The sequence below is a fragment of the Adiantum capillus-veneris genome, chromosome 8 (assembly GCF_014529385.1).
Source record: "Adiantum capillus-veneris isolate H3 chromosome 8, ASM1452938v2, whole genome shotgun sequence".
Classification (NCBI taxonomy): Eukaryota; Viridiplantae; Streptophyta; class Polypodiopsida; order Polypodiales; family Pteridaceae; genus Adiantum; species Adiantum capillus-veneris.
This window is the reverse complement of record NC_140938.1, coordinates 104,576,329-104,648,417: the sequence shown is the minus strand read 5'-3', so window position 1 is coordinate 104,648,417 and position 72,089 is coordinate 104,576,329. Positions and strand designations below refer to the sequence as shown.

Genomic DNA, 72,089 nt, shown 5'->3' with positions numbered 1-72,089 from the left:
TCGCATTGTAGATAGATAATCGCTTTAAAATCTATGGTCAAGTGTAAGAACTTTTTGTTCGCACTTTACATAGATACGATAATTATCAAGTATTGTAAGTGATTATCGTTTTGACATTTAAAAATGTCACTTATAGCTCTTGTATGTATAGCAATTTATAATGATAATCATTTTAATACTTGATTTAATTGTAATTATTGATTATCGTAATGTGTTAAAGCTACAAGCTCGCACTTTAGATAAATCGATGCAATTTATATGTAATCCAATGGTATTGTTTTTTATTATTGTATTTTTGTTCAATCATTGTTTTTAATTATTTTAATTTCGTTCAATCATTGTTAGTTAAATTAGTTTAATGTTTTAATTGATTTTGATTATGAAAATGATCATTGACTTTGTTTTTACTAGAAAATTACTTTTGTGCATCATGGTGAAAGGACAAGAGTGGAGTTATGTGCATGAGTTGAAAGCTGGGAGAAATACATCTCGACTTAAATGTAAATCTTATGGCCACGAGTTCAGTGGTAATGCAACCAGAAATAAAGAGCATTTATTTAAAGTCCCTGGCAATGTTGAAAAGCGCGGGGCACCACCAAAAGATATTCATGAAAAATTTGCCATGTATTCTCGCAAAGTAAAGTTGATTCTTGCAGCTAAAAATAAAGGTGATGTTTCTAAAGATATTCATGCGAATATTGAACCATCTGTATGCAATGAGGCGGTGTGTACCACTCAAGTAAACGATCAAAATTCTCAATTAAACCCTCTTCATGGACATGCTTCTACATCAGGAGGAGTTCCTAGCACAAGCAAATCGGGCAAAGCGTCATCCAATGGACAGACAATACCTGAAGCATTAGGTAAACAATGGTTGCTTGAGTTGCATTTAAAATGGACACAAGCATTTGTTGCGTGTGGCATATCGTTCAATGCTATGCGCAATCCAATATTTCAAGATGCTTTGATGAGTACAGCCAAAAAAGGATTTGTGCTTCCTGACTATAACAAGATGCGAACTGAATATCTTGATAAAGTCAAAGACAGTATTGAAGCCATTCTCAAACGCATAGTTCTAGAGTTTGTTCCAGCATATGGATGCACCATAGCATTGGATGGATGGACTAACTATCAGAAAAAACCTTTAATCAATATAATGCTTATTAACCCTAGAGGGGCTATGTTTGTAGAAGCAATTGACAGCTCATTGAAAGAGAAGACTATCACCTACCTAGCAGGGGTGTATATTGAGCGTGCAATTGCAAAGGCAGGTGGACCAAAGAATGTGACTGCTATTGTCACAGATAATGCGGCCAACTACAAAGAAGCAGGAAGAGCTATTCAAGTCAAGTATCCGGAGATTTCTTGGGTACCATGTGCAGCTCACACTTTAAATTTTCTTTTAAAAGATATTGGTAAAATGGCATGTGTGAAGAAAACTTTATTGAATACAAATCATGTGGTGAAATTCATTAGAGAGCATCAATTTTCGTATGCTCTTTTTCGAACCAAGTCGCCAAATAAAGCTTTGCAAATATTTTGCGCGACAAGGTTTGCTACGGCATACTATGTACTTGCTGCTTTGCAAGAGTTGAAGCTTGCATTGATGGAAACCTTAGCAGACAGAAGATGGGATGGATGGCTCAGCAAGTATCCAAGTTATCAGGAAGCAGCTAGTCGATGTGCGCAAATAGTAAACTCGCCAGTCTTTTGGCGTAATGTAGAAAGAATAGTAACTGTGTCAAAGCCATTTGTAGATCTTTTCAGAGCAGCTGACAAAGATTCTTTTATTTTTGGTCGGGTCTACTGGTATATGTCAGAGGCTATACGCAAGCTAAGAGAAATGTCAGTTTTGGTGCAAAGGATAAAGCTACCATGATTACAATTGTTAACAAGCGTTGGGTGCAGTTGCATACGCCATTGCATGGTGCGGCTTTTGTATTGGATCCTAAGTTTCAAATGCATCAGCAATCTGACAACAAAGAAGTTATGTCCGACTTCAAAACAGTGTGCTCCCAACTCTTAGGGCACGAAGATGGAAAAACAGCTTTTCATCAGCGAGTAGATTATGCCAACAGAACTGGTATGTTTCAGGATCCGTGGCATATAGATGCCATTGGCAAAACAAGTGCACCTTTATGGTGGAAGGAGTATGGTGGAGAGAAAGTGGAGTTGCAACACATTGCAGTTAGAGTTTTATCAGTAGCTGCATCAAGTGGAAGTTGTGAGCGAAACTGGTCAGCATTAGACTTTGTGCACACTAAAAAGCGAAACAGACTTAAACAGACTTCATACTAAACGGGCTGCTGATTTGGTGTATGTTTTTTGCAATATGAGACTTATTTATAAGCCTCAAAACATTGCAACTAGAGCCGCTCAAAAGCAATATGGAGTCTTCCAAACGCATGAAGCTATTTCTGCAGAAGTTGATGATGATGATGATATGGAATGGGAGATAGTTTCAGAATGCTCAGATATGGACGAAGTAGATGATATGGTTGCAGTTTTTGAAGATGGAGATGATTTGTGAGAGTACCGTTGTAATACTTACTCAACAAGTTTTTGTATATGATGAAAGAAAGTGTTATCTCATTGTTGTTCACATCAAAACCTCTCTCTTTCTCTCTCTCATACGCACATATTCACTCACACTCAAATATAAACTGCCGATAATATTTTGTCGAATAACAATTACATAAAGTCGATGTAGGTTTGAAATTACAACAAGGTTCTAGGAAATTACTCAATCGAAAAGAGTTTGATATAATTTTGAGATTACAAAAAGCTTCTGAGTGACTTATGAGTTTGATAGATTTGCTATAAGTTCGTCTATGGTAAAATCTGTAATTCCTAGCTCAGGGGATGTTTAAGCAACATCTTTATGTGAAGTGGTAGTATCATCTGGCAAAGGTCCGTACAATGATTCATATCGTTGAAGCTTTGCTTGTGCATCACTTAACTCTATTTCAAGCTCAAGAATACGGCCACGAAGCATGTCCGGTGTTTCTCCTTGGCTGGCAAGGTCTTGTCCTTGGCTGGCTAATTCAGTTAGTGTTTCTGACTCTTCAAGAAGTAAAACAATAGGACACTTGCGAGGAGGCATTGGATTATTTGCATTGCGTGCTGCCACCTTTTCTGCAATGCGTCCACGTCCAACGCCAGCGGTGCCTAGACGATCTGACCAATCCACTCTCTTCAGCAAAACATATCGAACATAGCATTGTTGGATAAAGTAGATTGCTACTTGGTTGTTGTTTGGTAGGCATCTCTCTTGTCGTATAAACCTTTGCAGCAATACACGTGCCAGCCCTTTATGTTGTAAATAAGAGAGCTTTAACGGAGCTGTATCTTTTGCATTGCCACTTATTTGAAATAGTTGATGGCGTACAAAGTGATTAATTAGGGCAAAGCTTTTCGCAATCTTTAAGGGTTAATGGTTCGCCCTGCAGCTCAGATTCATCTACTTCAATGTTGGCAATAGTAGAAAGATCTGCTTGTCCACATCTAACTTGTTCTTCTTTAAAAATTGCCTGAGCTTCAGCGTGGTTGAGTTCTTCTTCCATATCTGCATATCAGGTGAACATGTCATTACTTTTAAATACCCATTCAATTAATTTGACATTGGACAGTATATCGAATGACAAACATAGATATTTTGTTCAATTAAACATACAATTAAATTTGACACCAAAAGTAAAACAATGATGAAATCATGAGACTGTGTTTTCATTAATCATCAGCTGGTCGTAAGCCAGATGTCATTACAATGTTGTAACCCACTCTATGGGCACCATTTAAACATAAGGAGAGATCAAAAGCATTAGGCCGAGTTTTGGGGTTTTGGCGCTTGCCGGTTTAAAGATGAGCAAGTACATTACTCAAAAAATGTCTCTTGCTTTGTTCTTGGGGCTCTGGTAAGCACTTCAAAATGCGTTTACATGTATGACACATGGAATAAATATCCATAGCTTTGGTCCAGGAGGGAGGATTACTAGATATACATTCGAGGGCTGCCCATGGATAATCTCTCTCATATTGTTTTCTAGTTTCTATCTGCATATCGCGTAGAGGAGGAAAACCGGTTGTCGTATTTGTTTTGGTGCATGAACCCCAATCCACAATGCCGGCGTAAACACCTTTTTCGCCAAAATGCAGCATCATATTCCGAGAGTGTAGATCATTATGGAGGTAGTTATGCGTATGTATATACTTCAGAGTTTGGAGGAGAGCATTGATGATCTGTAAAATATTTTCCTGGAATAGCTCTATTGTTCCTGCAGTGAGTACGTAATCGCGAATGACAGGCTGGCTGCCGTCTGCAGTGCATTCTTTGATCCATTGCTCCACATGGCCGCCATTCCAAAATCGTGAAATGAGTATTGGTCGCTCCACGTGGCGCACCATGGCAAGAGGGTAGATAATACCTCGATGTGAAATATCCAAAATTGTTGCTTCGTCTTTGACCTGTTGCTCCATGGTGGGCCCATGTAAGTGTACTTTGAACACTTTTGCAGCATACACTTGATCTTTGAAAGCGGGATGTGTGACACCCACACGCTTCACATGTGCCCATCTTCCCTCTCCTAGCTGTGGAGCTTGGATATTGAAGACGACTGTGTCGGGTAAAAGGTGTAAAATAGGTGGTAGCTGAGAGAGGTCTAATGTAGCAACGAATGACGTTGCAGGCTCTGTTCTAAGAATGATTTCTGGTTCAACAGCAGCTTCAGAAGAGCTGGCTTCCACTCTTGCACGCTTTGCTGCTCTTTCTAACTTTTCCTTGCTCTTGAACTCCGTGTAAGCTGTTGCACAAGATGTATGCGCTCAGCTATGTTTGGCAAGGAAGTAATTGCAAGATTTTTCAGTTCTTGAAAGGTTTTCATGATCTGTCCAATGGTTTGTTTGACCATGTTTACTAAAGCACCTGATGTCAGGAGGACTATGTCAAAAATAGCTGGTGCAAACTCTGCCTGGAGCTGCTCAAACACAGACTTGGTTAGAGTCTATGTAAGCTGATAAAAATGCTCCGGAGCGACAGGGTTTAAACAACGCCTAATCTCTGTCTCTGACGTGTAATTGAAGTGTCTCACAATCACTTCGGAGACGAACTTTCGTTGATTTTTCCCTAGCTTCGTGTCTGCCATATCTGTATGACAAAATTATAAATTAAGAATCTTACGAAAAGATTGTACACCATAGTAACATAGTTATTATATAATGAGTGTTAACCCTATATATATTAAATGATGATTCAAATTTATTAAATAATATTAAATTATTGCAAATTAAAGAGAAAATCTTATGATTACAAACTACATTGTGCGAATCGACCATGAAAATTAAATTACACACACACACACACACACATAGAAACAGGCCAGAAGTGTGAGATGCTCTCAGCACAAGAACTGGACCCTGCTATGTGCAGAAGTGTGAGATGATGAAAGAAATTACATCTAAAGGGTTTGGAAATCATACATGTGAACAGCTCAGCTAGTGTGAGATATTCTCAGCACAAGTCCTGGATGTTGTTGTAAAATAGATTGATAGTTTTTATCAATCTAATCCCTGATAAAGTGTGTGGAACTCACAACACAACTATCAACGGATAAATTAACAATTGTAGATGTAAGTTACCTATCGTATGTGTTTACGTCCAAAACAACACCAAGTCATTTAATGATGAAAAATGATGTTCTTTTGGAATATGAAACACACGAGTAACCAGTATGTCACATTAAGATGAAGAGGGCATGAAAATATGCATCTCTTCACTCTTAATATAACGAGTGTTAACGCTTGTGTTTCTATGTAACACATGACAAAAAAACTTAATCTAAAATTGTAAATTTTATAAGCTATTTCTAATGGAGTGTGTGGAACGCACAACACAACCATCAGCAAACAGCTAAACAATATCAAATGTAAATCAATTGTTGTATATATCTACGTTCAGAGTAACACCAAGTCATCTGCTGATGAACAATGATGTTACTACAGAAATAGAAGCACAAAAATAACGAAAGTCGCATTAAGATGAAGAGGGCATAAAGTATGCATCTCTACACTCTTAAAATGACGAACGTTAATCTTTGTGCTTCTATGTAGAATAATCAATAATGATTTACTTTAAGATTTTAAATTTTATAGGCCACTCTGAAGTGAGAGGTGTAGCATCATGCCTACTACACTCCACGAGTCGACCTCTAATCCTAACTCATCTCTATGGTGAGAGATATACTACTACACCATACAAGTGAGAATCTAAATTTACCATAAGCCTTCCCTGGAGTGAGTTATATAACTACACACCACGGGATAGGAAACTATATTCTACAAACCTCTGGAGTGAGCCATATGGCTACACACCACGAAGTGGCCTACGACCTACAAGCCAACTTTGTGGTGAGAGCCGAAACTACTGCACCACACAAGTCTGGCACAACACAAAAAAGAAGTTAGTATTTACTGAAAATTTAAAAAATTTACCTGAAAACCGTTGTAAACCGAAGACGCTGTCGCTATCTGTCAAACTCTCAGAAGCTCCAAGCTCTCCAAACTCCAAAAAAGTCCACAATGCTTTTCGATCGAATACGGCGACGATTGTATATATATACAGTTTTTCTATCGAAATAGTTTTCGATCGAAAAATATCTCGATTGAAAACGGTTTTATACGGCTATTCGGTAATTATTCGGAAATACGGCGTATATTGATGTTTTATACGTATAATTTTTGTTATACGGGCGTATAAATGCAACGCAGATCTCAATTATCACTCAGAGAATATTGAAATAACTACTCAATATAGTAATAGGAGGCACATGAGATTGAATGCAATGAAGAATACTTAAATATATCCAGGGTATGTATAGTAAAAGAACCAATACTCTTTGTGTTCAAGAAAGCTTAGCATATCTCTATGATCGAATTCATCTAGAGAGACCTTTCTCATAGTAGAAGAAGAACCTTTGGTGTAGCAAGAAGGAGAGGAGTTGTAGAAGGAAGGTAACACAAAGGAGGAATTTTTTCTTCTTCTCCCTCTTGTAGTAAGAGATATTTAGAAACCATGTAAGTTGTATTGAGTACTCGATTTAACATCGAAGGATACCATCCAAAAGAGCACAAAGATCTCTCTCAAATTGATGTGAGAAGAACTGACCCCAACGAAACTTTAAATCAATTAATGTGCATTCAAATTTGTAGCAATAGGGTGGAATGAAGCATTGTGATGAAGAGTAGCACCGACTGAGAAGTAAGGATGGGTGCCATATCTCGCCATGGCAAATTTGAAAGAGCTTGTGCAAAATTACTGTGAGAACTCGCTCTCTAGGACATCCATTGCCATTTTTTAGTAGTATCGTCATCTCTGGCATGACGTCATCATGTGGCTAACGAAGAAATTGGTTGGTGACCACCACTTTTTCCGCAACTTTCACAAGCACTGCACCACACACATGACATGCAACTGACTATGGACTAATCATGGTAAATGGAAACGTGCATGAGTCATGACCTACATTTTCACATGCGCAATGCATCCCACTCCCTCCTAGCATGCACCAATCTTCAACCTCTTTTTGCATGGCTTTCACAAACAATAACCGGTTACAAAAATTACCTAAAGATGAAGTACAAAATTTAGAGAATTGGATGGCTGCTATACAAGATGAATTTGACACCCTTGTAAAGAACAATACTTGGTCTTTATGTGACTTCAAAGAGAAGGACGTCGATACAAAGTGGGTCTATAAGCTGAAACATAATCCATATGACAGTATTGATTGCTACAAGGCAAGCTTATTGCAAAAGATTATGCTCAGAAAAAGGGCAATGACTATGAAGAAAAAAACTTTCCCACTTGTCATATGACTGTTGTTTATTTCAACTAGACATTGGTAGATTTTATTGAATGGGATGTTCACCACGCATTATAACCACTTTCTTGAGTGGTGCCTTGTATGAGGAAGTGTATATAATGTAGCCGCATGGTATTGCCAGGAAAGGCTATGAAAAGAAAGTGTGCAGATGCAATAAGCATTGTATGGTTTAAAGAAATCTTCTCATGTTTGGTATAAGAAAATGGATAATAATTTGGCTACAAGTGGCCTTCAAAATAGTCCAACTAAGGGCACTATGTATGTAAAATGTGTGGATGATGTCTATTATATTGTTGTTGTTGTGTGGATGATTTACTACTCACTAGTCTAAATGAGACACATATTTTGCATTTAAGGCTGATTTGAATGCCACATTTGAGGCAGTGGCTCTTGCATCATTTTTTGGGCATTCATTTTAAGAATTGTGATGAGGGTATGACATTATGTCAAACAAATTGTGTGCAAACTTTGCTAAGAAGATTTGGAGTTGATGATTGTTGCAATAGACACAAAGGCAGAGGGCTTGCAAATATACCGAATAGCATACTACCACAAACCACCAGATATCTGCATACATAAAAGATCATACACACACATAATCCAAAGCGATATTCATTTGAGGGGTATCGAGAGAGAGAGAGAGAGAGAGAGAGAGAGAGAGAGAGAGAGAGAGAGAGAGAGGCATAAGAGCCTCGTACAGATGCACCTCCTAGAGCTGAGTGCTACACATGCACGGACGTGGGAAAGATGAGAAAGGAGAATAGAGAGACACGACACTAGGTGCAATCTCCCCTCGCGCAAGAGTGAGCATTTCCCTCTTGCACATATTTACTTATATATTTCTATCGATGCTCAAAAATGATTACAATTGTCCACCTCGACATTAAAAAAATGACCATTGCTCATAAAGAGATCTCCAATAATAAAGCATTCATAAACTAGCTATCAATTGTACATCCCATATATCAATCATGCTTTGGCACCTATCAGCTACAACAAATGATTGTTAATGAATCATAATCAATTCTATTACATGCCTCTTTGTTATGGAAGCAATTTTTCTTGGTTGCTATGTTATTAATTTGCAAATCATACTTGTGAAAAATAGTGGTTAAAGTGATGCATCAAAAATATCATGTATCAAATAAAACCTCAAAAGTTTAAATAGACTAATTTACTTATGTCATTGGTCATCTACATACTACAATAAATAGGAAGGAGGAGGGCTTGCAAATATACCAAATAGCATAATATGAGCAACCAAAGCAACACATCTGCATGCTTGAAAGAATGTGCACACACAATGCAAATCAAGTTTTATCTAAGAGGGATTGAGAGAGAGAGACAAGGAGAAGCATAAGATCCTCATGTGCAGATGCACCTCCTAGATCAGAGTGCCACACATGCACAAAGATGGAAGAGATGAGAAAGGAGAATATAGATGTATGGCACTAGTTGCAATCTTCCCAATGCTCACTCTTGCACATGTTTATGTATAGATTTCTACCAATGCTCAAAAAATCATTACGATTGTCCACCTCGACATTAAAAACATGACCATTGCTCATAAAGAGCTCTCCACTAATAGAACATCCATAAACTAGCTATCAATTGAATAGCCCATAAATCAATTGTGCTTTGCCATGTGTCAGCTATAGCCAATAGCTATTAGTGAAGCACAGTCAAATCCTATTCCAATTGCAAACCAATTGCTTACCACTTCTATGGAAACAAGTTAGAAGTTGAGTCCACATGATGTTCAAGATCCTAAGATGTTACCTAAACGAGACAGCTATTGGTTGCCTCATCTATATAATTACAAGGCCAAATATTTAATTTGCAGTCTAATAAGTAAGCAAATTAATGCATAGACCACGGTCTAAGCATTGGCAAGCAATTAAGAGAATCTTTTGCTACTTGAGTGGACCTATACATCTTGGGTTATTTTATCCCAAGGGGGGATAATTGAGTCCACATGATGTTCAAGATCCTAAGATGTTACCTAAACGAGACAGCTATTGGTTGCCTCATCTATATAATTACAAGGCCAAATATTTAATTTGCAGTCTAATAAGTAAGCAGATTAATGCATAGACCACGGTCTAAGCATTGGCAAGCAATTAAGAGAATCTTTTGCTACTTGAGTGGACCTATACATCTTGGGTTATTTTATCCCAAGGGGGGATAATTGCCGCTAGATTTACATGCCTTTTCTAACTCGAATTGGGGCGTTTTCTCGATAGTTCATGCATATCATGGTTGAGCAAGAAGCAACCTCTAGTTGTGAGGCTAAGTACAAGGTAGCTTTCATAGCTACAATTGAGTGTGTGTAGCTTAGACGCATCATGGTTGGCTGATTTGGGAGTTGGCTAGCATTCTCATCTACATTAACAGTCAAATTGCAGTGGCACTTGTGAGGAACCCAGTCTTTCATGCTCGCATAGAGCATATTGAGGTGCATTATAACTATGTCAAGGAGAGACTCTCAACTAGACAGATCAACTTGGCTTATGTACCGGCACCAGACAACCCCGCGATAGATGTGTTCCCAAATGCATTCCCTTGTGAGAAGTTCAACGGATTTTCCAAAGCATTGGGCTTGCTTCCCTTTGTGGACTGATCATGTCCATAGGGCATGGCACTTCCATATACTCTGTGTGCCAACTCTCATACACCACATGACTCCCAGGGGGGATTTTTTACTATGTATATGATAGTGATGTGTGTGAACACGCTTAGGAATATTGAGGCACTTTGTTCCCTCACTAGGAGGTTTATTCCCTTGTACTTTGTATATACATCTATCACTCTAGGGATATTTTATCTTGTATTCTTACACCAAGGCCTCTTTAATAGCATATGCTATATTTAAAAGGATTCAAAAAGAACATGAACAAGCTCACATCCAATGGGCATTTCCATTGCCCCAAAAACACAAACGCTACGCAGATAAGAGAAAGTGTACCTTTTTTACAAAGAGGGAGGAGTACATAGGATTTATCATCACAAAGGATGAAGTTTCCCCCAACATTGCTAAAATCAAAGCTATTGTTTCTTGGACTTAACAAAAATCTTTTCATGAAAGTAATTGGTTCTCCTAAACTCAACTTGATGGTGCCAGAACTTCATCAAAATATATGTTTTTAAAGCCTCCCTAACACCAACAACAGACTTAACACTTTATTTGTAGCCTCATAGGACATAAAAAGTCCTTTGATGGTTCTCAAAAAATTGATACGCCCAATATATGTGTCACTTTGGCCATGATAGGCTTCCAAATTTAACGTAGAGCTGCATTTTACCAAAAATAGTAACGTCTCTGGTACATTCCCTTTGTACAAAGCATAGGGAATCTTCTACACTACAAATATATTCTTCCCATAAATGTCAATGGGTTCATGGTTGTTCACGCCCCATTATTTTTTCTAGACATAGAATTAGGTTTTAAAAAACCGCATTTTCCTTATCCTACTTACCTGTATTGATATTTCTATGATTATGGCCATGCTTGCCACTAACTACCTGTCTTCTTGAGACACTTTGTCCCTTTACACTCACATAAACACACAAAAAATCCTTTAAATCATCAAAAGGCACCTCCAATTTTAGGCACAATTACGAAGCACCAAAAATACAAAAAATAAAATAATTGGCTTCCACAATGTGGCCTTTGCAATCCCTTTGCAAACTATCAACATGTAGCCAAACTGAGAGTTAATAATCATATTTAGACCTAAACAAATTTATCATGATGTGTTGAGCAAAATAGCAATATTAAAGAGACATATACTTTTAACTAAAAGTATGCCTAATTAATCATAAAAGCCTAAAGTGGATTGTTGCTTGACTCAATTAAAACTACACTTGAATCTTTGCATCAACCAAGAAAAGGAATCCTAGTAGCAAACGCCTTGAGTAGAGAAAACATCGTCACCATTGCCACAATCACTTCCACCCTTTTATTCAGAGAAGTACTTCGATTTATGCAATTAGACAAGTATTTCCCTAACATTCAATGTCTCTTTCTTTTTTAAAATCTTAGAAGAGAAACAAAAAATAGAAAAGAATCAAGGCTAGGACTTGTATTATTAATTTATTTTGTAAGGAAGGCTGGGACTTATACTATTAATTCGTTTTTATGAAATTAAGACAACAAGGCACATGATATACCTATTGTGAGACACTCAACGTACAACAAAACTTATGCCATAATCCGCTAGAGGTCCATTTGTCTAGCACGCGTAAAGTGAGAACTTCTCAAATTTGCAGCTTCATGCAAGATCAAAGCAAAAAAGAGTCCAATACCTTGGAAGATATCTAGCTAGCTTTGAGAAGGATAGACTCCTACATTGTGGGAGTTTCAAAGTCTAAGTTGTCAAATTATTTTATTAATATCTTTATGTGAGTTTTGTAAAAGCCTCTAACAATGAGATCTGTTAAGGATCTCCTTTGGGATTTTTGTAGAAGGACGTTTCTTCAAATTTTGCACCATTTTGAAGTTATTTTACACAAATTGACTGTGTGTAGAAGATTTTATACTTTTTGCTTCTTGCATTGTGTGAGTGTAATGTGCTTTTGCAAGCACTACAAGTGCTTGAATTTGAATGCACAAAATTTGAGCTTGCAAATGCAAGTTGATCTTGTATCGAGCTTGAAAATTGAGTTGTTGGTGCATTTGGACGAAGAAGATGCAGGGAGAAACATATAGAATGTGTCATTTTTTTCTTTGAGCTCTAAAACACTATGTTTTGTATATCGCTCTCATAAAAACTCGGATATGTATGAATTTTGAGTCTAACCTAATGGTTTGCATACTCCAAAGGCATTAGCAATATTAGATTTTTTATTTTTTAAATACATTTTTTGCAGATACAATATAGGGTGAGCAAAGTGTGCGCATTGATGCTCCAAGTAGTTTGACCATGTAAAGAGGAGTGGCAGTACATCGAGTGGTACTAAAATACCGATGGGAAAGCTTCTTGAAAGCTTATTCCTCATGTAGAGCCTATTGCATTGAGAATGTCCATAAGGGTTTTTAGGTGACCTGAGATGTTCATGCCAAGCTTAAATCACATAATGTTGCTAGATGGTGGTGAGCCCTCCTCCTATTACTAGGTTGTGTTATGAAATAGCAAGCTTAAGTGGAGGAGTGCATTGAAAAACTAGAGATAGATTCTTCGAAGAAGAATTGGGCTTGGGACTTAGTACCTTTGCCAAATAGAATGAATGTTTGCCTTGTAAATGGGTTTACAAGTTCAATCACATAGCCATGATGGGAAGCAAAGTACAAGATCAAATTGGTTGCCAAAGGTTTCAAGCAAAAGCAAGTCATAGACTTTGCTGAGGTTTTTTGGACAGTTATCAAAATGACTACATTGCGGACAAAACTAACTTTGGTTGAAAAAAAAGACATGGATTTGGTCCAAATGGATGTTAAGACATCATTCTTACATGGTGATCTTCATGAGGACATTTACAAGCAACAGGATTTTGTTGAGAATGGCAAAGAAAAGTTGGTGTGCAAGCTTAAGAGAAGTCTTTATAGTTTCAAGCAGGAAAAATGGGAATGGTATCATAATTTTGATGCTTTTATAGAGTCTCAAAGGTATATGTGGAGCGAAATTGATCATTGTCTCTACACAAAAAAATCTAAAGATGGTAGTCTTTTGATTTTGATTCTATATGTGGATGATACACTCATTGTTGGGAAGAACAGTCTTGAGGTAGATGCCTTCAAAATCAGAGTAAGAACTTTGACATGAATAATTTGGGTGAAGCAAACCTTATTCTTGGCATGTGCATTTTGTGAGATTCATTAAAGAAGGTAGGTACTTTACTTGTCACAAAAAGAGTTCATTTGCCGTGTACACTGAAGCATTTTAATATGGAGGGGGTAAGTCGCTGTCTACTCCATTGCCTCGACAAGAATAATTCGGGTGAAGCAAACCTTATTCTCGGCATGTGCATTTTGTGAGATTCGTTAAAGAAGGTACTTTACTTGTCACAAAAAGAGTTCATTTGCCGTGTACACTGAAGCATTTTAATATGGAGGGGGTAAGCCATTGTCTACTCCATTGCCTCCATATCTGAAGCTAAGACAAGAGGATTGTTCCGAATCGCATACACTCATCACAATAATGGAATGTCCCGTTTATAACAGCCGGGTCTCACTATGGTTTAGCAATACTAAGGACTTTAATGCTTAAATACCTTACATTGTGTCACACTCCTTTAAGCGGGGCAGAGCAGTTGTTGATGCCGGGCTCCCCTAAGGAAAAAATCCTATTGGCTACACGTGCACCTTCCAAAAGTTTTTCCATTTTCCAAGAAGTCTCACCTTGAAAGTCTCTTTTGGATTGTTCGAGTGTCCTACAGGGGTAGAATTTGCACATGAGTTTTAAGGAAGATGTTTCCTTCAAAGTAATATATTTGGCACTTGGTGTAACTACTTCACAGCAATGTTAACATCATACCACTATTCCCACTAATGCATAGTGGGATCGGCTTTGACTCGTGGCTTATGACAAAATGAGAACGGTTAGTCGTGGTTCAATGACATAAACCTAGCTTTCCACAAGATATAAGGACCATCAAGGCCATTGCAACCCATCAGATTTGGGAGGCAAAATCGATCCTTTTCCATGAAGAAAAAGTCTCTGATACAAGAGGTAAGGAGGTTGATCTTACAACATGTTCTCATTAGATTTAAGGGTAATGTTTGAACAATGCACCTTGAGAGTGGATGCTTAAATACCAACACTCTATTTACTCCAATCTGCGCAAAAAAACATCCAATCTTTAACATGTTTTCTCTGTACATCTTCATTGATCACAGTTGAAACATGCCTGTAAAAATTTGTAACAAATTACGGTCATGTTTGATTTACCCCAGGAGTTCGTGTGAACTCCATTTCGTCCTTTCAAACTCATAGGAGATTTGACGTTTGTGGCAAGAGCACACAGGTGTCTAACACAAGTATCATCTAATGGTTAGCCCCAACTCCAGTGCAAATATTACATCAGTAGGAGCAAACAATTTTTTTCAAACTCCAATCACCATTTTGAATTTCCTTCAAATCTGCTAGTGCTCGGACCTCAAGTTGAGCATCTCCCTGTCATCCAATTCTATATAACCGACGGATGATTGATCTCAAATGCACAAGGAACCCAAATACAAAAGATTTTGTTGCCATAGCCACCAATGCCGGGTTAAAACCCGAAAGGAGAAAAGAATATGTACCACACTGACACGCAAGAGTTCCACATACTATTTGTCATCAGAGAGAAAGAGAGAGAAGAAGAAGAAGAAGAAGAAGATTGTTTTAGCGTAGTAGGAAACTATCCCGAGAGAGAGAGAGAGAGAGAGAGAGAGAGAGAGAGAGAGCTACGCACAGCCACATGGCAGAGATAAAAAAAATCAACCATGTGAAATGTCATGGGCTAAAATTGCTTGCCATACACCCTCCCTTTCTGCCACAACGGAGTGACAATAAATTACTTGAAATCCGCTATTCAACTAAAATGATTTTTTCACATAGATGTTGACATGATTATACAAGCGAAAAGGTAGAGCTTTACAATTGCAGCTTGATATAACACTATGACCCTGAGTAAAGAACACATCTTCCTCACTACAAGAGGTCAGTGCATACATTTAAAGAGGAGAAACTATAACCTAAAGTTATCAATAATGTGGGCAATTACATCCGCACCGTCAGAATGCATCCAATATGATTTCACCTGTGAAACAAGGAACACTTCAGAATTAATCCCCCAAGGTTATAATAAGTTGGCTCTAGAAAGTCATGGACAATACGCTATTGTTTTGTTAAAACTGCCAGCCTTGGCAATGAGATAATTATCTGCTAAATGTGTCCGGATGCAGGTTGAGAAACTAATCAGTTAGGCAATGGCTATGTGGCTTTCAGTCAAATAGACAATTCTCAAACTCAACCAAAACAAGAAGACCAAGATTCACCAAACCGCCAGATCAGCCTACATGTATTACCAACCCTCACAAGCCTCTTACATTTTAGGTGTGCTGAGGCAGAGACTTATATACAAATGGCGAACACAATTACACATGTATCCCATTATATATATATACATGTAAATGTGTGTGTATATATGTACTCTCGTGTTACCCATTACCTGTTTTGCCTGCCCATTAATGTGTAATAACTGTCAAAATCTGTTTTTGTGGGCACATGAGAGTCTGAGACCACACTAGTTGATACCAAACATCATTTGCTTGCTCATTGCCACTCTTGAACATCACTACCCTCCCAACGACTTTTTGGACGCATTCCCTCGATAGTGGCTGGTTGAGATGGCTTTGTATAAGCCCTTACAATAGCTACAACCACCTTTTTAACCTTATACAAACAACCTGAAATAGAAGACTCTTCCCTCATTACTCTTATCAAAAGCTCAGAGGCCCTTTACATGTGATTTGGGTAAGCAAGTTTTCATGAGTTATCTTTAAGCATAACATGGCTTTTTGACACGGCCTATGCTGTGAGAACAGAAACGATGTGTAATTAGCTCCAAATTCCACAAACAAGGAGACCATCAAGTGATACCAAGGACAAACTGCCTAAACCGTCTCAAAATTTTGGATACATAATCCTCTAAAAGCTAAAACAATGTGGTCAGCAAAGTACCTGAATTGTACTATGAGCAGCCAGCTTCTGTGCACTTCGTGAAAAGTTAACATCGATTCGTTGCCAAGATAGTTTCCTCAATGCGGATATCATTTCCTCTGTATAATAAGACCCAGATCAAAAACAAAATTGGAAACAATATCTAGAGGTTGTTAAAGGAATCGAAAATGAAGCAATACTCTATACAACAAGCATGAACCATAATCTACATATGTCCACCATGATTAAATGTGAATGTAATAGCATGGGTGAACCCTAAATTGGCATATTAACATAACAATAGACCTCAACAGAGAAAGTAGTTGTGAATGATGGCTCAATTTAACCTAGGGGGTCCACTATATAATCATGTTGATATACCATGTGAGTTCAGTAGGAGGGGTTTTCTATTTTGGAAAATCTCAGCGATTTAACAGAGATGCATTAACAAGTGGGTTTAAAAAAAAAACCCATTAATTTATCAGAAAACTGGGTCAATTTATTCATGTCGACATCTTAACAGAAGGGTCCTTTAAGTGCCCTGTGAACGCACGTTATATAGGGCAGTTCTTAATAGTGAACCCCCAAGCAATTTAATATCTACACCGTACTTAACAGTGAACCCCCCAAGCAGTTTAATATCTATGTGTAGTTCTTTTACACCAATTAGCCACATGTAAAGCCAACCATTGAAAGGGCAATGCCAGATGTTTGAACATTTACCTGTTGCTGGATCTGAATCTGGATTTTCTACAGGACTAGTCTCCGGTGGAACATATTCAATATTGACAATGTGAGGATACTTCATGTCCAGAGCTTCTTCTTTTACCTGCACCAAGGAGCATCATTGAGGGTATCAAAACTTGAGCAGCAGCCAAATTCTCACAGAAGCAGCGCAAATGTTTTACTTCATGGATTTCGCACTCTCTCCTGAATGTGGCAGTTCGACAACCCACAATATCTAAAGAAATCAAGGGTGAACAAGTGGAACCATCCAATTCAATCAAAGAAAACAAGTGCGTAAAGCTAATTGTCTCACTGCAAGGATACGATCAAAGTTAATGTTCGCATAAGCGACCCTGCGCTCAAAAGAGCCCAATGCCGAGCTGCCAAAATAGAAATAAAACATTTAGAGCAATCATCAATCAATAACAGATAAGAAAATTGAGCAAAGGCAGTACAATGGAATGGAAAGTTGCATGATGCACTGACAAGAATTGCCCTTCAGCACAATCCCGAACCAGTCGCTGAATAAGGGGTGCCTGTGATTCATCCCCATCCGTGAGAAAGAGATGCTTTCCCGTTCTTCCCACTACCCAATGTGCACCTGACATGGCCACTTTTTCCAAAAAAGATAGTCCGCCTAGAAGTGGGAGCTGTGCTCCAAAATATATGCTAATCAGCATGGATGAAATATACTTTATATTAAAGTTTATACATCAACATAGCAAAAACATACAGATATTTACAAGCACAACAGGGCATGGTTTGAACAATGGTCACATGAAGACATTAACATACTACTTTGGGAGTCCAGGTTTTGGATGTTGAATATGTCAATACCAATTCCTTCACCATACATTAGCCTCATGCAATGTGTGTATCAAGAGCAACTTCACTAAACAAATAATTTGTGGCTTCAATGAATGTGCAATAAACGACCCCTGAACCTGCCTCCCAAGCATTGGATCTGCTATCTCTCTCTCTCTCTCTCTCTCTCTCTCTCTCTCTCTCTCTCTCTCTCTCTCTCTTTTGGGGTGTGTGCCACATCCACACCACCAACTAGTGGAAACCCCCTCTACTTTAGAAGCCTACATTTGACATTATCACTTATGTCACTCGATGCTCTCTCTCTCTCTACTCCTATAAAAGAAACTCTATTCACGCACTTTGTATCCAAGCATAATCCAATCATTATCCCATCTCTATGAGCCACAACTGAGCCACATTTGTATCCACCATTTGCATTTCGTTTTATCGATCTACTTTATGTTTTTCTACTTGCATTACTGTCTCTCTCTCTCTCTCTCTCTCTCTCTCTCTCTCTCTCTCTCTCTCTCTCTCTCTCTCTCTCTCTTTTTTTGAAAAAATCAGGGCTGTATATTACTGAGTACAATATAATCCCCAGCGGATGCCAAAATAGCCTGTCACGTGGGGTGTACAAGCTGAATGTAAGGGTGAGAGCCACTATAGTGACAACTCGACTAGTACAATCTCATGGTGGTCTGTGTGATGAGTGGAGGAGAAACCACTGAGGGGGGGCATAATGCCATGTAATCTGGCCACCTGTAAGTGTGAAAAAGAGTGGAGCTCGGGCCCAACGCCGAAGGAAGGCAAATCGTCGAGCCTCGGCTGCTCTAGATGTACCTGAGGAAGAATCCCACTGCCAAATCAGGGTGTGAATGATGTCCAGCCAAATGGCAGTACGGGTATCCTGAAGGAGCTGCGGAGCCGCACTGAGAATGTGAAGACAACGAGCTCTCCAAATATTCCATAGTGTAATGCTAGTGATGATTGAAAAGACTTCATCACGTGTCTGCGGATCCCCCTGCCATGCGATCTGTGGTAACATAGCCAAAGTCCCTCGCCGAGAACCAGTCGAGGTAAGCATAAGAGCTGGATCTATGTCTGAGCCCTCGTAGAAAAGATGCGGTCCGGGCATCGACATCAACCATGAGACAGAGCCCTAAGTGAGAAATCCATGCTGAACACCAGCTCTGCTAAGTAAAAAGCAAAGTGGTAGCCACACTATATGAGAAGAGGAGCATGACCAAAGACAGTGTGCAGGTGACTCATGTAGTCGCGAAGGACATCGAGTGCATAACGGATCATGACCCATAGTAGCTATCCAAGTCCCAACTGGAAGTCCTGCATGTGCAATCATCCACATGAAAAAAGAAATACGACGAGCCGCATGTAAATCCCAGATGGCTGACCAAAACGCTGTAGATAGGCATGGGAGAGACCTGAATGTAACCAGAAATGCATACGAGTGGGCTGCTCTGGGTGCTGTCTCATCACTGGTAATTTTCCAATTCTGACAGTGTACTCAAAAAATGATACATGTGCACCGGTGAGGTTAGAGTGAGGCCAATGCCACTATGCTGGGTCCCAATAAAGCTGAGATAGCACGACCCTCCCACACCCAAAGCCTCCAAAGTGCAGCATCAGCGGAAGCGAAACGGGGGTCCACACGACGCTTCCCGCAGGAGCCAACTACTCGTATGGCCTCCCATCGAGCGCCGGGGTGGACAAGGTGCGGAGAGGTGGTATCATATGTCAATCTAGCATGCATCCCCTGAGAGTAGTCAGTATCAACTGTGAACAGCATGGTGTCTAAACGAACTAATAAGAGAGTGCTCTGAGCGAAGAGGCCTTCCCAGCCACAATGTGGAGGCATCTGAACCGTGCCTCGCATGACTGCGTCCCAGTGTGTAGGAATGGCGGAGTCAATCTCAAGCAGTCTGTCTGTTACCCCGCGACCAATGTCATAATGCTCTGCCACAAAATCTGCATCCAGCATACGTGTCTCATGAAACAACCGCATAGAGGCAGCAGGGCCAGTGTCCCAAGCAACCCAATCAATGTGAGTCCTCTCTCCAAGCTGACGGGGTGGATTAACCGAAGAATCAAGAACTGCATCATTCCAAATGAGAGGCTGGCGCTCAATCTCCTCACGGCATGAGGGAGGTGAGTGTATGATAGCGCGTCGCATGGATACCCAAATCTGAAGAAGCGATCGGATGAAGGGTGAGAGAGTGCTGGTGCACAAGGGGACATCCGTAAAGAGAAAACGATACCCTGTTTGCCAAGTATGGCCATCTCTAGTGCCGAGGCGTGGAGTCGTTGTGGAAAGAGCGGCTTGAAGAAGCATCTTCCAAGGTTCTTGTCCGGGAAAAAGACCCCGAACAATAAGCTTGGTAAGAAGGGCGCGGCTCTGTAATTCTGGATCAATAATGCCAAGGCCGCCCGCTGACCTAGGACGAATAATCGTGGGCCAGCGAACTCGAGCCCGAGTATCAGTAGTCCCAACTGTGCCACTCCATAAAAAGTTCCGCACGAGTCTGCGAAGCTGAGCTATCACACCAGAATGTAGCATCCAACAGGAGGCCGTATACCATATTGTAGCCAGAATGACCTGGTTGGCAACCAATGCACGGCCAACCAACGACAGATGACGTGAAGACCAATGACATAGCTTCCTGCGAATAGACTATAGTACGGGTGCAAACTGCTGCTGTGAGGAAACGTCAAATCCAACCTGAAAGCCCAGATATCTGCATGTCTGACCCGGCTGCAGCCATGTGAAACCATCAGTTACCCCCCAAGTAGGTATGTCATCACTGCCAACCAGTAACCCATAGGATTTATGCCAGTTAATGCGTGCACCACTGGCAAGGCAAAAAACCTCCAGGGCCTCCCGCATGGCGTCAAGAGCGGCTAGCAAATAGCGCAACATCAGCATAGTGTCATCAGCAAACTCCTTATCGATAAGGTCCGGAGCTGAAGGTACTGGCATGGTCAAGCCACGAAATGCATAACTCTGAGCACGAAGAAAGTCAGACATAGTCTCTCTCTCTCTCTCTCTCTCTCTCTCTCTCTCTCTCTCTCTCTCTCTCTCTCTCTCTCTCTCTCTCTCTCTCTCTCTCTCTCTCTCTCTCTCTCTCTCTCTCTCTCTATTAACGGATCACTATCGTTTCCGCCATAGCCAGTTCCTTTTATGTGGTATCAGAATCAATGGTTCACAATTGGGCCTATTAATCCCTTCATTTGATCATCATTAATAGCTTAATCGATTGCACTTAATCCCTATTGCATTAGCATTCCAAGTTAGTAATAATCCTACTCTCCAGTGAGCATGCTCCACTACCCTTCGGTGATTAGGTGAGTAGAAGGTTAAATTTAGTGCATTTAGGTCAAAATCCACTTTGCATTTGCATTGTTTAGCCTTGAGTACTTTTGCATTGTTTCATCATTAACTTTTGAGAAGATAAAACTATTGTTGCTAGAGCTTCCACCCAAACTCACAAACACTTTGATCGGCTTGATGAGTGTCATCAACCACTTGATTAGGTGTATGTGTGAGCATCTTTTGAGCCTTCAATATTAAGGCAGTCATCCAACTAGCTTGCAGATCGCGAGGTGGAATTCAACCCTACTAAAGCTCTTAGTTGAATCTAGTTGATCAACTTTGACCCATCATCGGCAACTTACTTTCCCACATATAAATGTTTAAATAGCAAACTAAATGAACTCGCTGCTACTCACGCTCCTCCCTCGCCATCGGTAACCCCCCCCCCCCTTCCCGCCCATCAGCTCACGCTGCCCCCTGCCCTTTCGCCCTCGCTGTCCCTTGTCCTCGCGCTCTCGCCACCGCCATCTGCCCCAGCCTGGCCGCCCGCTTCCAGCCTACCCGCCCGCGCTCGCGCTGCCCCCTCCAGGCTGCCGCACTGAGGTAGCCCGCCTGGCGCCCTGCCCAGTACTTCCTGCCCTACGTTCCTCGCTCATCCCCCCCCTCCCTTCTGTCGCTCGCTGGTTTGCTCACCTGAGCTTGGCCTTGGTGTTGTTTTCCAGTGGCAGCGACTTAGCCATTCACCTTATTTAGCCTCTTCTTCGACGCTCTCGCGTTCGCCTTCACCCGTCTTCACAGCAGTAGACACGGATGGAGGATTTTGCTCCGCCACAGAGGGACTCCACTGCAGTCCCCCTCGCCCCACCCCGCAGAACCCACCATCCGACTTGCTCTTTCGCCGACAGAGCAAGCAAGTTTAGAGGCAGAGGTGGCGCGCCTCCACGCCACCTCTGTTATTTGCAAGGTTCTCGGCACCAGACCCAGCAGAGGGGAGGTGCGTGATCTCCTCCAAGCCCGCCTTCTCGCAGAGGTGGGAAAGATCCTCGATGTTCAGCTTCTTGGACGTGGCTACTACCATATAGAGTTTGAGATTCCCGGGATGGCATCCAAGGTCATTGTGATGAGCCCCCTGGCCATCCGAGCAGTTCGAGCACACTTTCGACAGTGGCGCCATGGTTTCGACCCAACTACCGACGTTCTTGTCGAGGAGGCAGACCTGCCCATCTCAGTCTTCTTCCTCGGCTTGCGGAGGGAGTACCTTCTGCTCCTTTCCAGGATAGGCTCAGCGATTGGGACTAACCTAGAGACACCTTGCACGGCAGCCTCTGTAGCTGCCAAGGCGGCCGCCATACCCGCAGTACGTGTTCTGGTTAGGGACACCCACACTCTCCCTAAGGTCATCCTACTACCTCGGGTGAGTGGAGGTTGATTCCGTCAGAGCGTGGAGTATTCGGGCCTCCCGAATGAGTGTTTCATTTGTAGACAAATGTGCCATTTGGCAAAGGCCTGTCCTCGCAGGAGACCTCGACCTACAGCGCATGCGCAGCCTCCCAAGGTTGAGCATGCCCAGCAACTACACAGGACGCACAGGCTGGTACCTCCACTGAGACCAGTGATGAGACAGCTGACGGTTGACAGCAGGTGCCTGGCCGCCGCCGACAGGGTCTCGCCCCACTGCTCCCCTTGAAGGCCGACCTCCTACAACTCAGGAGCACTAGGTTTGGACTGGGAACCATTTTGACCCACTTCAACAGGACCCGCCTGAGGAGACCCCATCCATCAGTTCCTCCACCTCCACGTCCTCCGCCCTCAGACGTTGCCGCTCCACCTCCCCTGCCTCCTCCCCCTCCCCCACCTCCACCTTCGCCTCCCGCCCCTCCTCTCTCCCCGATGGGGCCCACAACCTCATCTCCCGACTCCTTCTCCACTCCTCCTCGGACACAGCGGACTGGACATGCATCTGCCGTGAGGCGTTCTCTTCGTAGTGCTTTCGCTACGAGCCGTGTGGCTCGAGAGGGACAGCCTTACTTGAGGCCGCCTTTTTTGGTGCAGACTTCTCCCTTTGCAGCAGTCCCTAGAGGTTTGACTAGCTTCGACATTCGCAGACGCTAGGACTTCTTTGACTACAGCTTCCGACAGTTTCTGTGTGACTCTTCTCCTAACCTGGAGGAGGCTTGCTTTCGAGTCCACATCCTCTTTCTTACAGCTAGAGGCACCGAGGCTTTGGACACAGCGGTGGGTTTCTCCTTTCCGCTGTGCAGTAGGGATCTCACAGAGTGGACCCAACACACAGTGCTTGACTGGCTCCAGATTCAGGCTACTGAGTTCTCACACCACACAGAGGACTTAGGGGTGATAGATCTGGTGCAAACACATTGGCCTCTTGCCAAGTTCAGCATGACGCCTCCGGATGCAGCGGGTTGCAGGCACATTGTGGTGCATTTGTTTGCTGACACTCAGAGCCCTCCTTGTTATGTATTTGTACATAAGGATTCTTGGACAAAGGATATAGCACTTCGGGTTGCACGCTCGGCTTGGGCCTGGGCGGGACAGACACTTCTTTCGCGCTTATCTAGAGGTCGTTCGGATGCGGATTACTCCCCATCCAAACCGGTCTCAAAGATAGTGAGGTTGGCTACTGTGGTAGGATCTGATTTCTCTCACTGACTCCATGAGGATCATCTCATGGAATGTGCAGGGATTAGGAGGGCCCCAATTTCAGTGTCAGAGGGGTTGGCTGCGACAAGAGCTTCAGAGATGCCTTGTGGGTGGTGAGATTGACATTCTTATGCTACAGGAGCATCATCTTTGTAAGAGCCGCATTAGACGGTGTGGTCAGATTTTGAGTAGTCGCTATCAGACGTTTTGGTCAGCTGGACTTGGACCTGGAGACATCGAGAGTGGGGCATGTACGACTATTGCAAATTCTTTACAGCAGGCCATTGTGGGCAGAGGGATTATTGTGCCAGGCAAGGCTCAGTGGATTACTATGCAGGTTCAAGGTTGCCTCATGAAGCTACGCGCCCAATGTGGCAAGTGCACGTGTAGAGTTTTGGTCTCATATTGTAGGGTTTCTCCCGCAGGCAAAGCAATGGTGCATTGGGGTTGACTTCAACATGTTGGAGGACCCCTCTAACAGGATTGGAGGTAGCCATACTACTGTGCATGGAGTTGAGTTGGCAGCTTGGGAGAGGTTATGTATGACTGCGGGGTTTCAGATGTGTGGCAACATTCTAGCTTTGTGAGGCCCCCAGACAGCCAGGCATTCTCTCGTTTGGACCGCAAAGTGGGAGGAGTGAATCTATCTCGGATAGATCGCTTCTACCCTAGTGACCACTTCTGTGACTTGGGTGGGTCAGTTTGCATTCTGGCTGGGACTTCTTTTTCGGACCATGCACCAATGATCCTCACAGTTACAAATAGACACGTGAGGGGGAGCACAATGCTTCGCATCCTGGAGAGGGTCTTGCTGGACTCTGCACTCAGAGAGCGAGTGGTGGCTCTTTGGACAGAGGGCTTAGACATGCAGGACTCTCCTGCTAACAGAGAGGCCTCTGGACTTTCTCAGCTTAGTCGGCTATTTCTCCAGGAGTCTACGGCCCGCCTGGCTACAGCGAGAGAGGAGCAGCAGCGTCTCCGACGAGGCCTGCTGTCAGCAGAGCCTCAGTCAAAGCATCAGGATGCATGCAGAGAGCAGGTGTGGGCACAGATGCCTTGTCTTGTGACTGAGGGGATGCACCAGAGGCTTGAACTGCCTCTTCAGTTAAAGGAGCTCCACGCGGCCCTCACAGCACTTCCCCATGGTAGCTGTCCACGTGAGGATGGTTTGACTCCCAGCTTTTTCTTAGAGTACTGGGACTTGCTTGGCTCAGATCTCTGCAGTGCTTTTCAATACATCCAGCACAAGAGAGATGCCTGATAGCATGAGTGAGAGCCTAATTTACCTCATTCCCAAGGAGGGTGGCTCCTTGGATGAGATTCGTCAGTGGCGGCCTATCACCATCCTCAACTCAGCCTACAAAATTCTTGCCAAGGCCCTGAGTTTGAGGATTCAACCACTTCTAGAGAGCATCATACATGGGTGACACAGACAGGTTTTGTCAAGGAGCTCGTATCCTTGACAACATCTTTACTTTCTTGGAGGCATCTGCCCTCACGCGCCTCCGTGGTGAGAATCTGGTGATTCTTCTTCTCGATTTTGAGAAGGCCTACGATAGAGTTAACTGGGACTTTTTGGAGGGCACTCTACGCAGGATGGGCTTCTCGGATGCCCAGATCACAGGTGTGTCAGCTCTTTACAGACGGGCACACAGTCAGGTACTTTTGTCAGGTGATAGAGAAGATCGTTTCATGCTCACACGTTTAGTCAGACAAGGCTGCCCTCTTGCCCCCTTCCTCTTTCTCTTCTATGCTAAGGCAATGAGCAGGTTTTTGGTTTCACAACAGGTTGGTCTACGAGGCATAGCGCTACCTATTCAGGGAGATGAGCTACTGGATGCTGAGTTTGCAGATGACTCAGCCTTGTACTTGGAGGGCCAAGAGGCCAACCTTCACAGGTGTGGCAGGCCTGCTCTTGAGACCTTTTGTTGTGCATCAGGCGCACTGATCAACTAGAGAAAGACAGTGGCTTTCTCGGTTAGTACGCCTGATTGGCTGCCAGGTGAGGGTTTCAGATGGATTCCCTCAGGGACTGCAGTTTGATACTTGGGCTGTCAGGTTGGCTTGGACTTGTCTCCGGAGCCTGTCCATCAAGAGGAAGTTGTTACATTGGAGCTCCGCACGACTTTCTCTGGTAGGCAGAGTCGTAGTGGCCAACCAGATGTTGTTGGCTACTATGTGGTACGTCACTTCTTGTCGAATCTTCTCGAGTTCCTGCGTCAACTAGGTAGACAGGCTGATCAGGCACTTCCTTTGGTCAAAGCGCGACACTCAGATAGCCCGGGCCAAAGTGGCTTGGCATGTCATCACTCTTCCTTGTTCTCAGGGAGGGTTGGAGATCATAGACCCAACTTAGCAGAGTAGAGCCCTTCTTGGGAAGTTTGTTGTCAAAGGATAACTTCCAAGGGAGGAGCCCTGGAAAGAGTTTTTGCTTCAGCGGCTTAGTGCTAGAGTGCCTCAGGCTGGAGGCCCCTGGCGACCTTCGACCAGATGGATTTTCACAGAGATGCACAGAGTTGGCCTGAGCAGGAAACTGGAGGACTGTTTTGCTGTGAGTCTGCTCCGCTCCTGGGAGCGGTTGTGGAGAGGTCTGGAGCAGCATCAGCCTACTTGCACGGAGGAGCCCTGAGACAGCCCCTTGTTTGAAACCCCATGGTTAGCACTCAGAGAGGCCACTTGGTTGGTAGTAGGCCTCATGTTTCTTGGGTCCCATGGCAGAGGGTCCGGCGTGACACTAGGTGACTGGCTACAGTTTTCAGGCTTGTCAGAGGAGCTTCAGAGCATCCAGCTACAGGACATGAGAGGGGTGCAAAGCATGTGTCAAGACATCACAGAGGCAGTACCAGTTGAGTGGCTCACGCCTCTCGAGTCAGCAGTGCCCAGATGGATAGAAGCCTTCACGCGACTGGAGGTTCTCATCGTAGTTCGGGCTTGCTCAGAGACTGTACTCTCCCTGTTTTTTGAGCTACAGGGTGAGGGTCGTTTACACCGCATACATGGCAGGTGTGTCACGCGACACATCTAACCCTATGTGCACGTGGACAAGCTACTTCATGACATGGATTCAATTCAGTTTAGTTAGCCTAGATTAGTAAGTGATCAAGTGATCTGGCTCTTCTGTGAGTCTGTTCGCAGACCGTGCATGTCCAGACACTTAGATTAGATGCATATCCTCTAGTTGCACACAGCATGATCATCAGATTTCCATCAGAACCCATCAGGAGCATTTTTACATTCCTATTTTAGCCAATTTTCACTTATTATTTTTAAGTGACTTTTATTGGAAACCAGGTAGGGCAATTTGACTATGAATAAATATAAGAAAACCTAGCGCTAGCACTTTCTGGTAGAAGAGGCAGCAGGAACCGGACCTCCACAGTGCACCTTCCCAAGCAAGACCCTCCCAAAACTGAAAACCTAGCGTTTTGGCAGATGCATGCCTAGCGTTTTTCAACCTAGCATTGTAGAGATTTGTGCAATCAATAGTAGACCGCTCTCGCCATAGAGAGTGGGGCCTTCGGAGGAGGGTTTTGACAACATTCTGGTGTCGTATTCTTCTCTCTCTATCTCTCAGTCTCAGTACCTTCATTCACAATGTTTATTCACTTTGTTTGTGATCACTTGCACTCTCTCATTATAGGCACGGAAGGCTCCCCTTCCATAAGTAAAAGGAGCATTCATCTTGAGCAAACTTCAACATTCACTTCCGCTGCACCTTACATTGGTATCAAAGCTTTGGCAGTGTTCTGTCTCTTCTTCTCGGGGGGGGGGGGGGGGGGGGGGGGGGGGGGGGGGGTGGGTGTGTGTGTTAGTGTGTGTGGGTGTGTGCTAATAAAAAGAGGAAAATAGTATAACCTTTCTATCACCCGTGTGGTAGATTGGTTCTGCCATTTCTCTCTTGAATAACAAGTCGTGAGTTCAGCTCTCCTCGTCCAATAGACCTTTAAGGTCTCTTGGGATAGTTTCCTACGACGTTATCTCTCTCTCTCTCTCTCTCTCTCTCTCTCTCTCTCTCTCTCTCTCTCTCTCTCTCTCTCTCTCTGCCCCCACTGCGCACGTGCAAAATCGGTTTTTGAGCCCTTGCCCATTCAGCCTGTACACATTTTAACAAGCGCACGCGGCGCACACACATGCATAATACACATCCCCCACCCCCCCATACACAACATCCATGTACACACATACACCCATACCCACAGACACAGTCATACACAACAGAGTGTTTGGCATCAAACCCAAGCATATTCTTCAGGGAGCTACTGATACCCCCATCTTTTATGCATCCCATACTACACCCCCAACATAGTACATGATGGCGTAGAGTGCATATTGCACTTGTATACCCTTCGCACATATTCCTGCATTTTGAGTCCCTAGCAGTAGCTGGTGTGGCAAATTCACTACACTGGCTAATATCTAGGCACCAATTATTGCTAGGGAATAGAAGCTGACTTTTTAAGTTTCTTTTAAGTGCTTTTGGACCCAAGTACCTAGAAAAAGAGGCCAGGGTGTCATTAGAACTCAGATTGTGTGAGTGGCTCACAGAAGGCAACTGTAACTGCAACAAAGCCAATACTCCAAGATGAAACATATGGCTAGAAGTATTTTACGACAACATTCCAATTCCTAAGGCACCATCACACAGGTTTAATAAGGGCAGTGGGTGCAGAAATTAAGAAAAGCATAAAATATCAAATCACGGTGTAGCCTACACTATGACCCATACTTTACCTGCCCAGTTCCTCGAGATCCAAGATGAGGAGTTGCCACTGTGATGAAGTTCACAGGTTGCAGACCCATAATTGTCCCATTAAATGTATCATCAGTGGCTGCCCCATAAGTCGTGTCAAATGGGTTGTATAGCTGCCCTATAGCGTACCTAGCAATCAGACCACCTAGTGAATGTGCAATAAAAGATATCCTCCTCAATCCAGGTGAACTCTCAATAACTTCTTTAACCTGAATAAAGACACAATATAAATCTTCATGAGGACAGAAGATCTTTGAATTATAAGAAGCGTCTGCGAAAAAACTAGAACATTTTCACAAAATCTACGATCAAGAAACACGCATGAACTTAAACAAAATGATCGACCAAAAAATAAGGTGGCATAAATGAGAAGAGTGTCTCCATGAAAGGAATGTGTCATAAACACACAAAACATTCAGACATTATGCATCCTATGTGGTCAATAACGAAAAATTACCTCTTCTGCCAAGCGATGCCCCATCACATCTACTCCATCAAATGTTAAAGTTGCCGCATTACGAGAACTACCTACAAAGTGAGTCTTTTAGAGTCGTTATACCTTGATCCAGTAAAAACAGCCCTTGTACAATCACAAGGAAAAAGTTGAAAAATCAGCTACTACTCACAATGCACGATGACCTCATTCCCAAACCGTGACTTGAACTGGTCTGCTGCAAACCTCCAATCGCTGGCACTGCAAAAAACACACAAACGCGTTAGAAAAAGTTTAAAAACAAAAAGAAGCCCTTCAGTGGCACCTACTTCTGGACAGAAGCCCTTCAGTGGCACCTACTTTTCAAAAGTAGACAGCCAAGCCTCTCAAAAGTTTCTTGAGAATAAGCAAACTACCCATGTGTGTCCATTTTTGCTCAATCAACAAGCGCACTTACATTATATTTGGTTCTTGATAAGATCGCTTCCACATCACTTAAGTTTCAAGCTTGAGGGATTTTATCTCAAAGTTTTAAACATTACAAGCTCTAGACTTCTCTCCCTCTACATTTCCCTCAGTTTCTTAGAGCTGAGCTCTAGCCATTTCAGCTCCATGAATCCATCCTCTCCATCTTTACATCTCTCTCCCTAAACATCTTTCAACTACTCAAACTCAACTTCTTCATTTCTATCCCTCCTTATCTTTCCACTACTCAAGCTCAAATTTTTTCTTCGATTCTCAAGAATCTTCTTTGTTTCAATCGCTTTACATCCTCTCATCAAGCCTTTAAATTGCAATGCTATGAGAGTGAAAAACTGGTCATTTTTGCCAACGCCATTGCTCGTGACGCTCCCAAAAAAAAAGCATTTCGCATGCACCACCTGATAAAGCATACAAACACCCTAAACAGCACACACTTGTCACGTACAAACCATTTGACATGCACCTTTGTCATATTTTCTACAAATTCATATAGACTTTTGTTTTCCTTTTTCAAAATTATAGAGAGATAAATCTATTAGAGTTTGTCACCTCTCAAGCTAGTCTTGGCAGAGCTACTAATGCCACAGTATCTCCCACAGGCTGATCATAGGCTATTTTGTGACTATGCCATACTATTGAGTTTGTCCCTCTCAACTAGCTTGGCAGAGCTACTAATGCCACAGTATCTCCCACAGGCTGATCATAGGCTATTTTGTGACTATGCCATACCTATGTGAGGTACTTTTCTCATTTTCGACTTGACCCGCACATTGTTTTGTCTGCCCTGTATTGATGGTGGTGTCATATAGCCCCCCCCCCCCAAAGGAAATATATTTATGCTCAATCCAGTACCTTAGGATCGACAATCAATCTAAGTAGACTCACACTCGTAGATCATGCAAGATGTCATGTGCACATGCCTAAAAACAAACATAAAAGATGATTCCAACACATTTACAAAGAGGAAATTCAGCTGCATCTTGGGATAGAACACTAGTCCATCTTCTTGGTTGCATTCATTGTGAGAGAAAGAACTCAAAGTTTCAAGAATAGAGCTGAATTTTTTGATTGCAGGTTTGCTGCTCTAAAAATCAGCAAGCTAGAGAGAGAGGTAGAATTTGAGGATAAATGTAGAAGGAGATGATGGCGGCAGAGTAGAGGCTTCTTGGGCTTATGATAGAGTGAAAATTCAGCAAGTAGATTATGCTCAAGTGAAGGGAAAAGGTTGTCTTTATAAGTGGAGTGGTCTCCTTTGAAATTCAAGGTGACGTGGCAGGCCCCCTGACACACACACCTTGCTGGCACAGCCTCGTGAAATGCGCTGACAGGCTGACGTGGCAGCAGACCAACGGAAAACGCACCGACAGGTTGACGTGGTGTAACAGACTTGGACACTCCAAGTCAAGAATCAACCGCAACAGCACCAAATAACCACTTCAAAACAAGTCACAGATCACAATAGATGTACACTGGCCGGCGAAGTTCCGTGCCTAGAGATATTGGCCCCAAAGACTGGTGCCCCTTTCGGTATTTCTTTTTATATTAATCAAATCAAAGTACAAGAGAGCGGCTAGGGTTTCACTCTCAGACTCTGCGTCCAGATGCTCTGAGAAGTGAAGCCCTCACCACTTATTTAAAGATACAAGGGATGCCCAAAAGCAGAGCCCCAAAAGCTTTTAAAATAAAAAGCATCAGTTCTCTCTTTCTTAGAGAGTCTTTTCTCTTTTTTTTTTTTTTTTTAAAAAGCAAAATTCGCGTCGCTCATCATTTTCAAAAAAAAAATTTCCAACCTCTGCGATTTCCGGAAATTAGGGTTTCTGGCAGAAATTAGGGTTTTTGTTGTCCGCCACATCATCACTTTGTGACATACCCCCTCTTGAAAGCATTGTAATCGACCGCAATTACGCCTGCAAAACCGACAAAAGCCATAAACCGTCTTAGCAGACACTGACTGTTAGTACCTACGTACTAGGAACACACATCTAGCACATGTACAAAATCGACAGTCACATCACACAACATCACAGGACATCACATGACATTCAACATTCATTCGGATCTTAGACCATGATTTATCGGCAATGTAGCTAGCAATCACATCTAGGTCCAATCGGGGCCTCATCGATGTCCGATTGACTAACCCCTATTGCAACCATATCTATTTCGAGATCAATCAGACCAAATGCTGCAGTCATTCGTCTATCATTTCCTGCACTCACAAGAAGTCAAGAACAAATCAGTATCATAATCAGGTATTCCATTTCATAAAGTCATCCAACAGAATACTGTCAGCTCTCAGTATCCCTGAAGCTCAAAGAGACATCAGTGACTTTAGTATCAAAATCGAGGCATCTGTTGACAAAGGAGCGGAGTAACTCCCCTCTTGTGCATCCCACTGCACCAGATCTTCGGCCAAGCTGAGTTTCTAGGTTCCGTTTGGAGTAGACTATGCTAAACCAAAGCGAGTAGACTATGCTAAACCAAAGCATCGAGGTAAAGTTTCACAATCCGAGTATCTGCTAGGTCCTCCTCCATCCACTTCGCATCAAATGCAGGAAAGTTCTTGAACTAAACCAAGAACCGCCCTCTCGTTTATTCCTTCCACTGCGGTTGCTCATCAGGCTCCCCATCATCAGGCACATCACCCTTAACAGGGTCAAGAGACTCACATGCAATGCATTGTGAATCCTCCAAGTATCTGGCAGTTTCAATCGGAAGGAGACATCATTTATCTTTTCAATAATCTGGAAAGGTCCATAGTATCACATACTAAGCTTTGGAAAAAGCCTCTCCTTTCCTTTTTTCTTTCTTAGGCGTGCCTTCTCAAAACGTAAGAGCACCCAATCATCCTCCTTCAATTTCAAGTCGCGACGATGGCGATCCGCTGGCTTTTTCTGTCGTTCTTGAGACTCCTACAAAGTCTCGCAAACCTTGGCAAAAGCCGTATCCAAATCTCGCGAATATTCATCCGCTTCAAATATCTAATCTTTCGTGCTCAGGAAGGATGGAACCTTCGCAGCACTTTCAACAATCACACATGGCGTCTTCCCCGTCGAAGAGTGTATCGTGTTATTGTAGGCAAATTCCACCAAAGGTAAGTTCTTTTCCCATTGAGTCTTCTAATCCGAGATACAAGACTTCAATAAATCTTAAATCACTGAATTTGCAACCTCAAATTGCCCGTCAGTCTGCAAGTGGAACGATGACGAGAACTGCAACTGCATGCAATTGTTCTCCCAAATTGCCTTCCAAAACCAACTCATAAATCTGGGGTCTCTGTCAGAGAGAATCGTCTCAGACGTGCCATGTAATCGGAACATCATCGTGATCATTTTGAGTTCTCGGGAGATCAAAAAAAATGAAATCCATTTCAATATTTTGCTAGGGGCGGGTGGGTATGGGTAAAGGCTGTAACAATCCCTGTGCCTTATGCCTGTCAAACTTGACCTTCTAGCATACCAAGCAACTGTGCACAAACTCTTCCACATACTTCTTGAGTCTCCGCCAAAAGAAATATCTCTCTACCCCTTTCATGGTGGTAGCAATGCCGCAGTGACCCGTAAAAGGTGGACACTGGCATTCAGTCATAACCTTTTCCCTCAACGGCTGTGTAACGCACAACATAGTCTTTTTCATCAAGTAGCCTTCTCGAAGGGAGTATCCAGCTACTGTCTCCCCATCCCGTATCCGTGTGAAAATATCTACAAAATTTGTATCTGTGGAACACTGATCGACCATATCCTCGAAGCTCCTATGATGTATCGCGGAAATAGCCAGAACCAACGGTTTCCGAGACAAAGCATCTGCCACCACATTCTTTTGTCCCTGCACATGGACAATCTGGAGGTGGAACTGTGACAAGATTGTTCGCCCACCGCATCTGCTTTTCCGAAAGCTGCTTCTGTGACAAGAAGTAGCGCAAACTCTGATGGTCTGTAAAGACAGTAAAATCCGCTCCGAGTAGGTAATGCCGCCACTGAGTAAGAGCATGGATAACCGCCAAAAGCTCTTTCTCATAGATCTGTGCTGTCATCTCCGGCCTAGAGAACAAACGGCTCTCGTAAGCTATGACATGGCCTTCTTGCATCAAGACCACACCCAGACTACGACCACAAGCATCACAATATACTTCAAATGACTTCTGCAAGTCCGGCAAAGTCAAAATAGGTCCCGTAGTCAATTTCTCTTTCAATGTCCGAAAGGCAGTCACCTCTGTGGGTCCCCACGAAAAAGGTACTCCTTTTTGTGTCAAGGTATGCAAAGGGAAAGCAACCTCTGCAAACTTTCGTATGAACCGCCTTTAGTACGAACACAGTCCCAAGAAGCTTCTAACTTCATGGACATTCCTCAAATCGGGCCAATCACGGATAGTCTCTATCTTGGACGGGTCCATTTGCACTCCTGCTGTTGACACAATGTGTCCCAAAAAGTGTATCTCTGGTAGGAAAAATTCACTTTTCTTTGCATTAATCACTAACGTGTGATCTCGTAATGCCTGAAAGACTTGAAGCAAATGATCTTTGTGTTCTGCCTCATTCTTGGAGAAAACAATGATGTCGTCAAAGAAAGTGCCAACAAATAGCCTGTACTCTCGAAAAATCCTGTCCATCATCCGGTTAAATGTCGCAGGAGCATTGGTTAAGCCAAAAGGTATCACCAAAAACTCAAATAACCGAAAAGTCGTCCGAAAAGCTGTCTTGTAGACATCTCTTGGCGCTATATTGATCTGATGATATCCACTCTTCAAGTCAATCCTGCTAAAGCACGAGGATCCCTGTAACCTGTCAAGTATATCATCGATCCTAGGAATCGGAAATCTGTTCTTGATGGTGATTTTGTTGAGAGCGCTATAATCGATGCACATTCTCCAAGATCCGTCTTTCTTCAAAACCAACAACACTGGAGAGCAATACGGTGAAGTACTAGGCTGGACAAGACCCTTTTCCAAGAGGTCTTTCACTGGCTTCATAATCTTTTCATTCTCTACTCGGCTCACACGGTAAGGTGGCCGATTCGGTGGCGTGCTTCCAAGTATCAGATCAATGGTTTGATCTTCAGGCCCTCTGAAAAGCAATCGGCATGAGTGTGGAGAAAAATCTTGGCGTTCTTTTGATCAGGTCAAAAGATATTCAACCTTTATCCATCGTTCAGTTCTCTTCCAAAAGAATGAGTAAGAAACTAAAGTTCATCAAGTACAATCTCTAAGCCCTTCATTTATCAAAGTCGCTTTCTCGGCTCGGTAGTCAACCACGGCGTAGTTCTTGTGGTACCTAGGGATCCTGAGTAGAACGTCACTCGCGTGCCCTGAACACCCCTATCATTGCAAACAAAGTTTGCCAATGCTCGGTGTAATGGCAACATCCCATCCGGGTGCCATTCGAACTACCTCCGCCTGTGGCGTCAGTTGGTCGGGCATAATTCCAAATCGAGCCGCCAATTCCAAGTGAAAAGATGTTGGCCTTAGCTCCTTCAAAAGAGCTTCCTGATCCTTCACTTTGCCCCAAAAGCGGCAAAGTTTGTACTTTCATTCATTAAATTCAGTGTAGGTCCCACGCCATGTGGTACCAGTTCTGCTTTTCTATCTGCCTTTTCTGCCACATTCCTCAGCTGCTCTCGAACGCTCAGGCCTGTCGTCGTCTTTATCATTCTATTCTTTCTGTGCCTTTTTAGGGCACTTCGCGGAGATATGTCCCTGTTCCCCGCATCCAAAGCACTTCCCCTCTCTGATGAAGCGAGCTCTCTCCTCAGGAGTAAGGTTGGGTCGTGCATCATTTTTCTCTGGGTTGCTCTTTTTTCTTTCTACTGTCGTTGTGTCATGGCCTCATCTGTGGGGTAGGTCAGACTGCCAGAGTGAATGGCAAAGCCCCGCTTCGCATGACTCATCAACTCCTGAATAGAAGTTGACTTCTGTTCCAAGCAGTGATCTCGGATCTCTGTAGGTAGACCCAAGGTAAACCGCTCAATCTGTTCTCTAAACGAGATCTTCTTGAATGAAGAGGCGGGTAGAAAGAGCTCCAGAATCTTTCATAATAAGCATTGATTGTATCTTTCTTGGTCATCCGAAGATGGTACCAAGCAGCTCGTACATCTCGTTCATATTCTTGCGTCAACCAAGAAGAAATAAAAAGCTTCTTAAATTTCATCCATTTAACTGGCGCACTCTTGTTAAAAGAAGCGTGGACCACCAAGTACGAGCATTCCCCTTAAGGTAAGAGGTAGCTCTCCGAATCTTGGAGTGCTCTAAATAGCGTCCTCCCGCGAAAGCGATGTCAAACTGCTCTATAAAAGACAAAGCCTTCGAAGCATCTGAGTATCCTGAAAAGTATCAAACTTGATCGAGTGGCCACCTTCCTTAAACTCTTGGACTTTCTTGCTATTATCTTCAAGAAAGTCATACTGGTTGGCTTTGTAAAAATTCTTCTTGTTCGCATAAAACTTTCCGTCATCGGAATCTGAGCTGTCTGTAGACAAGTCCTCAGTAGAACTGTCAGTCTCTGGGCAAGATGTAGCCTTCTTCTTGCCCTTTCCAAAGCTTTGTTTCTTGCTTCGCTTTTTACCTTTTCTGTCTTCTTCGCTCGAATCTGAAGAGCTAGAAGAACTGTCAGAAGAAGAAGAAGAAGAAGAAGAAGAAGAAGAACTGGGTACTCCTTCAAATCGAACACGCTTCTTCTGTTTCTTTGCCTTGTCAAATGTCGACTGACAACACAAATATCCCGGGAAGTCAGTGCCTTTCTTCTGCTTTTTGCCGTGCTTTTTGTCCTTTTGCACGTCGAAAAGCTGAGCAATCCGTGCATCAACCACGTTCTCCACTTTCTTCTCCGTATATTCCTTGGAGGCGAAGGTTTCTTGAGAGCGGGTTTCGGGAGTGGTGTTGTGGTTCTTTGCCACTCCATCTGTACCTCTTCCAAAGAGGTATGGTTCATATATTTTGCCATCTTCGGGTCCTTGGCAAAATTGAGCATCATCTTTGTTGCATCGCCAATCAACTGGCGACGCTCCATCTCTCGCCGCTCCGCCTGAGTAGGCCAAGGCGGGCCATACTCTCTGCCGGAATCTTCATTGTGATCCCAACCCGCATCTCCAGATGCAGAGGGAGGCGACTGATCATTGCCTAAAGCCATAGGTGCCGCGGAAAAAAAATTCAGGGATTTGAATTCCCGTAGAAGAGAAATCGGTCGTGCTCTGATACCACTGTAATAGACTTGGACACTCCAAGTCAAGAATCAACCGCGACAGCACCAAATAACCACTTCAAAACAATTCACAGATCACAATAGATTTGCACTGGCCCGGCGGAGTTCCGTGCCTAGAGATATTGGCCCCAAAGACTGGCGCCCCTTTCGGTATTTCTTTTTGTATTAATCGATCATCAAAGTACAAGAGAGCGGTTAGGGTTTCACTCTCAGACTCTGCGTCCAGATGCTCTGAGAAGTGAGGCCCTCACCACTAATTTAAAGGTACAAGGGATGCCCAAAAGCAGAGCCCCAAAAGCTTTTAAAATAAAAAACATCAGTTCTCTCTCTCTTAGAGAGTCTTTTCTCTTTTTTTATAAAAAAAAAAAAGCAAAATTCGCGTCGCTCATCATTTTCAAAAAAAAAAAATCTTTTTTTTAGTCTCCGCGATTTCCGAAAATCAGGGTTTTTGGCAAAAATCAGGGTTTGCAAGAATTTTAGGGTTTCTGGCAGAAATTAGGGTTTCTACTGTCCGCCACGTCATCACTTTGTGACAGACTCACATGCAATGCATTATGAATCCTCCAAGTATCTGGCAGTTTCAATCAGAAGGAGACATCATTTATCTTGTCAGTGATCTAGAAAGTTCCGTAGTATCACATACTAAGCTTTGGAAAAAGTCTCTCCTTTCCCTTTTTCTTTCGTAGGCGTGCCTTCTCAAAACGTAAGAGCACCCAATCATCCTCCTTCAATTTCAAGTCGCGACGATGGCGATCCGCTGCCTTTTTCTGTCATTCTTGAGACTCCTGCAAAGTCTCGCGAACCTTGGTAAAAGCCGTATCCAAATCTCGCGAATATTCATCCGCTTCAAATATCTAATCTTTCGTGCTCAGGAAGGATGGAACCTTCACAGCACTTTCAACAATCACACATGGCGTCTTCCCCGTCGAAGAGTGTATCGTGTTATTGTAGGCAAATTCCACCAAAGGTAAGTTCCTTTCCCATTGAGTCTTCTGATCCGAGATACAAGACTTCAATAAATCTTAAATCACTGAATTTGCAACCTCAAATTGCCCGTCAGTCTGCAAGTGGAACGATGATGAGAACTGCAACTGCGTGCCAATGTTCTCCCAAATTGCCTTCCAAAACAAACTCATAAATCTGGGGTCTCTGTCGGAGACAATCATCTCAGACGTGCCATGTAATCGGAAAATCATCGTGATCATTCTGTTTTCTTGGGAGATCAAAAATGAAATCCATTGCAATACTTTCCCAAGGGTGGGTGGGTATGGGTAAAGGCTGTAACAATCCCTATGCCTTATGCCTGTCAAACTTGACCTTCTGGCATACCAAGCACTTTTTGAGTCTCGGCCCAAAGAAGTATCTCTCTACCCCCTTCATGGTGGTAGCAATGCCGTGGTGACCTGTAAAAGGTGGACAATGTCATTCAGTCATAACCTTATCCCTCAACGGCTGTGTGACGCACAACATAGTCTTTTTCATCAAGTAGCCTTTCCCAAGGGAGTATCCAGCTACTGTCTCCCCATCCCATATCCGTGCGCAAATATCTGCAAAATCTGTATCTGTGGCATACTGATCGACCATATCCTCGAAGCTCCTATGATGTAACGTGAAAACAGCCAGAACCAACGGTTTCCGAGACAAAGCATCTGCCACCACATTCTTTTGTCCCTGCACATGGACAATCTGGAAGTGGAACTGTGACAAGATGTTCGCCCACCGCATCTGCTTTTCCGAAAGCTGCTTCTGTGACAAGAAGTAGCGCAAACTCTGATGGTCTGTAAAGACAGTAAAATCCGCTCCGAGTAGGTAATGCCGCCACTGAGTAAGAGCATGGATAACCGCCAAAAGCTCTTTCTCATAGATCTGTGTTGTCATCTCCGGCCTAGAGAACAAACGGCTCTCGTAAGCTATGACATGGCCTTCTTGCATCAAGACCACACCCAGACTACGACCACAAGCATCACAATATACTTCAAATGACTTCTACAAGTCCGGCAAAGTCAAAATAGGTCCCGTAGTCAATTTCTCTTTCAATGTCCGAAAGGCAGTCACCTCTGTGGGTCCCCACGAAAAAGGTACTCCTTTTTGTGTCAAGGTATGCAAAGGGGAAGCAACCTCTGCAAACTTTCGTATGAACCGCCTTTAGTACGAACACAGTCCCAAGAAGCTTCTAACTTCATGGACATTCCCCAAATCGGGCCAATCACGGATAGTCTCTATCTTGGACGGGTCCATTTGCACTCCTGCTGCTGACACAATGTGTCCCAAAAAGTGTATCTCTGGTAGGAAAAATTCACTTTTCTTTGCATTAATCACTAACGTGTGATCTCGTAATGCCTGAAAGACTTGAAGCAGATGATCTCTGTGTTCTGCCTCATTCTTGGAAAAAACAATGATGTCGTCAAAGAAAGTGCCAACAAATAGCCTCTACTGTCGAAAAATCCTGTCCATCATCCGGTTAAATGTCGCAAGAGCATTGGTTAAGCCAAAAGGCATCACCAAAAACTCAAATAACCCAAAAGTCGTCCGAAAAGCTGTCTTGTAGACATCTCTCGGCGCTATCCTTATCTGATGATATCCACTCTTCAAGTAATCCTGCTAAAGCACGAGGATCCCTGTAACCTGTCGAGTATATCATCGATCCTAGGAATCGGAAATCTATTCTTGATGGTGATTTCGTTGAGAGTGCTATAATCGATGCACATTCTCCAAGATCCGTCTTTCTTCAAAACCAACAACACTAGAGAGCAAAACGGTGAAGTACTAGGCTGGACGAGACCCTTTTCCAAGAGGTCTTTCACTGGGTTCATAATTTTTTCATTCTGTACTCGGCTCACAGGGTAAGGTGGCCGATTTGGTGGCGTGCTTCCAGGTATCAGATCAATGGTTTGATATTCAGATCAATGGTTTGATCTTCAGGCCCTCTGAAAAGCAATCGGCATGAGTGTGGAGAAAAATCCTAGCGTTCTTTTGATCAGGTCAAAACATATTCAACCTTTATCCATCGTTCAGTTCTCTCCCAAAAGAATGAGTAAGAAACTGAAGTTCATCAAGTACAATCTCTAAGCCCTTCATTTATCAAAGTCGCTTTCTCGGCTCGGTAGTCACCCATGGCGTAGTTCTGGTGGTACCAAGGGATTCCGAGTAGAGCTTCACTCGCGTGCCTTGAACACCCCTGTCATTGCAAACGAAGTTTGCCAATGCTCGGTGTAATGGCAACATCCCATCCGGGTGCCATTCGAACTACCTCCGCCTGTGGCGTCAGTCTGTCGGGCATAATTCCAAATGGAGCCGCCAATTCCAAGTGAAAAGAAGTTTGCCTTGGCTCCTTCAATAGAGTTTCCTGATCCTTCGCTTTGCCCCAAAAGCGGCAAAGTTTGTACTTTCATTCATTAAGTTCGGTGCAGGTCCCACGCCATGTGGTACCAGTTCTGCTTTTCTATCTGCCTTTTCTGCCACATTCCTCAGCTGCTCTCGAACTCTCAGGCCTGTCGTCGTCTTTATCATTCGGTTATTTCTGTGCCTTTTTAGGGCACTTCGCGGAGGTATGTCCCTGTTCCCCGCATCCAAAGCACTTCCCCTCTCTGATGAAGCGAGCTCTCTCCTCAGGAGTAAGGTTGGGTCGTGCATCATTTTTCTCTGGGTTGCTCTTTTTCTTTCTACTTTCATTCCCAGAAGTCTGTTCGGCTCGTTGTGTCATGGCCTCATCTGTGGGGTAGGTCAGACTGCCAGAGTGAATGGCAAAGCCCCGCTTCGCATGACTCATCATCTCCTGAATAGAAGCTGACTTCTGTTCCAAGCAGTGATCTCGGATATCTGTAGGTAGACCCAAGGTAAACCGCTCAATCTGTTCTCTGAACGAGATCTTCTTGAATGAAGAGGCGGGTAGAAAAGAGCTCCAGAATCTTTCACAGTAAGTATTTACTCTATCGTTCTTGGTCATCCGAAGATGGTTCCAAGCAGCTCGTACATCTCGTTCATATTCTTGCGTCAACTAAGAAGAAATAAAAAGCTTCGTAAATTTCAGCCATTTAACTGGCGCACTCTTGTTAAAAGAAGCGTGGACCACCAAGTACGAGCATTCCCCTTAAGGTAAGAGGTAGCTCTCCGAATCTTGGAGTGCTCTGAATAGCGTCCTCCCGCGAAAGCGATGTCAAACTGATGTATAAAAGACAAAGCCTTCGAAGCATCTGAGTATCCTGAAAAAGTATCAAACTTGATCGAGTGGCCACCTTCCTTAAAAGCTCGGACTTTCTTGCGTTTATCTTCGAGAAAGTCATACTGGTTGGCTTCGTAAAAATTCTTCGCATAAAAGTTTCCGTCATCGGAATCTGAGCTGTCTGTAGACCGGTCCGCAATAGAACTGTCGCCTTTTACCTTTTCTGTCTTTTTCGCTCGAATCCGAGGAGCTAGAAGAACTAAAAGAAGAAGAAGAAGAAGAAGAACTGGGTACTCCTTCAAATCAAACACGCTTCTTCTGTTTCTTTGCCTTGTCAAAAGTCGATTGACGACCCAAATAACCTGGAAAGTCAGTGCTTTTTGCCGTGCTTTTTGGCTTTCTTTCGCGCATCAAAAAGCTGAGCAATCCGTGCATCAACCACGTTCTCCACTTTCTTCTCCGTATATTTCTTGGAGGCAGAAGGTTTCTTGAGAGCGGGTTTCGGGAGTGGTGTTGTGGTTCTCTGCCTCTCCATCTGTACCTCTTCCAAAGAGGTCAGGTTCATATATTTTGCCGTCTTCGGTCCTTGGCAAAATTGAGCATCATCTTTGTTGCATCGCCGATCAACTGGCGACGCTCCATCTCTCGCCGCTCCGCCTAAGTAGGCCAAGGCGGACCATACTCTCTGCCAAAATCTTCGTTGTGATCCCTTCCCGCATCTCCAGATGCAGAGGGAGTCGACTGATCATTGCCTGAAGCCATAGGTGCCGCGGAAAAAATTCGGGGATCGGATTTCCCGTAGAAGAGAAATCGATCGTGCTCTGATACCACTGTAACAGACTTGGACACTCCAAGTCAAGAATCAACCGCGACAGCACCAAATAACCACTTCAAAACAAGTCACAGATCACAATAGATGTACACTTGCCCGGCGGAGTTCCGTGCCTAGAGATATTGGCCCCAAAGATTGGCGCCCCTTTCGGTATTTCTTTTTATATTAATCAGATCAAAGTACAAGAGAGTGGCTAGGGTTTCACTCTCAGACTCTGCGTCCAGATGCTCTGAGAAGTGGAGCCCTCACCACTTATTTAAAGATACAAGGGATGCCCAAAAGCAGAGCCCCAAAAGCTTTGAAAATAAAAAGCATCAGTTCTCTCTCTTTCTTAGAGTCTTTTCTCTTTTTTTTATTAAAAAAAAAGCAAAATTCAAGTCGCTCATCATTTTCATTTATTTTTTTTCTAGCCTCCGCGATTTCCGGAAATTAGGGTTTCTGGCAGAAATTAGGGTTTTTGTTGTCCTCCACGTCATCACTTTGTGACACGTGGTAGGCCGTACTGATCTCCGCAATTTGCTTGACATGCTGACGTAGCAGTGTACGGATTTCTGGAAATTACGCTACTGCTTTTGGCTGGCTGAAATTATGCGGGCAAGCTTTTGGGACAGTTTGCTTTAATTTTGAGGAGCTTTTGAGTTTAAAAGATTTTTGGGGCTTTGCTTTTGGGGCATCCTTTGTAACAATAAATAAGTCTTTTGGGCCTCATTACTCAAAGCATCTGGATGCAGAGTCCGAATGTGAGTTCCCACGGACTCTTGTACTTTGCACACAGATTATTATAAAAAGAAATACCGAAAGGGGCACCAATCTTTGGGGCCAATACCTCTTGGCACGGAACTACGCCGGGCTGTGTCGTCTTTTGTAAACTATTTTAAAGTGAATCTCTGGGGACCACGTCCCGCCTACGCACCCATGTGAGGGGCGTCTGAGCGTCTCGTTCCCGCGTCTCGTCCCACGTCCCTCATCACGTCCCCGCTGTAAAGGCCCCCGTCCCCAGGTCCCCTGTTTCTATGGTGCGGATGGGACGCGGGCAGAAGGCGCCAAGTGGGCTTTTTCAAATTTCAAAAGTCAAAACAGAGCCATTTTGTGGCCGTTTCACTAGGGGGGTCTTTCTATACAATAGGCCCAAGGAGGACACATTTTCAAGCTAACTTGCTAAGGCCTCATACTACATACTACATACCCAAGGGCTTCAAGATCGACTCTTGTGCCTTGAGCCTTGCCCTCCCTCTCAAGTCTCTCCTTCCCCTCTCTTTTTCCCATCTCTCCTCTCCTAGTCGAGACTTTGGATCCTTGAAGCCTACCCCTCTCTCCTCCTCTCCGGATATCCGAGCTTCCATTTTAATTTTTCTCTTATATCTATGGCGTCTCAAGATGGATCCGAAGCTTCTCTAAGCCCTTCTCTTTCTCCTCCCTTCTGCCCCGCCATGGCTTCTCAACCCCTTCCTCCCCCAACTTCACATGGGCATGGTGGAATGAACAAGTGTTTTTTAATGCCCGTCCCCCGGCCCTTGTTTTGCCACGTCCCCATCCCCGGGACCCGTCACGTCCTCGTGACTATGATCTCTGTTGTGTCGCGGTAGAATCTAGACTTGGGGTGTCCAAGTTTGTTACAGTGATATCAAAGCACGGCCAATTTCTCTTCTACCGGGAAATCTGATCCTTTTCTCGCGACACCTGTGGATTCCAACAAGAATCTGTTGACTTCTTCTGCATCTGCTAATGTGGGAGGAGACCACGAAGAAGATTTTGATGACTTAATAAAGGAAGAGTACGGGCCACCTCAGCCTACTCAGTACGAACTTCAAGAGATGGAACGTCTACAACAGGTTGACGAGTGCACAAAGCAGATGATAAAATTTGCGAAGGATCCTCAGTTTGCAAAATTTTTGTCTCAGCAATCCATCGCAAAAGTGCACGCCCAGTGGCAGAAAGCCACAAAACCACCCATCAAACCATCAACCAAGAAACCTTCTCCGAGGATGTTTACAGAACAAGAGTTACACGAGGTGGTTCAGACACGGATCAATCGGCTTTTGGAGGCAGACAATCAATCCAAAAAGCAAGTGAAAAAGCGCAAGAAGGGGACTCACTACTCCGGCTATTTGGGCCGCAATCTTCTTTTTCATCTACAAGAAAGCAGAAGAAGCGTGTACGATTTGAATGCCTACCCAGTTCTTCTTCTTCTTCTTCTTCTTCTTCTTCTTCTTCTTCTTCTTCTTCTGACAGTTCTTCTAGCTCTTCTGACTCGAGCGAGAAGGACAAAAAAGGCAAAAAGCGAAGCAAAAAGCAAAGCTTCGAAAAGGGCAAGAAAAAGGCAAGAAACCCAGATTTCGCATAGATTTTGACAGTTCTACAGAGGAGTCATCCTCTGACAGTTCGTACTCCGATGACCATATGTTTTATGCAAAGAAGAAGTATTTCTACAGAGACCAATATGACTTCCTCGAATATAAAAGCAAGAAAGCAAAAGAATTCAAAGAAGGTGGACAATCGATTAAATTTGAATCTTTTTCTGGGTTCCAAGATGCTCCGAGGGCTTTGGCCTTCATCCAGCAGTTTGATATAGCCTTCTTTGGAGGGCACTACTCAGAGCACTCCAAGATTGAAGGGCTGCATCTTTCTTCAAAGGAAATGCTTGAACATGGTGGTCCACTCTTCTTCTAAGAAAGGAAGCTCCAGTCAAGTGGTTGAAATTCAAAAGGCTCTTTCTATCTTCTTGGCTGACTCCGGAGTACGAACGAGATATACGAACCGCTTGGAACCATCTTCGGAAACCATCTTCAAATGACCAAGGGATGTTCTTTGGACGCTTCTTGGAGAGATTTTGGGACTCTTTTCTACCAACCTCTTCATTTAAGAAGGTCTCTTTTAAGGAACAGATTGAGCGGTTTTGTTGCCGACTCCCTACAAAGATCCGAGACTATTGCCTAGAACAAAAGTCAAATTCTATTCAAGAATTAATGGGTCATGCGAAACGGGGTTTCTCAATACATTGAGAAATTTGACTTACCCCACTGATGAGATCTTGACTCAGAGAACCCGACAGGCCTCTAACAATGAAAGTAGAAAGAGAAAGAGTTCCCAAGAAAAGAAAGATAAGGATACACGACCCCGGCTCACTCTTCGAGAGAGGGCCAATTACATCAAAGAAGGGAAGTGTTTTGGTTGCGGGGAACATGGGCACATCTCCGCAAAGTGCCCATAACAAGAACAAACTGAAGACAGGCCAGAGAGTTTGAGAGCAGCAGAGGAACGTGGCAGAAAAGGCAAGATAAAAGCAGGACTGGTACCAGATTGCATGGGCATTGACCCAAGCCTAATTGATGAAAGTACAAAACTTTGCCGAGTTTGGGGCAAAGTAAAAGATCAAGAAGCCCTGATTTTCTTCGATGGAGGACCCAAGGCCAACTTCATTTCACCTGAATTGGGCACGGCTCGAGATTACACCCGACAGGATGGGACCACCAGACGAGACATAGCCATTACACCTGTCATTCGCAAACTTCGGTTGCATTGTCAGGGGTATTTAGGGCACGAGGACTTTTACATAATGCCTTTGGAAGGTTGTGACGTCCTCCTAGGAGTCCCTTGGTACCATAAGAACAACGTCGTGATCAATTATCGAGCAAAGAAAGCAACGTTGACGAATGAAAAAGGCCGAAAAATTGTACTTGATGTAAAACTGAAGGGCGAGCCTGTCCCTATTGTATCGGCTTCGGCCATTTCCAAATTAATGAAATCCAATCTCTTTGTTTACTCGATCTACTTGAAAGAGTTAAATGATGAACACAAGACGAACATGTCTGAACTTGATAAAGAACGCCAAGATTTTCTTCACACTCATGCCGATTGCTTCTCTAAGGGCCTTCCAGGCGAGTTGTCCCCCATCTCAGTCTGAGGATCACACCATTGATTAGATTCCTAGAAGTACAACACCAAACCGGCCAACTTACCATGTTAACCGAACCCAGAATGAAGAGATCATGAACCAAGTGAAAGACCTTCTCGAAAAGGGTCTTATCCAGCCGAGTACTTCACCCTACTACTCTCCAGTGTTGTTGGTTTTAAAGAAAGACGGATCTTGGAGAATGTGCATTGATTACAGAGCTCTCAATAAAATCACCATCAAGAACACATTTCTGATTCCAAGGATCGATGACTTCAGGGATCCTCTTGTTTTAGCTGGATTGATTTGAAAAGCGGATATCATCATATCCAAATCGCGCCGGGAGATGTCTACAAGACAGCCTTTCGGATGACGAGCTTCGGTTTGTATCAATTTTTGGTGATGCCTTTTGGCCTTACCAATGCTCCAACGACTTCAACCGAATGATGGATAGGATTTTCAGAGAGTATAGATCGTCTTCTCCAAGGATGAAGCAAAACATAGACACCATCTGCTACAGGTCTTTCAGGCATTACGAGATCACAAGTTAGTTAATGCCAAAAAGAGTGAATTTTTCTTGCCGGAGATACACTTTTTGGGACACATCGTCTCAGCAACAGGAGTACAGATGGCATAGTCACAAGGGACGCATTCCGGGACGGGGAACGGGAGACGGGGGACGGGGCTCAAATGGATTTTTAGTGTAAAAAAGAGGGCAGGACGGCAAGTGGGGACGGAAAAGTGGGGACGGGAAGCCCAAAAAAGGGCGTCCCCTGTTACTATGACAGATGGACCCGACAAGATTGAGACTATACGTGATTGGCCACATTTGAAGAATGTTCATGCTTCTTGAGTTTGTGTTCTTATTACCGGCGGTTTATTCAAAAGTTTGCAAAGGTAGCTTCCCCTTTGCACATTCTGACATAGAAAGGAGTCCCTTTCTCGTGGGGACCCACAGAGGTGACTGCCTTTCGGACACTAAAAGAGAAATTGACTACTGGACCAGTATTGACTTTGCCGGATTTGCAAAAGTCTTTCAAAGTATATTGTGATGCTTGTGGTTGTAGTTTGGGAGCGGTCTTAATGCAAGAAGTCCATGTGATTGCCTATGAAAGCCGATTGTTTTCAAGGCCATAATTGACATCACAGATCTATGAGAAAGAGCTTTGGGCCTTGGCAGTGATCCATGCTCTTACTCAGTGGCGACATTACCTACTTGGAGCCAACTTCACGGTCTTCACTAATCATCAGAGTTTACGCTACTTCTTGTCACAGAAGAAGCTTTCGGAAAAGCAGATGCGGTGGGCTAACGTCTTGTCATAGTTTCACTTCCAGATTGTCTTTGTTTAGGGATAGAAGAACTTGGTGGTATATGCTTTGTCTCGGAAGCCGCTAATCTTGGTTATTTCCGCGATTCATCATAGAAGCTTCGAGGACATGGTTGATCAGTACGCCACAGATCCGGATTCTTCGGATGTATTCACTCGAATACAGAATGGGGAGGTAGTAGCGGGATATTCCATATGGGATGGCTACTTGTTGAAGAAAACAATGTTGTGCGTTACACAGCCGTTGAGGGAAAAGGTTTTGACTGAGTGCCATTGTCCACCTTTTAAGGGTCACCGCGGCATCGATGCCACCTTGAAAGGTGTGGAGCGCTACTTCTTTTGGCCGAGACTCAAGAAAGATGTAGACGACTTTGTACGCAGATGTTTAGTATGTCAGAAGGTCAAGTTCGACCGGCATAAGGCACAAGGATTGTTACAACCTTTACCCATTCCCATCCGGCCCTGGGAAAGTATTGCTATGGATTTCATTTTTGATCTCCTGAAGACACAGAGTGGGCATGATGGCATTTGGACAGTCATCGACAAATTTAGCAAGCAAGCTCGCTTCATTTCAGTGAAGAAAACAGTCGAATCAAATCATTTAGCGAGACTATTTATTGCACAGATTTTCAGACTACATGGCATGCCTGAGACAATAGTCTTCGAAAGAGGTTCCCGATTCACGAGTTTGTTCTGGCTATTTAAGAGAACATTGGCATACGGTTGCAGTTCTCATCATCTTTCTACCCGCAGACAGATGGGCAATCTGAGATTACAAATTCAATCGTACTGGATTTATTGAAGTCTTACATTTCTGATCAGAAGACTCAATGGGAAAAAAATTTCCCTTGGTGAAATTTGCCTACAATAACACATTCCACTCTTCGGGGAAGGCGCCATTTGAGATCATTGAAGGTGCTCCGAAGGTTCCACCCTTCCTTAGCACGAAAGATAAATTTTTTGAAGCCGACCAGTACACGAGGGACTTGGACACTATATTTGCCAAGGTCGAGAGGCTTTAGCAAAATCTCAGGAACGACACAAGAAGGCAGCACATCGACAGCGTCGCGATTTGAAATCAAAGGAAGACGATTGGGTGCTCTTACGTTTTGAGAATGCATGCCTAAGAAAGAAAAAGGGAAAGGAGCTGCTTTTTTCAAAGCTTAGCATGAGATACTATGGCCCTTTCCAAATAAAAGAAAAGATAAATGATGTCTCCTTTAGACTGAAGCTGCCCGATACTTGGAAGATTTACAATGCATTTCATGTGAGTCTATTAAAGCCTTTTAAAGGCGATGTGCCCGATGACGGGGAGCCAGATGAGCAACCCGAAGTGGAGGAAAGCAAGGAGATACTCGTTCCAGAATAGATATTGGCACACAAGGACAAAAAGATAAAAGGAAAAGTGATTAGGCGGTTCTTAGTTAAGTTCAAGAACTATCCTACATTGGACGCGAAGTGGATGGAGGAGGAGGACCTAGCAGATACTCCTGAACTTTACCTTGGAGCATTTGGTTTAGCATAGTCTACTCCGATAGAACCCTGACTTCAGCGAGGGTGAATCTAGCACAGCGGGTTTGCACAAGAGGGGAGTCACTCCGCTCCTTTGTCAACGGATTATCCCGATTTTGAATAGTCATTGATGTCCCCTTTGGATTTCAGGGATACTAAAGGGCTGAGAAGTATTCTGTTGTATGACTTTATAACTGGAATTCCCAAAAATGAAAATGATTGATTTGTACTCGACTTGTTTGAGTGCAGGAACTGAAAGACGAAATGACTGCAATATTTCGGTCTCAATCATCTCTAGAGACATGATTGCAATAAGGATTAGTTAATCCGGCATCTATGAGGTCCAGAATGGATCTAGATGCGATTACTAAATACGTTGCCGATTGATCATGGTCTGAGATTTGGAATGAATTTGTATGTGATTTGTCAAGTGATGTCCTGTGATGTCCGGTGATGTGACTATCGTTTTGTACAAGTGCTAGATGTGTCGTGTCTAGTGCGTCGGCACTAACAGTCAGTGTCTACCAAGACAGTTTATGGCCTCTGTCTGTTTTGCAGGCGAGTGTAACAAATTGTTGACGTGTCAAAGCCCTGAAGAAGGGAGCCAACTTGCAGATGTCGGCCGAGGGGCCTAAACCCTAAGAAGAACAAGTAACAGAAGAAGTGATGATGTGGTTGCCCGAGAGCAAAAACCTTAACCCTAATTTTTGCCAAAAACCCTAACTTCTGAAACCCTAATTCTGAAAACCCTAACCCTAAAACCTGCAAACCCTAATTTCTGCAAGAAACCCTAATTCCTGCAAACCCTAATTCTGAAAACCCTAACCCTAAAACCTGCAACCCTAATTTCTGCCAAAAACCCTAACCCTAACCCTAAGGCAGAAGACAAATTCTGAAAATTGCGCTGACATGATGACGTGGCAGGCTGTACGGATTTCCGTAAATTGCGCTGGCAGCTTTTGGCATTGCTTTTTGGACTAGAAGTTTTTGAAAACTTTTTATGTTTTTTGGACGAGAAGCTTTTGAGTTTGAAAGCTTTTCATATAAACTGCTTTTCAGGCCAAGGGCCTTTAAATATGAGGCTAGGGCTCATTCTCTGGCATGCTTCCTGGAGAAGGTGCAGAGTCTGGAGTACCGGCTTGTACTTTGATGATGCAATATAAAGAAATACCGAAAGGGGAGCCAAGGTTTGGGGCCAATACTCTCTGGGATGGAATTCCGCCACTCCGTGTCCCGTGTCGCCTCTCTCTCTCTCTCTCAGTTCAGTTGTTATTGAAGTGCTAAAAGTCTGTTCAGTCTGTTCTTTTCTATTGGCACGTGGCGCCCGCCTTGTGACAGTGGTATCAGAGCCTCAGGCGTGTGCTTTTCTAAAAGCATACCGGTCCTACAAAAGAGCAGACAGAGCTATTGGAATTTGATTCGAGGTATCTTCGCTCCAAACCGGACTTATTAGCCACTCCCACCCTTACTTTATCGCGCATCGGGCGCGCTCCCATCTTCACCGCAGTGTCTTACAGGGCATAAGCCAATTAAGATCACTTGCAAGAGAAGGATCCAGATTTGTTTCAAGTCACTGTTTTTTTTTCTCAAAAGCAGTGTCATGCAGATGTTGATGTCTACAACTACCAAGCAACATACTCCAAGTACTTGGCAAGCTTTCAAGAAAATTTTTGCCCGAAGTTGTATGGTTTCTGACATCTTCCTTCGGAGTGCAACTTCTGGCAAAGTGGGGTATCCTGAAATGCTTGCCATGGAAACCCTAGCAGATTATAAATTGAAATTTCTCGACATCTCTCAGTAGATGTCTCTTCACGAGCAGATGACCCTTGGAGGTTCAATGCGATTGCTATCATGGGACTACCATCACTGCCAAAGAAACACTGTTTGTCCAAGAGCTGATGGACCATGCTGTGCTCGGCTATGACCTTATGGAAGAAACCTAACCCTAATTTTTGGTGCAGGTTTCAGGATGGAAAGTCAGTCGACTTTTCGAGCTCGATTGATGTCGAGATTGCTTTTTAAGTTTGAGTTCTGTTTGAGCTTGTTCGGTGATCCTGTTTGGAATTTGTTTGAAATGGATGGTATCTGTTTTGAACCTGTTTTGGTGCTGATTTGAATTGTTTGACTCTGGTTTGATACTGGTTTCAATGATTGGTGATTTTTCTCCCGGGTAGAGAAGTGAGAAATACTGTTTTAGTATTGTTTGAACCTCGGAACGACGCAGGTTGATGCCTGGGGAGCGTTTTGTTATATGTTTGAAAACCTCCGAACGACGCAGGCCGATGCCTGGGGAGCGTTTGGTTGTATGCTTGTAAAATAATTGTAGTTGTGACTCCCGGCCCGGACCTGGATGGTTATGCGGGAGGAGTATTAAGAAGTCTGAGCAGTGGCTACTCTCAGCACCTCCAAACGACGCAGGCTGCGGTCTGGGGGGCGTTTGGTTGTAAAAGGCCTCTATATCTCCCGGCCCGGACCTTTTTAGGTTATGCGGGAGGAGTGATGAGGGAGTCGTTGAATATCTCCCGGCTTGGACCTTGTTAGGTTATGCGGGAGGAGTGTTCATCGGCGGCTTTATGTTTCTATGTCTTGTAACATGCATATGTGAGCATTTGTGTTGCATTGTGATGTGCCAACCACTGAATATTCCTAATTGGATGAGATTGCCTGGGTATGTAATTTTAGTGCATCAAGACACCCGAGGAAGATCAGTACGGTCTGGGTGTGATGGCTAATTTTACTACGCCGGAATATCAAGAGTTCCGATCTGGACGAAAGGAGAAGCTAACTCCTTGATCAAAACAGCCGATAGGAGTAGCTAACTCCTTGATCAAAAGAGCAGAAAGGAGAAGCTAACTCCTTAATAAAAAAAGCAAATTGATTGTCCCTCGGAATGTCCCTCGGAATGACCCTCGGAAATTTTTGAGCTAACTTGAATTGTTTTGCAGATATGCTGTAATCGCGGGCGATTACTCTCTTTCAAGAAGGGGAGATGTAACAAATTGTTGACGTGTCAAAGCCCTGAAAAACGGAGCCAACTTGCAGATGTCGGCCGAGGGGCCTAAACCCTAAGAAGAACAAGTAACAGAAGAAGTGATGATGTGGTTGCCCGAGAGCAAAAACCCTAACCCTAATTTTTGCCAAAAACCCTAACTACTGAAACCCTAATTCTGAAAACCCTAACCCTAAAACCTGCAAACCCTAATTTTTGCAAGAAACCCTAATTCCTGCAAACCCTAATTCTGAAAACCCTAACCCTAAAACCTGCAACCCTAATTTCTGCCAAAAACCCTAACCCTAAGGCAACAGACAAATTCCGAAAATTGCGCTGACATGATGACGTGGCAGGCTGTACGGATTTCCGTAAATTGCGCTGGCAGCTTTTGGCATTGCTTTTTGGACCAGAAGTTTTTGAAAACTTTTTATGTTTTTTGGACGAGAAGCTTTTGAGTTTGAAAGCTTTTCATATAAACTGCTTTTCAGGCCAAGGGCCTTTAAATATGAGGCTAGGGCTCATTCTCTGGCATGCTTCCTGGAGAAGGTGCAGAGTTTGGAGTATCGGCTTGTACTTTGATGATGCAATATAAAGAAATACCGAAAGGGGCGCCAAGGTTTGGGGCCAATACTCTCTGGGATGGAATTCCGCCACTCCGTGTCCCGTGTCGCCTCTCTCTCTCTCTCTCAGTTCAGTTGTTATTGAAGTGCTAAAAGTCTGTTCAGTCTGTTCTTTTCTATTGGCACGTGGCGCCCGCCTTGTGACAGCGAGGGCGATTACAATTCTCTCAAGAGAGGGGTATGTCACAAACTGGTGACGTGGCAGGTCCCAGACACACACACCCTGCTAGCATAGCCCCATGAAATGGGTCAACAGGTTGACGTGACAGCAGGCCAGCAAAAAACGCACCAACAGGCTGACGTGGCAGGCCGCACGGAACTCCGCAATTTCCTTTGACATGCTGACATGGCAGTGTATGGATTTCCAAAAATTACGCTACTGCTTTTGGCTGGCCGAAATTTCGCAAGCGAGCTTTTGGGACACTTTGCTTTAATTTTGAGAAGCTTTTGAGTTTAAAAGATTTTTGGGGCTCTGCTTTTGGGTCATCCCTTGTAACAATAAATAAGTCTTTTGGGCCTCATTACTCAAAGCATCTGGACGCAGAGTCTGAGTGTGAGTTCTCGCGGACTCTTGTACTTTGCACATAGATTAATATAAAAAGAAATACCGAAAGAGGAGCCAGTCTTTAAGGCCAATATCTCTTGGCACAGAACTACGCCTGGCGTGTCGTCTTTTGTGAATTGTTTTAAAGTAAATCTCTGTTGTGTCGTGGTAGAATCTAGACTTGGGGTGTCTAAGTTTGTTAGAGCCTCCTTTGAAACTCGAAAGAACCTTTACAGGAAGTACTATGTGTTCGAATGATTCGTCAGAACGCATTGTTCGAGTGTTTCATTCGTGATCGTTTCCTGTATTTCCGTCAACGTCTTTACGTGATCCCTTTTCCTAGGCATGACATATTGTACGTTGAGCACGTTTCACTCATGAATGAGCACGAATGTATGAGGATTGTTCATGAAAAGCTGAAACGTATGCATTCAAGGAAGTCACATTCCATGTCTCTTCCTTGGCATGACACATTTGTAGAAAGAGCACAAGAAAGTATGAGCACCAAGCATGGCCATTTCCGTTGTGAATTGCCACAGTTAATTGATTTGGATGAGAAAGACAAGATTCGATCTCATTGTTTGCGTGTGTGGTGAACGGTTTGGCACTGCGTTTATTGGTTCACCTGCATTGCATGCATGGTCTTTTAGGAAGATGAGATTTTTCCAGTCACTTTACATGGAATAGGTATGTTCATGTTTTTGTGTTGAAAGTGGTTTCAGGAATTTTCAGCCATGGAGATTCTTGAAGAAGGTAGTCGCATGACTCTAGACGAAGTGGAAGCATTGAAGATGACTTTGTGTCGCTTTCAGCGCGGCCCAAAGAAGCAAGCGTTGTAGACCTTTATGAAGTTCAAGTACCGCACGACCCACACATCAGAGTGGGCCGGAAAAGAGTCCCTTCCAAGATTCCGGATGCTATTGGCGATCTCCCTCGATGCCATACAATTCGGTACCAGTACCTCACTTTGAAAAGGAGGGAATGTCATGTGACACATCCAACCCTATGTGTCCATGGACAAGCTACAACATGATCAGGGTTCAGTTCAGTCAAGTCAGTCTAGAATAGGAAGTGATCTGGCACTTTTGTGAGTCTGTTCGCAGACCGTGCATGTCCAGACACTTAGATTAGATGCATATCCTCTGGTTGCACACAGCATGACCATTAGATTCCAGTCAGATCCCATCAGTAGCATTTTTACAGTGCATAGACCTATTTTCCCTATTTTTGACATTTTTCACTTATTATTTTTAAGTTACTTTTGTTGGAAAGTAGGTAGGGTAATTTTGCTAAGTTTGTATAAATAAAAACCTAGCGATAGCACTTTCTGGTAGAAGAGGTAGCAGGAGCACCTTGCTCAACAGGCAACTTCTCAGCAGGACACCCCCGAATAGCCTAGCGTTTTTGCTCCACAGCGGACTGGCTAGCGTTTTTGTACAAGGACTCAAATCATTCTAGCGTTTTGCTTTTGCATCAGCTTGGCGACCTCAGACTCTGCAGATTCCCTTGCGTTTTTGCAGCAGGACAGGAAACAGCGCTAGCGTTTTTGGTTTGCAAAACAACCCTAGCGTTTTTGCAGATCATCACGACAAAATCAGCCATAGGACCAGCGTTTTCAGTTTTCAGTTTTCAGCCTTTAGCACTCGCAGAACCACCCCCGAACCTCGCAGATCTCACCTTCCCGCAGCAGATCCTCGCCGCACGGTCAGATTCCGTAAGGTTTACAGATTCAGCCCGGAAAATGCAGATTTCAGCATCTGCTTTTTCAGCGCGTCGTCGTCGCATCGTCGTCATCAACATCGTCCCCGCATAGAGTCAGAATTCAGCAGATAAAGATTTGCAAATTTCAACCCTTAAGAGTTTTCAGATTTCAGCCAGTCTCGTCGTCGTCCTCATCATCGTTGACATCGTCGGCAAGTCCAAGCCTTGTAGAGATTTGTGCAATCATAAGTAGACCACTCTAGCCATAGAGAGTGGGGCCTTCGGAGGAGGGTTTTACAACGTCTCTGGTGTCGTATTCTCTCTCTATCTCTCAGTCTCATGCACTTCCATTCACTTTGTTTGTGTCCATTGCACTCTCTCACTAAAGGAACGGAAGGCTCTCCCTTCCATAAGAAAAAGGAACCTTGAGCACAGTTCGGAGCACTCATCTTGAGCAAAGTTCAACATTCATTCCGCTACACGTAACAAGCAGATATCATCAGATCTGAATCGTGCCGACAGATGTCTACAAGACAGCTTTTCGACGACTTTTGGGTTATTTGAGTTTTTGGTATGCCTTTTGGCCTAACCAATGCTCCTGTGACATTTAACCAGATGACGGACAGGATTTTTCGAGAGTATAGACTATTTGTTAGCACTTTCTTTGACAACATCATTGTTTTCTCCAATGATGAGGCAGAACATAGAGAACATGTACTACAGGTCTTTCAAGCATTACGAGATCACAAGTTGGTGATTAATGCGAAGAAAAGTCAATTTTTCCTACCCGAGATACACTTTTTGGGACACATTGTCTCAACAGTAGGAGTGCAGATGGACCCGGCCAAGATAGAGACTATCCGTGATTGGCCCAATTTGAAGAATGTCCATGAAGTTAGAAGCTTTTTTTGGGCTTGTGTTCGTACTACAGGCGGTTCATTAGAAAGTTTGAAGAGGTTGCTTCCCCTTTGCATATGTTGACGTAGAAAGGAGTCCCTTTCTCATGGGGACCCACAGAGGTGACTGCCTTTCGGACGTTGAAAGAGAAATTGACTACAAGACCAGTTTTGACTTTGCGGATTTGCAAAAGTCATTCGAAGTGTATGGTGATGCTTGTGGTCGTAGTCTAGGTGCAGTCTTAATGCAAGAAGGCCATGTCATTGCCTACAAGAGCCGATTGTTCTCAAGGCCGGAATTGACAGCACAGATTTATGAGAGAGAGCTTTTGGCAGTTATCCATGCTCTTACTCAGTGGCGACATTACCTACTCGGAGCAGATTTTACTGTCTTCACATACCATCAGAGTTTACGCCACTTCTTGTCACAGAAGCAACTATCGGAAAAGCAGATGCGGTAGGCGAACATCTTGTCACACTTTCACTTCCAGATTGTCCATGTGCAGGGACACAAGAATTTGGTGGCATATGCTTTGTCTCGGAAGCCGTTGGTTCTGGCTATTTCCGCGATACATCATAGGAGCTTCGAGGATATGGTCAATCAGTATGCCACAGATACAGATTTGGCAAATATTTTCACTCGGATACAGAATGGGGAGATAGTAGCAGGATATTTCATTCGGGATGGCTAATTGATGAGGAAAACCATGTTGTGCGTTACACAGCCATTGAGGGAAAAGGTTTTAACCGAATGCCAATGTCCACCTTTTACGGGTCACCGCAACATAGCTACCACCTTAAAAGGTGTAGAGGTATACTTCTTTTGGCCGGGACTCAAGAAGGATGTGGACGATTTTGTACGCAGTTGCTTGGTATGCCAGAAGGTCAAGTTTGACAGGCATAAAGCACAAGGATTGTTACAGCCTTTAGCCATACCCACCCGGCCCTGGGAAAGTACTGCAATGGATTTCATTTTTGATCTCCCAAGAACACAGAGTGGTCACGATGGTATCTGGACTGTTATTGACAAATTTAGCAAGCAAGCTCATTTCATTTCAATATAGAAATCAGTCAAGCCGGATCACTTAGCGAGACTGTTTGTGGCCCAGATCTTCAGATTACATGGCATGCCTGAGACGATTGTCTCCGACAGGGACCCCAGATTCACGAGTTTGTTTTGGAAGACTAATTGGGAGAACATTGGCACGCGGTTGCAGTTCTCGTCATCGTTCCACCCGCAGACTGACGGGCAATCTGAGATTGCTAATTCGGTGGTACTAGATTTATTGACATCTTACATCTCGGATTAGAAGACTCAATGGGAAAAGTAATTACCTTTGGTGGAATTTGGCTACAATAACACGATACACTCTTCGATGGGGAAGGCGCCATTTGAGATTATTGAAGGTGCTACGAAGGTTCCACCCTTCCTAAGCACGAAAGATAAGATTTTTGAAACCGATGAGTACACGCGTGACTTGGACACAGCTTTTGCCAAGGTCCGCGAGGCTTTGCAGAAATCTCAAGAAAGACAGAAAAAGGCAGCAGATCGCCATCATCGTGATTTGAGATTGAAGGAGAACGATTGGGTGCTCTTACGTTTTGAGAAGGCAAGCCTGAGAAAGAAAAAGGGAAAGGAGAGGCTTTTTCCAAAGCTTAGTATGCGATACTACGGACCTTTCCAAATTTTCGAAACGATAAATGATGTCTCCTATAGACTGAAGCTGCCCGACACTTGGAGAATTCACAATGCTTTTCATGTGTCTCTTGAAGCCTTTTAAAGGCAATGTGCCCAAAGATGGGGAGCCTCATGAGCAACCCGAAGTGGAAGAAAACGAGGAGATCCTTGTTCCAGAACAGATATTGGCACATAAAGACAAAAAGATTAAGGTAAAGTGATAAGGTGGTTCTTGGTTAAATTCAAGAACTATCCTGCATTGGATGCGAAAGTGGATGAAGGAGGAGGACCTAGCAGATACTCCTCAGATTGTGAATCTTTACCTTGAAGCATTTGGATTAGCAGTCTATATTCTAAATGGAACCCCGAACTCAGCTTGGGCGGAATCTGGTGCAACGGGTATGCACAAGAGGGGAGTCGCTCTGCTCCTTTGTCAACAGATTGCCTCGATTTTTGATACTAAAGTCACTGATGTCCCTTCAAGTTTCAGGGATACTGTGAGCTGACAGTATTCTGCTGTATGACTTTATGAACTGGAATTCTCGATAATATGATACTGATTTGTACTTGACTTGTTTAAGTGCAGGAATTGATAGACGAAATGACTGCAGCATTTCGGTCTGAAAGATCTCGATAGACATGGTTGCAATAAGGATTAGTCAATCGGGCATCTGTGAGGTCCCGAGTGGATCTAGATGTGATTGCTAAATACGTTGCCGATTAATCATGGTCTAAAATCCGAATGAATTTTTGAATGTGATTTGTCATGTGATGTCCTGTCGATTGGTACATGTGCTAGATGTGTGTTTCTTAGTGCGTCGGTACTAACAGGTAGTGTTTGCTAAGACAGTTTATGGCCTCTGTCTGTTTTGCAGGCATAATCGAGGGCAATTACAATGCTTTCAAGAGGGGGATATGTCACAAACCAGTGACATGGCATATCCTTAGGATTGCAGACTAGATACACACACTCTCTTGCAATGGCAGAAGCTCCCGAATTTTCGGTTGAATGCTGATGTGGCACTGTCGTACGGACTCCCGTAGATTGCGGCGCAATTCACGGAAAAGCAGTACGGACACATGCCGTGGCAGTAGCGTACGGATTTCAGCTTTTTGGGCCTGCTGTATTCTATGCAATGTAGCAAGAGAGAGAGAGAGAGAACTTTATTGAATTGCTTTATTTTACTCAATAAGGCTTGAGAGTGAAAGCTTTTTAATTTTGAAGCTTTTGGGGCTCTGCTTTTAGCAACCCTTGTAACCTTTAAAAGTGTGGGCAGGGCTCCCACTCTGCAAAGCATCTGGACGCAAAGTCTGAGAGTGAGACCCTCCCACTCCCTTGTACTTTGGAGTTGCAGATTAATACAAAAAGAAATACCGAAAGGGGCGGCAGTCTTTGGGGCCAATATCCCTAGGCACGGAATTCCGCCAGGCCATGTCGAATCAATTGTAAACTGTGAACTGTTTTGAACTGAATTCCTGTTGTGTTGCAGTAGAATCTTAACTTGGAGTGTCCAAGTTTCTTACATAGAGTGAGGCCCCAAGGGTCTATTTATTCTTACAAGGGAAGTCCCGAAAGAAGAGCCCCAAAAGCAGTAAACTCAAAAGCAGTCAAGTCCCAAAAGCATCTAGTCTAAAAACTGCCCAAAAAAGCAATCAACGCAATAGGCGGAAATCCGTACAGCAGCCACGTCAGCATGTCGTCGCTTTTTGCAGAAAATCCCTACGGCAGCTACGTCAACAGTCAGCGTAATTTGTGGGATCTCCGTGCAGCCTGCCATGTCACCTGGTCCTGCCCGGGTGGTCATGCCAGTGGCCACGTCATCAGTTTGTGACACCAGAATTATCATAGAGAATTGTTTGCAACGTGGGTACAGTGCTGGGGATCATCTGTGCCCTTTGGCCCATGACATTTTGGTTCCCTAGTGTCACATTTGCTTGCTGATTCGAAAAACAGCCATACCAAAAGCAGCATGTGGCACCCCAAACTAGCCTTGTTTGCACTGAAACCCTTGCTGTAAGCCGATATTACCATACATGGGGTTTGGCATCATGCCATGCATACCGCAAGAGACTATTCCTGGCATATATTGCTGGTTTCCAGGTGCATAACCAGCCATGCTCTGAAACACTGATCCAAATTCCACCCCTGAAATACCCAGGATATACCGTGGGTGGTGGAAAAACCTGACGCATAGCTTGAAGATTAGTTCCCATCCATTTAAACCAGCATTTGCACTCTGAAAGGCGGCTGGCTAAACTGGTATAGCCTGTGGAACTAGTCTCCTGACCACCTGTTCGAGGACAGAAGGAATTTGCCTTGGATCCCCAACTGATTCCGCAACATGCAAGCGCTCCCTGCCAAGCTGGGACGCATAAGGACCTGGGCTTGAGCCTCAACGGGCTCTCCTGCATGAGAAAGTTGTCTTGTCGGTTGTGACACTTGTGGCGCTTGCAGAAATTCCATAAACCTAGAATTCTACACCAACCGAGAAAACACATTCACGGCAGCAACGAGCTGTGTCTTGAACACATCCTCTTCTAGTTGCATAGTCATAAATCCTTGAACTTGTGGAGCATTCACATGAACAAAAGGCACAGACACTGGTGACCGTGAAGTCTCTCCAACTTCAAACACTGGAGGAACCTCTGTCCTGTGAAGAGGAACCCCCTTCCCTGGTGTCATTCGTCTTGTGAGCCATAGTGTAATTCCAAATTCCTATGCTATGTGTCTTCGCCAAAACTCAACCAAGGCTCACTTCTTCAAAAAAAAGTGATTCTCTCCCGGCACAAAACCATGAAACCGGCCCGTAGGGCGGTAGACTTTAGCTTTCACCTGATCTTTACTTGAACTTTACGACACAAAGAAACTTCACGAATAAGCCTGTGATTGGAATTTAACACTTCAAAACAAAACACGGCTTGGTAGCTAGAGCACTCCCAAGAAAACAACGACACCCAATTGGCCCAAAGGTTGGCGCCCCTTCTGTTATTTCTTTATTCTTATTGCACGTGAGAAAAACTTATAAACTTCTACAAGATGTCCCACTTTTATCGGGCTGAAATTCCCCTACTCTAACCCGATTTTGGTAAAATAACCACAACACACACGCAAGAGTTTTCTTGCGGTGTCGCTACGCCCAAGAAGGATCCCGCCGCTCACCAAAACGCAAGGATCATGGCCCTAGAGGCTCAGATCCAAGAACTTTTTTTGGAGAATCTCAGCTCCAACAACGCCTGAGTAAGCTTGAGGATACGAAGGCAAAGAAGAGAGAAACTCATGTCACAAAAATACGCAAAGTCGAAGCTTCTCTCACTGAGACTATCAAGGTGGCTCAAAAAGAGGCCCATGAGGCAGTGCATAAGAAGATCGATAAAAATACAAGCAAACTTACAAGAATGCCGCCTACAAGAATCCGTTGCCCTCAAGATTAGGATTGGAGGATTCTCCCCACCATGGTGCACCAAAGAGGACACCCTAGCAGAAGCCATCACCAAGCTCAATGACATTCTTCAGCCAATCAACATCGAGCTCAACACTGTCTCTTGGATCAACGACACGCATAGGCGTATGCCACCTGGCTAATGCATCCTCACTTTCAAGAACCAAGAAGAACGGACGAGGGTGCAGCCTGCTACGCCAATCCTACCGCCTCAAGGGGACAAAGCTTTGAATCACCGAGAAATTGACTGCAAATCAACTCAAGCATAAAGCAAGCGAGCTCAAGAAGATGCATGAAGCCCGTAAACAAGGTAAATGAGCAATCTACCATGGCAGTAAAGCCATCAATCAGGATTTTTGAACTCCCACGCCAACTCCCCCTCCACCTGAGGCCCCTTAGGTTTTGTTCTTGTTCTTTTCCTTTTCTTTTTACCCCCTAATGGACCCTGAGTCCCTAACTGATATGTATCTAATGCCTCCACCCCCAAAGAACAGATGTAATGTTTCGCTTTGGACCCATGGGTCATATCTCACCTCCGTAAACGATAATTAAATCTCTCTCTCTCTCTCTCTCTCTCTCTCTCTCTCTCTCACACACACACACACACACACACACATGTCACACGCGCACACACACACACACACACATCAATCAATCAATAAGTCTTAAGTTCAAGACTCCTCGCGTAGATCTATAGGGTCTCTTAGGATTGTTCCTACAAAATTAACTCCTCGTGAGTGCGTGAGTGTGTACGCGCGGGCATGCGTATGAGAATAAGAAGAGGACGCTAGAATAATCTCTCTCACCCAAGTGTGGTAGATTGGTTACCCTAATTCCCTCTTAAGTTCAAGACTTGTCCGATAGATCTATGAGGTCTCTTGGGATTGTTTCAGAAGTTCTCTTCTCTTCTTCTTCTTCTTCTTCTCTCTCTCAGGTTTTGTGCTCCTCTCATCTCTCTCATGTGACCCATCCATGGCTCTAAGGTAATCTTGGGATTTGAATTTTATGCTAATTTGGTGGGCTTGAATGGTTGTGTCAATCCGATATGCAGTAAGGTTGCATGAGGTTCTCCAGCTATCTGGATATTAAGAACAAAAATGCAGCGATCAAGCAAAAGAGAAGCAGAGTCGAGGTGACCAACCTTCCAACGATGCCATTGACCATGACAATGAGGTGGTGAGGGCGGACCAGGTGGGAGGGTGCATCCGCATAAGGGTCAGGAAGGGCCGCCGCTGCGGGAGGCCTGTTGGTGGATGGCTGGGAACCCAGTTCTGCAATTCCTTCTTCTCGCATGTAAGCTTCTGCTGCTGCAATGAGAGACCACCAAGAGAACTCTTTAGGCTACAGAATGAATGGAAGATCCAACTACTTACACACGCTGCGTGCGCACACGTGTCGTCTAGTTGATGTATTGAGTTGGGGCCAATAAAAAGATTCAAATATGCACCCTCAACATGGGCAACCTCTCCCCCACCTCATCCAACTCTCGCCCAAAAGGTGGTGAAGCGACGTTCTTTTACTTCCTTTTCAAAAAAGGGAAGGGTGCCTAATTTGAGCCTCTTCACACGTTAGTAGCCCTTAGTATGCAAGCAAGATGAATTACTAATCGGTTTTGAGAGTGTGGAATCTCCATATCAACTTATAGTTCTTACAATAATGTTTGAAGTGTCTTGCATGGGTAGCAATTGTGCAGCTTTTTGCAACGTTAGTAGCCCTTAGTATGCAAGCAAGATGAATTACTAATCGGTTTTGAGAGTGTGGAATCTCCAGATCAACTTATAGTTCTTACAATAACGTTTGAAGTGTCTTGCATGGGTAGCAATTGTGCAGCTTTTTGCAACGTTATTTCAGGTTAGAATACTCTTGAAGCATGTCGATGGATATCGCTTGCATGGGTAGCAATTGTGCAGCTTTTTGCAACGTTATTTCGGGTTAGAATACTCTTGAAGCATGTCGATGGATATCGCTTGCGGCCATATTACAATCACGTGCGAAAGCCAAAACTTGGTCAACCTTCTAAACTTTGTCTAATATGGCGGTCAATCTACTAACGCACATGCCGAGCCCATCAAGGATTTCTTGCTCCAAATCAAAGATCTATCGAGATGCACAATGATTGAGATTGCCCACCCTCAACATGCATTAAGTGAACCACAATAGCAAGAGCCTATTTGCCGAAATCATGCAAGCCCAAAGTTTGAAGTGGACGTGTTGCACCATCTCATTCAAGAATTGAAAGTGAGGTAGAATCCAATTTAAAGGATTGGACATGTTGCACCATCTCTTTCAAGAAATTGAAAGTGAGGTAGAATCCAATTTAAAAAATAAAAAAAAATTATAAACACACACCCACTATGCTCGTGCGCAAACTTTTGCTATTATTCGCTTTTATTGTTTTGTGTGTTGCTTGCTTTCCTTCTCTATCATAGCAAGTCTTTACCTCAACATGAGTCCTGGGCTTTGCTTCTAAATACAACCTTAAGAAAGCGAGTGCTCTTACCCGCTACCTCTAGTAGTAGTGGTGGCATTTGACAAAGCGTATAGGTTACTCTGTGTCAAATTATTGGCATTTGAAAGAGTGGCTTACACTCCAAACATGGAGTACCACCAAATTTTGATCATGTCTATCTAGAAGGGTGTTTCTGTAGACTACTCTTCACAGGATATTGTACAACCTTCAACATCACCATCGTGTTCATGAACAACAATGAGTGAAAACGTATATTACCATACAAGATCATTTATTTCTTGTATATTGAGCCAATAGAGTGGATTCCCGCCAACAATTTTGAGCTAAATGTGGTTTTGTCTTCGTTGGCCTTATTCTGCATGCATTATAAAACTTAGAGGGAGAGAGTGAGATCTCCATATTTCTTTTGTAGTGCTCCTTTACAACAATTAGAGGCTAGTGAAGGAGGATTGCCTTGCACATTTATGAACACAAAGAAAGAAAAAGGGAAAGGGAGAGGGAGGGGGGGGGGGGGGGGGGGGGGGGGGGGGGGGGGGGGGGGGGGTGTTGGGGCTATGGAGGATGGAATCGATGGAGCAAACTGCCAGTTGTTGGGTGTCGGGGCTATGGAGTATGGAACTGGTCGGTCACAATGGATAAAGACAAAATGTTGTATGAAACGCGGTCTTTAGGATATCTTCATCCACTATCCTTATGCCAGGCCAAGGGCAGGGTCAAGGGCCAGGATGGACATGCGGTCAAGGGGCGCTATATTTAGGGGCTAGGAGTCTATATATGGCACGTTTGGGTGGAGAGTTGCATGGTCCAGTCCCCCGCGGTCTTACATTGGTATCAGAGCAAGGTGGAGAGAAAGGGGGAAGGTGGAGCCATGGCGGAGGAGAAGGCATGGAGCTCGGTCTCTCTCAAGCGTGGATCTCCCTCTCTTTCGGAATCTCTCTCTCTCTGGGGCGTTCATGGAGAACCGAGGAGAGTAAACCCTCGCACGTAGGGAAGGAAGGGCGTGGTCCTCATCCTTGTGCATGTTCATGCAAGACTTTTAGAGCAGCCGACATGGCGTGTGCAAGGCCGCTAGTGCCGAGGAGGCGGGCAAGGTCAAGGTGCACAGAAAGGGATGGGGCCGGTCTCGTTGGGGTCGCGAGGCTACAGGCAGCGTTTTTTGACACAGGGCCAAGCCTCGGTTCGCAACAGACGGCACTTTAGGTCCCTCACGCGGAACTGCTGCAGCCCGCCATCGCTGCACAGGGAATTTTTTTTGTTTTTATGTTGCTGTTCACAACTGGCCGCCCAAGCGGTCGCCCTAAGGCCACCCTAAGGGGTTTGTCCCACCGTAGGCAGGAATCCACTGTCGCCCGAAGAAGGAGGGCCCTCATGACTATTGCAAAACCGGAGGACTAGAGGCAAGCATCCAAACACTCGCAGGAGCTGGGAACGGGGCCGAGAGGCGTCGTAGCCTCTTCGAGCGGATTGTTTGCCTTGCAGGACGACCTCACATGCCGAGATGACATGCTTGATTGCGGGAGGAAAACCAAAGCTGAGGGATTGGAAGCCAAGTGGCAGTCATGCAAGGGCAACACGGTCGCCCAACTCGAAATCAATACCGTCGCCGAATCATGCCATGACAAGGAAGGTCATTCGGGTTGTAGATTTTCAGAAGGCAGACTGGCAGCAGCTTGAGTAAAGCACTGGCCATGTGGACAATCTGACTTAAAAGGGTAAGCACGATCGCCATCATTGTGGCATGCAAGGACAGGCAAGTCAATATCATGCACGGCAAGGTCGTGTTTTCTAGGAGTTTCTCTGGGTTTTTCGAGTTGCCGAAGCATCAATGATGATGCAACTCCTGCGTTCACGAAGCTGTGACGATGACGACATGAATAATATTCATCGCTACACTTCCAAGACAAGGTATGACGATTTGTTGCACTTTTCTTGTTTGATTCATTCTCAGTGTGCAGCTGTTAAATGTATGCTGGAGCACGGCTCACTTGGTCTTCAACATGTTGTTTTGATCATTGAGCAAGGCTCATTACGTGCATACACCACTGTGGTGTTGCTTACACCACTCCAATGTTAACCCTTGCGACTTTTTATCATGCATGGCATGTATCAACATTTGGAGTATGCTCGGAGCATATTCATTGGGGAAATTTTTGCAACTGTATGGTATGACCATTTCTAGTTACAGTACGGTAAGTGTAGGCAAGGCCTACAGTTTGTCATGCAAATCTCTTCGATAGACGGTACAATTTGACAAGGTCCATTATATGTGCATGATCGACACAGTTGACTCTATTCGCTATGACATATGTCGTCAATAGCATTTATTGGCAATGAGGCCAGACATAATTATCTGAGGCATGGTTTCTCCTACGTATCTTGATAGAGCACGCTCGTCAAAGGTTACATTTTCTTTCAAAGGCAAGGCCTATTACTAGACTTGTTGAAGGCAGCAAGTTGCTCGGCATGGCCGACTCCTTGGAACTGTTTCTACAAGCCAACATAGGATGTCATGATATTTGCAGCCACATCCAATTGGCTGTCAACACACACATATTTATGTGAAGCAAGGCTTCAATTTAAGAATCTTGTAGGTGGGGTATGCTATGAGCACACGCCCTAGGCAAATTTCTACATATGACGGCCGGATATTTCAGAGCATGTATATGATATATATGCCAACTCTCTCTTGCCCAACAGAGAGGGTTCTGACCTACATTTGAGCGAGTTTTCTTCCACAAAATCTCGGGACCACTGGTTATAGCAACATCAACCAGGTTAGCCAAGTTTAAGTTTTTCTTGTTTTTTCCATGTTTACACTTTCCTTCGCAATTAGTGTCATTGTGCAAAGCAAAGTGCTTTGGCACTTTTACACGAAGCGAGGCTTCTCCCTTTTGTCGCGTTACTGCCCATTGACCTAGAATCACAGGCATTGGCACACAAGTTTGGGGAACTGGTATGACCAGCAGTTTGCTCCCATTTTAAGTGTGGTGATATTCCGTTATGATGTACCACTACCAATGTCGAGATCAAGATGTGGTTGTGTTTCTTAAGGAAAGTTCCTCAGCCCAGCATGTCTCTAGTTCTCTATCTCTTTAAGGGAAACATGAAAATCTTCCGAGAAGCTTTTGATATATGTTTTGCTCGTGAGTTAGCCTAAGCCAAGGTGCTTCAACTCTCAGCTATAAATCGACTAAGACGCCATCCAACTTAGTTTTCATCGGTTTGTCGATTAAACACTAACTGACATAAGGGCTATGAGCCACACAAGCTAAGAGCCATTGTCAGACCTAGGGTAAGATCCCAATGCTCACATTCTTTGGGTGCTTGTTTTCAAGAGTGAACAGATCTTCCCAGGGAAGTATACATTGACATTAATGGACAAGCAAGGGTCTTCTCATTCAGGATGTTTACAGTGTCATTTTTGCACTACAAGATTTCAGTGCGACACTCAAGTTGAGTTTTTGATAAATCTTCAACTCATAGCAGTTGATCTATACAAGGAAGTATAGATGCAGCAATCAGTTGTGATAGCATGGCTGTCCACCAGAGCTAGGCAGTCCACTTGTGTGGATTCCATGTTCTCTCTATAGCACTACGGAGTGTCTATGGACATATTGTTTTGGGGTATGACCCGGCGGGTGACTGCTACATCATCCCATAGGCATTGAGGATCACAGTTTGATCTCTCCCAGTTAGCCTTTCAAGGAACAAATTTCGCAATCTACCACGCGGTAGTGGACAAATTCAACTTCTGGTTGATTCCAATCAATATGTATACGGTTGACTATGTTGATAACCGTTACCTGCTAGTTGAGCAATTTCTACACAGGGTCTTACCAAGTAGTTTGACAACGTAGATTCTATACGGTTGACTATGTTGATAACCGTTACCTGCTAGTTATGCAGTTTCTACAGAGGGTCTTACCAAGGAGTTTGACTACGTAGATGTTAACCAAAGGGGTTGGATTGTGAGGGCAACACCCATGGTTTCCAGTGCAATACTGTTTGTTTTTTTTCAGGTAGGAGACGTGCTCCTCTCCGTTTGAATACTGGTAAGTGAACATTCCGTTCAAATCTCCAGGTACGCATCTATTGATTTGGTGTTATTCCTTTTTCAGTATGCTTTACTTGGTTTTTCAAGACGTATAAGTACGCTTGAATGTTACAGAGCCATGCCAAGGGCATGTCGGCACAAAGTATTTTGGGCCAAGTGTCCAATCTACCTTTTTGCCTTCTGTTGTTACGAACCTACTTGTAGGGTTCGATTTGGCACATGTTGTCACATGGGATACAACATGGTCTAGGAACTCAAGGAGCTTGGTTTAGCCAGTGTGGAGCATGATAATGAGGGTCCCTCTCACTCACGTCGCAAAGTGTTCGTAGTTACCTCCACACACAAGTACAGCTCGTACTTGATGGATGTCACTTTTCCTGGCATCCTTACTTGAGACATATTCCACATGTGGAGAATATGAGTCTGTGGGACTGACACTGGCGCCCAATTCGAAATGATGTGTCACGACGAAGTCCCTAGGTGCTGGTCGCATCCGTTCATTAGACCAATTGACGCACACAGTATCAGGAACAATTTCAGTGGCCAAAGAATTGTCGGGTACTAAGTACAGACTTGTTGTGATTACAAGTGCTGTGAAACCACCTTAATGGAAGGTCGTTTCTACATATAGCAAAGTATGCTACGTTCATGAGAATGTCTCATGGTTGGTTCCTAGGTGTGATCGGGTTGTCACATTCTATTATGGTCCAACTTGTGCTGCAAAGTATGCTACGTTCATGAGAAGGTCTCATGGTTGGTTCCTAGGTGTGACCGGGTTGTCACATTCTATTATGGTCCAACTTTGTTGCAAGATTTTCACGTAAGTATCGTGGAAAGTTTCGTCATGGAATTGCGGTTTGGATATGTTTGTGTTAAATGCATGCACACTAGGTGTTATGGGCCCTAGTGTTTAACACAAATTTATTTGGAGCGGCATGCAAATCCGTGGACTTTATTCTTTCTGCACCCTTTTTCATTGCTAGTGCAATCTCTCTTGCAGATTTTGTATGAGTTTACACCCTACCATACAAGGTGATGGCTGAGTATGGATGTTAGTGATTGGTTGCTGGAACCTCCAATCTACATTCAACCTAGTTGGTTGTCTCCATTCCATATCGAGTATATGGCTGGATACTCAATGGTTGAGTCATAGTTTGTCGTCAGTCATGGAAGACTGTCTCTAAGTGGTTGGGGAAAGTACCTCACTCTTACTGCTGTTATTCATCCCACGTTGGATGGGCAGCTTACAAGTATTCTATTTAGTACTAAAGGATATGCTAAGCGGATACATTAGTAAACCGCGCTAAAGGATCTTCTAAGAGCATACGTTATCACAATGCATTCTGAATAGGTGATTCTCTCCTTATTCTAGAATTTTCTTCGGTTAGGTTTTCAACTTTGAACACCTGTTGTGGTGGGGTTGGATACTGACTGTTTCATAAGTCAAGGACTTAGTAGGTGTGCTGACAGAGTATGTTGGCATGTAATCTTTGTAAGGGGTGAACATGTGGTTCTGTGTGTTCCAAAAGGTTCAGAAGTCTGACATGAGGACACTCCCTATTCTATCTTTCAGTAGCTATGAGCTTTTCAAGATACTCACATGAGTTATCATGAGTTACCATTTAGATACGGGTGGTTGCAAAAGGACAACAATGTTGAAAATCAAGATGTTGCTCTTGGTTTCATTGAACCTCCTCACTGCACCAGGTATCGGTCATATGGACAATTGGCCCGTGTAGAGGATGCCAATAAGGAAAACATCAGTGTTCTTACGAAGACACTATCACTTGTGTTTTCGAGGACGAAAACGCTTCTCCAAGGGGGGAGTAATGTCAGGCCAAGGGCAGGGCCAAGGGCTAGGATGAACATGCGGTCAAGGGGCGATATATTTAGGGGCTAGGAGTCTATATATGGCACGGTTGGGTGGAGAGTTGCATGGTCCAGTCCCCCCCGGTCTTACACCTTATTTAATGATAGCCACTTTTAAGGTCAATCTACTACACCTATACGTTATGTACCATCTTTCTTTTGCACTAAAAGGACTGGAAAACAAAAGGGAGAGGAGCTAGGCCTCACTATCCTTTTTTGTCAACCTTGTCTCATGATCTCCTCTTGTTGAGCTTGGGAAACTTGATAAGGAGGCTTGTTAGGCAGTGAGCTTCCTTGTCGGAGCTCAATTCGATGGTCATCATCCCCTCGTTTTGGAGGTAAGTCCATAGGGATATCATCGATGAACACATCTTGGAATCCTTTTAGAAAATTAGACAAGTCTAACTCTTCTTGATTCCTACCATTTACATTTGATAAAACATTAGGATATTTTAGGGATTCTTTGAGAAAAATCATGTACGCAGAAACTGAGCTCTTCATTGATTTGTCAAAAGCAGGAGAATTTACAAGTAGTATAGTACGACCAGACTCACTAGCATCTATATACATGCACTTTTCCCTGTAGGTGAAGTAGATTCTCCTTTCAGGGAACTTCATGTTGGCAGCCATGCAGTTGAACCATGGTGCCCCTAGGATAGCATCCTCATGTTGGAGAGGAGAGATGAAAAAGTCTTCTTTGTCGACATAGCTTTGGACATGAAGCCTCAACTTCCCAATCAAGGGAGTAACGGAGGCTTGCTGTCCCTTGAAAGTGGCATCGGCCGTTACAGTATCTCCCATCTTGAAAGCTTGAATGCCCAACTTGGTGGCCGACTCCGTTGATATGAAGTTGTGAGTAGAGACAGGATCAAACAAGATGAGGCCATCATGCTCCCTTACCTTTCCCCAAGCATAGGAGAGAGGTGATCCTTTGCAATGAGCATCCTCTTTTGGAGCTTCGATGGTGGAAGCTCTAGGAGTCTCATTGCGGGCATTTCTCTTGGGGCAAGAACGATATCCATGTCCTTGCTCCCCACACTTAAAACATTTATGGTCCTTGTGAAAAGCTTTAAGCTCTTCAAGAGAGAGTTTGTTTTTACCTTTGTAAACTCCCTTACCCATGGCTTGAATTGGTTAATTATAGAGAGTAGTGGAGTGGGTCTAATATTACAGAGTTACTGAGGGATAGCTCCTTTCAGACTTCTTATGGCTCATCAATAATGGTAAAGTTGTAGGCCAGTCTAAAAAAAGACTCCATTATTAAGACCAAAGCTCCCGAGGTGTGCACCATATCCCACATAGTGGGCTCAACAAAATCGACAATAGATCCCATTCCCTCTTACCCTAATATAATTAACAAAATCAACGATTAATAGGCTACTTAAGGACCCTCCCTTCTTAAGCAAGAAAAGAGAAACCAAATGGAAATGGCCTATGAACTTTGAGAGTAGCGCAATCAAGAAAATTAGAGAAAGCACTTTTGTGAGATTACTTTGAGAGCATAGAGGGTGAACTTAATTGATGGTAGCAACATAAACATAGTACTTAGTTAACTTGGCATGAACAATACTTTTGCAAGAGAGAGAGTTTAGAGAACATGACAACAATTGAGGACCGGATTTATGTGGAGCCGGCCCCCCCTCCAATAGGCATTTGTATTATAGATTTTCCCATTAAGAGAGACTTGGTACAATACAATCTTTGTGCTCCTTGTGACCTAAGTGATGCAATGAAGATGGAAATTTTCATGCATCACGAGCATAACATAAACTTTGTCAAAAGCATTAACTATCCCAAGCCTCAGTCCCAAGGCCTCAAACACCTTCAGAGGTAGAAAGAGCTAGCGGGGAATAAGGGTAGGGAGGAGGAAGAAGAAACATTCCATAGGACAAAGAAGTAGTTCCTCACGTATCATCGCTCTTCTTGCTAGCATACATAATAGCATAGTAATGAAGATGGAGAAGATGGCAAGATTAAGCATTGAAGAATGGCTCTTGGTTGTATTTGCATTCCATAGCCAAGAGTGTTGGTGTAGGCTCTCAACTTCTCTACTAGCTTGGAGAAGGAGATGGAGCTCTTGCACTTTGCACTTCACACCATGAGAGAGAGAGAGAGAGAGAGAGAGAGAGAGAGAGAGAGAGAGAGAGAGAGAGAGAGTGGGGGAGAGTATACCCCCCAAGAAACCCCCTTGCTTCCTTGGTTGACCCCCTCTTCTAGCTCATGAAATAAATTCATTGACCCATTCAAGCATGGCCAATCACATGCAGGATGCATATCAAGCAAGCATGCTAACCTTGGGACAAGTGTCCCCCTTTCCCCTTTGAGAGAGAGGACTTGATAAATGCAAAAACCATTAATTAATTTAACTAAATTATCATTGGACCCCTTGGGAGGCCAACCAATAGGCTTTAGTCACACCGTGAGGGTAACATGACGAGGAGCTTGACAAGTGTCCTATTTGCTTTCTTTGTTCCAAACTTGCCTTGTGTGAGGGTGTGTGTGTTCTCTCTCTAGCCCCTTGTTGTAGGGCTTTCCCCCTCCTTGTAGGGATCTTTGTTGAGTTTGTGGAGCACCTCACCCTTAATCACCTTAGTCAGCAAGCATGACAAAGCACCTCAAGCTTGGGTAGTGTTCCCACAAGCACCTCAAGCTCCCTAGTCGGCAAGCACGACAAGCACCTCAAGCATCTTGGTCAGCAAGCACGACAAGTACCTCAAGCACCTTGGTCAACAAGCACGAGAAGCACCTCAAGCATCTTAGTCAGTAAGCATGATAAGCACCTCAAGCTTGGTCGAGTTCCCACCTCAAGCTCAGCCCTTGCTTACCTAAGGTCAAAGGACTTTTAACACTAACCTTTGGAGGTCTTCAATGAAGCTAACCCTAAGGTCTTTTAAGCTCCATTGGTTAGCCTTGCTCTTTGACAGACCATCATTTGGGCCCCTTTACCATTGTCCTCGTGTTGTTGAGATAGATCTGTAAGCACATGTCTATATCCTAACCCTTGTTCTCGTTTAATCTCCCCATCAAATGATTAGTTCGATATGAGAAATCATTTGGGTTGGTTAGATATTAGTTTTTAGGACAACAGATGCCTAAAAAAGAGTTGATGTCTCGCTCTACCTCCACTTTAAGCTTTAATAAAGTTGGCAACCTATTCTCCAGAATGGTACTCAAATGCTTTCATTCATTTGCAACTTGGTTTTCATGCATA

The 72,089-nt window shown here is 43.8% G+C and overlaps 1 protein-coding gene across 1 annotated transcript; it reads right to left on the bottom strand.

Moving 5' to 3' along the window:
• Nucleotides 1-15,315: 15,315 nt before the first annotated feature.
• LOC147452676 (lipid droplet phospholipase 1-like) lies at nt 15,316-61,898 on the bottom strand. The gene is made up of 10 exons (XM_086518304.1): nt 61,627-61,898; nt 29,406-29,473; nt 29,237-29,307; nt 28,761-28,988; nt 17,732-17,895; nt 17,570-17,625; nt 17,428-17,480; nt 17,243-17,348; nt 16,541-16,638; nt 15,316-15,617 (listed from the first exon to the last, which is right to left on the bottom strand). Exons 1-10 carry the CDS (start codon nt 61,776-61,778, stop codon nt 15,546-15,548), a joined length of 1,068 nt encoding a protein of 355 aa, XP_086374430.1. The 5' UTR covers nt 61,779-61,898; the 3' UTR covers nt 15,316-15,545.
• Nucleotides 61,899-72,089: the final 10,191 nt, after the last annotated feature.

Bases quoted from the DNA above. Each gene is read 5' to 3' on its own strand.
- LOC147452676 (XM_086518304.1), bottom strand. From the start codon at position 61,778: ATGCGAGAAGAAGGAATTGCAGAACTGGGTTCCCAGCCATCCACCAAC. The intron at 17,626-17,731 runs GTCAGTGCATCA...CTATTTTGGCAG, and splicing joins TGTGCTGAAGGGCAATTCTT to CTCGGCATTGGGCTCTTTTG. The intron at 17,481-17,569 runs GTATCCTTGCAG...TGATTTCTTTAG, and splicing joins TGCGAACATTAACTTTGATC to ATATTGTGGGTTGTCGAACT.